The sequence below is a fragment of the Sphaerodactylus townsendi genome, linkage group LG08, assembly GCF_021028975.2.
Source record: "Sphaerodactylus townsendi isolate TG3544 linkage group LG08, MPM_Stown_v2.3, whole genome shotgun sequence".
Classification (NCBI taxonomy): Eukaryota; Metazoa; Chordata; class Lepidosauria; order Squamata; family Sphaerodactylidae; genus Sphaerodactylus; species Sphaerodactylus townsendi.
The window spans coordinates 54632564-54693654 of NC_059432.1; the positions used below are offsets into that span (position 1 = coordinate 54632564).

The 61091-nt window shown below is 41.2% G+C and overlaps 2 protein-coding genes across 8 annotated transcripts in view; both read right to left on the reverse strand.

Moving 5' to 3' along the window:
* Positions 1-335: 335 nt before the first annotated feature.
* PLEKHS1 (pleckstrin homology domain containing S1) lies at positions 336-44566 on the reverse strand. Of its 6 annotated transcripts, XR_007245358.1 has the most exons (18): positions 44422-44566; positions 35511-35561; positions 35037-35087; positions 34115-34278; positions 31999-32072; positions 31792-31895; positions 27222-27356; positions 24871-24946; positions 23202-23297; positions 19296-19385; positions 18635-18748; positions 17103-17203; positions 14510-14707; positions 11782-11886; positions 5709-5844; positions 3978-4061; positions 1855-2034; positions 336-880 (listed from the first exon to the last, which is right to left on the reverse strand). XR_007245358.1 is itself a non-coding variant. In XM_048507110.1 (16 exons), exons 3-16 carry the CDS (start codon positions 35068-35070, stop codon positions 878-880), a joined length of 1350 nt encoding a protein of 449 aa, XP_048363067.1. In that variant the 5' UTR covers positions 35071-35087; positions 35511-35561; positions 44422-44566; the 3' UTR covers positions 336-877. The 6 variants fall into 6 exon arrangements, 2 of the variants coding, with proteins under 2 accessions (XP_048363067.1, XP_048363068.1); XR_007245357.1 differs by lacking the exon at positions 34115-34278 and having other exon boundaries at positions 11782-11883; XR_007245356.1 differs by lacking the exon at positions 34115-34278.
* Positions 44567-54367: 9801 nt separating this feature from the next.
* Positions 54368-61091, reverse strand: part of CASP7 (caspase 7) — a 24300-nt gene continuing 17576 nt past the window's right edge. For both annotated transcript variants that reach the window (XM_048504841.1, XM_048504842.1), the window contains 5 exons: positions 60494-60645; positions 59980-60108; positions 59568-59743; positions 58092-58230; positions 54368-56336 (listed from right to left, as the gene is read on the reverse strand). In XM_048504841.1, the coding sequence (XP_048360798.1) occupies positions 56113-56336; positions 58092-58230; positions 59568-59743; positions 59980-60108; positions 60494-60645 (820 nt within the window). In that variant the 3' untranslated portion in view covers positions 54368-56112. The remainder of the gene's footprint in view (positions 56337-58091; positions 58231-59567; positions 59744-59979; positions 60109-60493; positions 60646-61091) is intronic.

The window sequence follows — 61091 nt, forward strand, 5'->3', positions numbered from 1 at the left end:
CCTTGAATTTTCTGGGTGAGGAGTTTGGGCTGGGGTGCAGCTGTGCATGGAGGAGGAGTGGTGCTAAGGGTATGTCCCGAGTGCCACTTATTAAACTAAGCCCATGAGCAAATGTTTTCTGAACATCTCTTCCCTTGAAAACCCTACAGGAGCTCCATAGGTTGGCTGTGACTTGACGGCAAAATATGTGACTTGACGGCAAAAAATGTGGTTAAATACAGAAAACACAAAACAATCCTTCTACAATATAATATTTGGATTTTTTTCAGAATTTTTTGAAATAATATTTGGAGTATTTTTCGGATGTCCAAACAACAGGCTATAAACCTCTAGTGTTCATTGTGACGTATTCATTTAATTAAATATTTAATATAATATTCATGATCTTGGCGTAAAACTGTGAAGCATGGAATCCAGCCTGCTAGACTTCCAAACACCACCAGCTGCTTACTGAATACAAGAGTTTGCTTCATAAATGTGCAAGACATGCCTACATTTCCTTTATAAATAAGGAGAGAAAGGTAAGGCAGTTCACTCGCTCGAAGAAAAAATAAGACTGCAAGATGGTCACAGGCTTCCTTTGTTAATTTTTGTGCTATTGTGATATCTCAGTTATATGGGTTGGATGAAGAACCAGATAACCTGCCTTTATTCCTTGAGCATTGCAGAATACGAAGATATTACAAACACATGTGAATTCTTCCAGCACATCTTGATAATGCATTCCAAGATAGTGGCAGAAAGCTGTACTGCATTCAGTTGCCTTTGGAAGTTAACAAGTTTTGTGCCAGTCCCGAAAAGTTCCATTTTTTTTAGAGCTACAACTGAAGACTGATGTAACAGAGGAAGATATGTCTTGCAAAATGGTCTGTTTTTCTCACTAAGACAAAAAAGAAGAATGAAATCAGATAAGATTGAAATGGTATGTTGCAGATGTCATTGTCAATTCTTCTGCTGTCATCTGTTCTGTCATTTATGCCACTTCTGCCTCGTTTGTATTTGTCTAGGGTCTTGTTCAGTTCAATTCAACTCAATTTTTTTGGATCTTGATTTTCAGATTGGATTACAGAATCTGTTAGATCTTACTAGAAATTCATAGAATGCTCTCAGGGGAAATTCAGGTGCGTGTGGTACGATTTCCTACATACCGCATACATATCTGTCTAGCATTGTTTTAATATTTTGTTAATTGGCTTTAATTATTTATATTGGTATTTTTATTTTAAAGTTTATTGAATGTTTTTAAGTTGTGTTGTAACCTGCACTGAGCCCTCCAGGGATAGAGTGGGGTATAAATCTAATAAATAAATGAATAAATACTCAACCAATATTATTTTGTCCATTTTCAGAAAGATTTTGGCAGGTATCTTCAATCCCCATTGATTTCTCCACTATTATTATACTTTATATCTAAAATGTCATATCAGTCTGAGACATTTTTATTGCCATTATCTGTGGATATTCCCACTAGCTGTTAAAACACATCCCATGAATTATCATATGCTGGCTTTTTTAAAGGTTAGGGCACAGTAGTAGTTTTACCTGTGTTCTCCCAAACTCTACAGCATACTCCTCACAGACCATGTTAATTTCCCCAACATTCTTATACTTCATATCTAAAACTGTCATATCAGTTTGAGGTCATTTTGATTGCTGCTAGCTGTTAATATTCTTGCTAGTTGTCAAAACATATCCCATGGATTATCATATGCTGACTTTTTTAAAGGTTACGGCCCAGTAGGATTTTTACCTGTGTTCTTTCTTAATTCACAACATATTCCACTTCAACCTATTCCAAGAATCCCAAAATGGAAATAAATGGCACAGGGAATAGAAAAAAACCAGGTTGCTTACCTGTAACTTATGTTCTTTGAGGGATCCTCTGTGCAGCCACAATGGGCTCCTACTGCACAGAGCCTCGGTTTAGAACATTCTAGAATTAGCTTTTTAAGTGTGGTATCTTCCTCCATTTTGAGCAGATGTGGCATTGTGCATGCAGAATGAGGAGGAGATACAGCTTTCCACTCAGTTCTTCTAAAAATAATACCACAGCAAGTTAAGAGGATCTGCTGTGAGGAAGGAGGTTGGGTTTTATACTGAAACATATGGCCAAATAACATTAGCTATAGATAAGCAACCTTTGTTTTCTTTTTGGTCACTTATATTTAAACCACTTATACTCAAACACATTACCAATTTCTACATAGTGGTGGACATTGGTGCAGTCAGGGAACAAGTGTTGAGTACAGCTCTGCCAAGGAGGACATCCTTCTGAGCTCTGATAATCAAGACACAGAGGCTCCCAAGGGAGGAAGGTTAAGACTAGGTGACTAGCCTATAGAATTCTGCTCATGGTGTCTCCTCTGCTGAAGGCTGTTGCTGCTTGCTGAATGCATTGGTATAGTTACTGAAAGCAACATGTGATCCAACTCACAGCCAAGTTTAATGGCACACTTCCAACCACTACTTCTGATTATGAGTCTTGTAAGCAAGACTGGTGAGACCCACAGCTCCAAAATAGGAGACTTAGCTCTACCAGTGAAAATTATGTAGCAAAGCCAGGCATTGTGCCAAACTTTGATTGGGGTCATGATGTTATGAAAACAGGATTTAACTTTTCATCCCTTCATTTTTTTTCTCCAGAGCTAAAAAGGACGCTTTCACTGAAATCCTCTTGAAGGATAAAATCATGACAAAGTCTGCATGCTATGTTACAGTCTAATACATGGTGCTCTGGGAAATTGCATGAGTGCCTGGGACTGGGGTGGAACCACTGGTAGGATTCAAATAATTTAACATCCGGTTCCGGTGGTGGGATTCAAATAATTTAACAACTGGTTGTTAACAAGCACCATTTTAACAACCGGTTCTGCCGAAGTGGTGCGAAACTGCTGAATCTCACCACTGGGTGGAACTATTCATTATTTCACCAGATGTTCTCAGAGCTGTGTTATAATGTTAATTCAGGTGTGTAAGGGTGAATTGCCATGAGGTGTAACATTTCCCTTGCACATTGATTCCTTCCTGCAAAACCCAACTGCAGTTTAATCAGACTGTTTTAGTGCCCATCCAGCTAGGAAAAATAGCCTCAAAAGCCTGAGAATTAGGCAAGGAAGAGTTAGGCAAGGAAAGGATTAAATTCACCCTCCCCCCATTTCCTCCTGAAATGTTCTGCTGCATTTACATTTTTGTCAAAAAGGAGTAAAAGCAGTCAGGAGACCTTTTTATATAAGACTAGGACAATACAGAAAGGAATAGTTAAATCCTAATTCATGACCTCAATCCATGTCAATGGTTCTTTGTAACTCATTGAAAATTCCATTGACACAAGTCTGATGTATAATTTGGTCCTGGTAGGAAAACACAGGTTTGGAAGTCTCATGTTCATCAGGGAACAACATAAGGACTTGGCAACGGGAGTTCTCTCTCCCTGTCTCTCACACAAACACAAACACTTTTCTGTTTCTGGCTACACTAAACTGGGAGAAATGGCCTTATACACTGCATGTAAGTTCCACAACGGAGGTGTTAATGACTCCTTGGGGCTTTTTGAGAATACAAAAACAGCAGGTGAGTGAGGCATAAGCCATTTCTCTCTGCCTACTGTAGTTGCTTGCCTGGCAAATGTCTGCAAGGCATAAAATTTCCATTGCATGTGTGATGTAAGGTTCCTGCATTCTTCCTCAGAAAGCTCTAGAGCTTTGTAGTGTGCAGTTGAACTCTTAGCTATAATGTGCAGTTTTATCTTGGGAAGAATCTGAAATGTTCATTCTATTATAGTCCTGATAGTGGTCATAAAATATGAATCATACAACACATTAGTCCTGGAATAAATTGAATCTAGTCCTAGAAGTCAAGATTAACAAACCAGTGAAACTAGATTTAAGGCTATTAGTTCCATTGAATTAATATGTATATATCTACATCTGTGTTTACTATTTATGAAGGCACACAAGAATAGGGCAGGTTGCATTTACCTTGCCTTGTTCTTTTTTTTTACACATACATCCTTCAGTGTGGAAAATTTCTGAATCTGGGAGCCGACATACAGTTAGTTTAACCTTTAGAAATAGGAAGAGGAAAAGAAGAAATCATTATAGATTTTTTAAATAGCTCAACAGCTTGCATCTTTTCAATGTTGAGAAGAATAGCTTAGATTCCAAGAATTATGCATATACTTGGGGAAGAAATCTTTGACGAAGCGCAGTTTTCCAAGAAGATTCCAGGTTCAATCCCTGGTATCTCCACTTGTGAAAGACAAGATAAAGCATCTCAGCAGGTGTTGGGAACTGATATTCTTTGCTTGAGATCCTGGAGAGTTTTTATCTTTCAGAGTAGCATTAGATAATATTGTTGAATCAGTGTCAGATAACTTTATATGTATGCAGTCACAGATACCATTCCTGAAGATTATGGAAGTGCCATGTGGATTGCAGTGAAAATGGAGAACCAGTGAAAATTCTTTCCCCCGCCCCCCATCTTTGTGTGAGCAAAAAAGCCCTTCCTCCAGTTGGAATGCCTCAAGTCACAATTGATGCAGTGGTGAATTCTGTTACCAGACAGTTTAGTTAATCTGAATGACATGAGAATCCGGCTGGGGAACGAAGAACTCCTTGGGCAGTGCTGTGGAGCTTGCAGTGACTTCACCACTGAACCAGATTGAATTGCTGAACCAGATTGAATTGCTACTAAGGTAACAGCATTCAATCACCTCAACTACCTCAATGGAAATTGCCAAGAGAATAAGAGGTCTGGTGCTGCTATCAGTAGGAAAATATACTGCCAGTTATTTAAAATAAAAAGACAAAATTCTGTCTCCTGACAAGAGATCATAACCTCTGCCCCTATGCCCAACGTGGGGCTCTTAGGCATGCTACCATAGTCTGCTCCTTATACTCAAATACTTTTAATCAGAGGTGCACCTGGAGTTTCCTGTTGGGACTTAATCCCCATGCATGAATCCACATGTGCTGGTGAATTAAATACCCAGTAGGGAGTTTCTAGGCGGCATTTGATAACATCACGTGGCACAGAATGATAGACTGCTGTAATTGAACTTTCAATTTCCTTTTATCTCAGTATATCTCACCCTGTGCTCCTATTCTCCTATTTCTTCGCCACTGTGTACTTTGCTACCCTTCCATCAACCAGCCTGTTTTTTTTTCATATCATGCCTCTTAGATTCACTGTCTCCTGGGCCTCTTTAATTTCTTAGCTTGCATTTTCCTTGTTTGGGTAGATCATCTCTAAATGCCTTTCTCTCTTCCTGTCAATGGAACAAGCCATGCTTTCCTTTTGCTTCAGGAGATTTATGTGTTTGCACAAATTAACCTTTATATCCCCTCTTAGAAGATGCATTATTTGTTAGAATTCTGTGATCGATCTTCTCCCTAAACAATCATTTATGAATATTATTTGAGAGTCATGGTTTTTTTCCAGCCTCCATGGGATAAGGAAGTCATAACTAAAACAGACATCCTATCTTAGCCCAAGTGAATGCATGCTCAAACTAGGGGCTAGGGAAATCTGTTATTGCTTGTTACTCTAATTGGGAACTAGGTGAGCAGTCCTAAGGAGGTGTACCGCGGAAATAAATTCCATTTTATTCATTAGGTTTACTCCCAGGTAAGTGTTCTTTGGACTGCAGCCTAATTCATCACTTGATGCTGCGCTTCTACTAAGTAATTACATTAGTGGGTCTTAGTTACCTCCTTTCTTGTGGCTCTTTTTATGAATAACAAAACCTCATCTGTACTTGTCACATATAAGTCATTCACAGCCGTTATGTGATCCCCGTGATGAAATATACAATTTAAGTGATGTGGACCTTTCCATTGGGAAACACTGTTGTCGAAGGAAAAACAAAGAACACAAATTGATTAGTTTCAGTTTCAGAAAATCGATTTGTGATGGCTTCTTGTCTAGAGATATAATCACACATCATCTGACACCTTGGCGATCAACATTGCTGGATGGTTGGGATGAATGTAAGAAGTAATCAATGTAATCAGTGTAAGAGGATGTCAAGGGAGAATCCATTTTGTTTGCTGAATTCACTAGAAGGTCTAATTTTAAAAAATCCTTTTTCTCTCTCATGAGCTCACAAAATTCAAATTCAGTAGTTAGAGATGTGCGTGTTCTCCTCCAAGGTCATCATTCTTGTTAGAGGGTTTGAAATCATTTTCATTAGTTTAGGCCAGCTATAACTGGTTTGTTAGAAGGATAATTGGATAAGTTTCATTTTAAGAGGGAGAAGGTAGATGTGTGCTCATCACTGAGAACATTCTGATCAAGGTATAACCCCATTGGTCAATTAATGATCACTTGTTGTAACCAGCTTGGACCATAAATTAGTTGCATCAGTGTAATTAGCCATCTTTGTCTAAGCTTTTCCCTCTATTCTCCTTGAGGATATTTTAAGAACTTTGCACATGTTCTGATGACTCCTTATCTCTTTTGCTCACAAGTATTTCTTTATAGCAAGTAGACTTACTGTGCATCTGAATTGCGCATCACTGTTTTATTTTTAAACATTTGTTTTACAACCTTTCTTTAATAAAATTATAAAAATACAGTATTTTGTCTGGAGTTCACAGCCCACAACCTGGTGTTGCTACTACCCCAAAGGCCAGGTTGGGTATTTGATAAGGGCAATCCATTAATCCATATAAAGCAATAAATTAAAAATGCTGCAAGGAGGTGAATGAGAATATACTAAAATAAGTCTGTAATTTTTAGGGGCACAAATACAGTCCACTACAGAATCCCATATCTTATCTTCAGTAACAAATAACATATATAAAGTTCAAAGTTATGGTAACCCCAAGATTTTATTTTTTATATTACTGTTATATTTCTAGATCCACAGAGAAAGACTACTAGTATGGTTTAAAATAACTTTTGTATGAAAAGCAAGCAAAACATCTTGGATCGAAGTCTCTAACCTTTGTTCTAGAACTAAGGCCCCTTCTGTACACCAAAATAATGCGCTTTCAAACCACTTTCACAACTGTTTGAAAGTGGATTTTGCTATTCCGCACAGCTTCAAAGAGCACTGAAAACAGTTTGAAAGTGCATTATTCTGCATGTGCGGAATGAGCCTAAGATTCTGTGATCTTAGAACAAGTTCTCAAGCTACTGGTTCCCTAATAGTAGTTCCCTACTAGTTGTTGAATGTAAGGGAATATCTGTAAATTATAAATTCTACCACTACAAGTACTGATGATTGACTATGAAAGATTTGCACCATAATTCTTAGGGAGTACACTCAGGTGCTTACTTAAGGCGCATCAGGTGACCAAACTTCTGGCTTTATCCAAATCCTGAAAACCAGGTGGAACAAAATTCTGAGTCTACGGCAAATAATTGTAATTTCTTGATGTTCCGCTCAAAACTTCCACTTAGCTAGTAGTTCTACTATGACTGGCATTGGTGTTATTTTATTATGACATTCTAGCTCTGGTAGCGTCTGTCCGTCCGTCTGTCTCTCTGTTCTTTGTTGTCCATAGTCTTTGTCTTGAAAGTGGTACGGTCAAACCTCTGGTTGTTCTTCTTCCAGTCATTTGACTGTGATATCAAGTAGTTCTAGCTCAGTGGGCTTCATGCTACATCTAAGAGACTAAAGCTGGGTCGCAGCTCTGGAAAAATTGAGAACCCTGGGATAGTCTAATTGTGTACCCAGAGGCAAAACCTATATAAATAAGCTCTTATTAAACAAAATTCAGATGTTGGTGATTGTACGATCTTTTAAACCTTTGTTCCATTGTTAGATTGGTCTAGTAGGCTATTGATTACTACATCCTTTTTCTATTAAGGAAACTTTACTGCTTTTGTCCTATGCTCCCCTTTTACTTTCCAGCATTATAATAAATGTATTACATAGTTTATTCTGTGATAGAAGACATCCTATCTGTGAGCTGTCAAAATCATTCTGTCACTGACAGGGCCTGAGAAAGTTACTTCTTACATGTACTGCAAAGCAGACAAGTGAAGTACATCAAAAGAGTCTTGCAATTGAGGAGTAGAGTGCGCACAAGGGAAAGCACAGCAGGAGATAAGTTTTAGACAGAGTTTGTCTCCATGTGGCTTGTCCTTTTGACCCTCCCCTACTTTCCTCAATCATTGATACTGGTATTTTCTGGTGAACACTGACTTCCATATCATCTGTCAACTCTGCAAAACATATGGGAAAAATGGATATCTTCAGGCCTCTTAGGCTTAATAATGATATTTCCCTAGATGTTTTGCAGCACTGACAAGCAGTATGGAAATCAGTGCTCTTCCTCGTCTGTATAACTCCTCCATAACAGTACACTTTGAAACATATTATAATTCAGATGATATGAAATAATCTGTTAAACAGCATTATTTTCTGATCTCCAAATTACTAAATCATAGGTTGACTAGCAATAAAGCTTGTTGTGAGAAAAAGACAATGAGCTCTAGACAGGGGCGTACCCATGTCCCCAGGCACAGGCCTTTTGGTCACATGGGGGGGCACTGGATGCCCAGCGGCATGCCAGCAAGTCCCGCCCCCACCTCCCTGCCGGCTGGCTTTTGAACGCCGGAGGCCAGGGACAGGACTCAGGGGTGTGGCCCCAACCCCAACCCCCTGGCCTCCATACTTTCAAAAGCTTTGGTTACCAAAAGCCAGCCAGGACGGAGGCTGGGGGTGGGACTCGGGGTAGGGCCATGCTCCTGAGCCCTGCTCCAAGCACAAGGGGGCATGTGGCGTTGCCCAGAGAAGGAGTTGTCTCCGGGTGCCATTTCCCCCCGATACACCTCTGGCTCTAGAAAACTAATCCTCCAACAGCAAGAGATGCAGACAGGGCATATCTACAGGAAATGGTGTCCAGCACAAACCCTGAAATTGCAGCCCACTCAAACTTCCTAGCTTTGCCAAGGGGGACCACCAGGGTGCCTGTGAAAATGCGGAGAGTTCACCCCATCTCCATAGGCACCTACCTGTTTGCAAAGCTGGATCCTGGCAGCAGGGTGCCTGTGAAGATGGGGAGCCTGTTGTGTTAAAAAAAGTGGGAACCCATAAGTGGGGACTCGAGAGAATATTACTCCCACCTTTTTTCTGTTCTCCCCCTTATTTTCTCCCTTTCAATGACCATCCTGCCAGACCTTCTCTTAATCTTCTCTATTTTTGCCCTGCCACCCCAACACTCTTTCTGGTCCCCTACCCCATCTCTTTCTTTTTGCCCCAGTACCCCAGCTGTATTTTTAACTTTCTGACCCACTACCCCCTCTCTCTTTCTGCCCTCCCAGCTCTCTTTGCCCACTTATTCCAGCTTTCTCCTTCTCTCTTCCTACCCAACTCTCTATTCTCTAATGTTTCTGCCACTCTATCCCAGCTTTCGTTCTTTCTTGTCACCTACCCTAGCTCTCTCTTTCTGCCTCTCCTCAGCACTCATTCTTTTTATCCCCCCACCCTCCAATTTTTGGTAGCTAGCCTGGAGTGCTCTGGTTGGGCATAGTGAGGCCTCTTCCCCTGCAGACTCACTCTCACTGCCTCAGCTGGAGCCATTCTGGTTGCAGTGAGGTCTTCCCCCTCCCCCCAAGCAGCTGGTGCAGGATGGCCTGTTCATCCTGGCCCCTGGCGCCAGGATTGCTGCTGACTTACTTGAGATTTGGCTTAGGCAAATAATAGGACAGCTCTGAGAGGAGTCCAGATCTTTAAGGAGTGTTACCAACTGAGTGAGGAGTTTGGGAGTTGTAGTCTCATCAATATTTCTGTATATGAGAAATGGCACTCTCTGGAGTACATCTCCCAGAGTCCTTCACTTTTCTGGTTCATTGTTGGGAACACACTGCTCAGTTACATAGTAATATAGATTTCCATGTTCTATGAGCATTTGAACACTAGACCTGGTTGCTAACATGCTGGCATACAAGCACAGACATATGCATATATATAAAATATAAAATGGGCAACAGTATAAAATGAATACTGCAATGCCTGTGACTTCCAGGAACTGGTGAGAAAGGTAAATATGCACAGTTGTAATGGCAGGGGGAAAGACATGATAAACTTCTGCTAAAACAGGATGTAATATGATTGTACTTACTGCACAGTTTGATTGCAGATGATATTACTACTGATAAAGCTCTCTAGTTAGATTTAGGCAGACTAAAAATCAAAATTTTATATATTGTTTATATACATGTTGTTTATAATTTTGGTGTTGTGTGAATATAGGAAGTACAAAAAATAGAACTGACAACTAAATTGTAACCTCTTTAAGCTAACCCCACTGGGTTTTTTTAAAGCATACAGCACAAACTATGGAAGAGAAAGTGTGACATCTTGTGGTCTACAGAGACTCCAAGTTTTTACACATCTTGAATTTCAATGGCTATTATTAGCATGAGAATAATGAATGCTGAAAGAATATGTGTGCTAACTGGGTTCAACTCCCCTCCCCTTATTCTTTGCTATTCTAATATTGAAATAGTGTCTTCAAGATCTAAGATATTGCCTTAGCTGCTAACCACTGCTCCTTGGTGTGTTTAAACAGAAAATTTTTTTTGTTCTCTGGTAGACAGTTCATGGCTGTGTCTCCCGGCCACCACATTCTAGGAAGCCACCACACAATAAGACCAAAGGAAGGGAATATATGTGATATTATATACCAAATCATCATTTCAGTTATTGTGAGAATTTGTTCAATTAACATGTATTTGCGTATTACAAAATATAATTTCTTTCCCTAGAAGCTATTAATAATAACACATTAAAATATACATCTGATTTTAGTGTTAGTGTTAACAAAGCTTTTAAATATTTTTAAAAGGCATACAAAGCGGGGCCCTAACTGTCTTTGGAAAAAGCATTTCAGAGTTGGGATGCTGTCTGTCTGTCTGTCTGTCTGTCTGTCTGTCTGATGGCATTTAAAAACCTGATTTTCTATAACGCAAATTCAAACTGGTTACAATGTTCTATAAAGCATTGGCTTTTATCCCAACTAGCATTTCCAAAGGCTTAAGTAGTTCCATTTGTGGAGGTGATTTTTCCCTCTCCCATCCTGATAAATCTCAAAATGCTTCCTGAAGGCCTGTTCCTGTGGACATACGAAGACATTTGACAGGCTGTGCTTTGGAACAAGATTGCCGAGGACATTTTACAGTTCCACAAGAAAAGAGAAGGCATGAAAATGGTGCTCTGCAAACAGAAGTGATGAGCCCATGGAAATCCTAAGGAGATCTAAGTCATAATTTTGAAAAACTCAGCCCAATACAACAATCACAAATTCTTACAAATCAGAATGTGATGGGAAGGTGGGAGGGGCTAGCAAGGGGACCCAGCCCCTCCTTCCCAGCTCCCCATGCCCCCCATCTTCCCCGCCCCATTTACTGCAGCCAGTAGGGAGGCCAGGGAGGGCAGGAGCCGACCTGCAGGGAGTGGGAGCGGGGCTTGCCTACTTGGGAAGGTGTCATGGGGGCAGACCAGCTCTGAAAATCATAGTAATTAGAAGTGAAGGTTTAGGCAAATTAATTGGGAAAAATTTTAATGTGAGCTATATTCATCGTTATGGCACTGTCATAAACAACCTGTTCATTTCTTCGTTCTGGCAATTAATCCATGCATTTTGTTTGTGTTTATGTAAGACAAAATAAATTTTATCTCCAAACGTTATCTTTTGATAAGAATACATAACAGTTTGTTTTTGTCAGTGAATCCATTAAATGTGAAGTAATTAATAGACCCAAACTACTTCAGCTGACAGTTTTTCAAAACTGGGGGCATACAAATCAACATAAAAGTGGAGGCTTTACCATATACGTCCAATTGCTTCAGTAAATGACAGGCAGTTGATGGCTTCGTTTTGAGGAAGGTGAATGTCCACCACTTCCAGTTGGCTATCATCTATGATTTTACTGCTAGAGACAAACACATTAGATGAAACCCCAAATGTCAGAGTAATGAAGCACAGTAGACCTGCCACTGTAGACTAGTTCAACTAGCACTGATATCCCAAAGTGGGAAAAACAGGAAAAAAAACAGTGGCTTACTTTGTTGCAGATAGGGTTGCCAACTACAGCTTCTGAAATTCCTGGAGATTTTGGAGGTAGAGCCTGGAGAGGGGAGGGTTTGGGAACTAGATGGACCTCAGCAGGGGATTTAACCTCAAGAGGAGCAATTTTCTCCAGCGGAACTGGAGAACAGTTACAGTTTTGGCAGATCTCCAGACCCCTCTGAAGGTTGGCAATGTGTAGATAAAGTATGGCTCTGTAGTCTACTTAGCAGAAAACTTTGAACTCTGTTCTTCCCAACCTCATTCTTATAACTTACAGTTGACATGATTTATTTATTCTGTTTCCTACATTAATCATGATAGGGATATTAGCTTACAATGTATTAAGCCATAAGGAAGATATATGTTAATCACACAAATTATATTAGAAGTAACTCACAAAGAATCAAGCACCCTATATGGGAAATATATTAGCTAACGAAACTGAAGCGGGGTCTTGGCCTTTTCCTTATCAATCACACCTTTTTAAAGTGGCAGCACCTCTGAGGAACGGGCCTGAAAAGATCTATAACGTACCAAACAAATGGTTTTCAACTGTATTTGGTGGCTGGAATCTCCTAGTATTACAACTAATCTCCAAGCAAAAGATTAGATCACTATCTGGAAAAAGGGGATGCTTTGGAAGATGAATTCTATGATACTAAACCCCATTTAAGTCCCTTCCTTCCCAAACCTTGCCCCCCAGGCTTTGCCCTCAAAATCGACAAGTATTTTCCAACCTGGAATTAACAACTTTAGTCGCTATTAAGGTTGGCAACCTCCAGGTGAGGCCTGGAGATGTCCCTGAATTTCCAGACTACAAATATCAGTTCTCCTGAAGAAAATGGCTGCTTTGAAAGTGAATATAATATGGCATTATGCCTTGCTAAAGTCACCCCCTCCCCAAAGTCATCCCCTTCCCTTTCCAGGCTCCACCTCCCAAAATATCAAGGCATTTTTCAACCCAGAACTGGCAACCCTAGCCAATACTGTGAAATCTTGGTTGACTTTATTCCTTCTTTTCTTAAAAACAAAACAAAACATATTTGCGTTTCACATTTTCATTCTGCCCTGGCATTCCAGAAGGCAAATTATAAATTGTTAGAAATTTCATAATACAAATTAAATCAAATCATCAAAGCAAAACAAAAAATAATGACTATATTAAATGAGCAGCTAAAATATCAGGCCCACTTTAACAAAACAATCTCTACTATTAGGGATGAAACACTTTTGAAAAAGAACGGCCTTTGCTTGGTCTCAAAAAGCAATGAGCTAGATATGAGCTAGAGCAAATTCCAAAGATCAGGTTCCTAAGAGATGAGTTCTAGAATTTTGGTACTGGTGTTGAAAATGTCCTGAGTAACCACCTACTGCAAGAGAACCTGGTATAGAGCTATGAATAGATTCATATGGAGAAAAGTGATCCTTGTATATCTCTTAAGGTCAAACTGTCTTGAAGAAAGTGATACTTTCAACTTCAAAAAATGTTGGTCAATCACTCATGAAATCGGCTTCTTTCCTTACAAAGTCATAATACTATAGGAATAGAAATTATCACTTAATTGTTTATGTATCTATACAAAGTATCTGGACCAATGGAACATTGTCTAACAAAATCTTTAGTGCATCTAGTATTGTCACAGGTGTGTGTGTGGTGAGGGGTGGATGAGTTAAATGTTAAATAAAAATTAAATATTATTTCTTGGTATTCATTTGGGAAGAAAGCATTTACATCAAATTCTTGTTATTAACCAGTGGACCAATCATATCACTTTCAAATATGTACACTGCAAATAGATTTAAATTAAGATGGTTTTCTGTAACTCTCAGTGATTTTATCATTAATGTAGGAAGAACTGATTGTTGAGGTGCCATAACATAGTATATTGTTGTACTGATGGTTTAATTTAAATAGTAAATCTACTGTTATAAGCCACCCTATGACCATTGAAGGGGGAGAGTGGCCTATAAACTGAATTACAAGTAAATAAATAAATAAAAATATGTTTTGTAGTCAAATTCTGCAATTCAGACTGCAATCAATCCTATGCTGAAGTAAAGGCGAATAGGACTGCATGCTAACCTCTCTCTCTCTCTTCCTTTTTTGTAATGAACTGGATTTTATTGAGGACAAAACAGAAGAGGAGAGTGTATGCTATCCTGAGTGTCTACAAGTAATGATAGGATAAAAATGTACTAAATAAATAAAATAAAATGTCGAAGTTGCCACACTTCCTGGCATAGGATTAAAAGAATTCTGAGAAAAAAAACACACCTTTTTAAATTGATGTGGGTCAGAAGAATCTTACCTGCTGGGGCATCTGGAAAAGGCATATAGCTCGTTCCACACTTAAACTTACATATTTTTCCTCAAATGGAAATTTGTATCTTTTGTCTGCTAATCTAGACTTCGGTCTAGATTTTTGGTGGAGGGATATTATTGTTAGGGAAAAAATGACAGCTATTCATAGCCAAAACAGCCTTACTTGAGAAGTTTGGACAACTGAACCACCGTTAACCGTTTTGCTTTATTTTCTGGTAGAAGCTCTTTTGCTCTAGTGTTGCCTTCATTGAGTGGTTGGATACCCATGCCCCCATTAAGGTCCGTATAATTTTCCTGGTTTCTGGGAAGGGTTTCCAATTCAACACTTGTACACGCAGGCTGGATTTTTCCTTTAATCACCCTAAAGAATAATTATATAATAATTAAAATAAGTGTAGCATTTCATTAAAACAGTAATCTTGGTACATGTCAAAGTTTGTGTATAAGCAACGTGTGGAAGGTAGAAGATAATAACTGTGGGAGAAAGTCATCCCATTTTCCATATATTTATGGTACTTTACGCACTGTGTGCAAGTATGCTTGCATGCTCTGTACACTGTAAAAGTGTAAAATCCCATTAATAGGATTTCACGATCATCCTTATATGTTGCGCATATGATTACCTTCCTGATATGACACAATGCCCTATTCAGAATGTTAAATCGAACATGAAATGAAACATCCCTGCTCTCACCACCAAAAGATATATAAAACCCTAACAAGAACAGAGTTGACTGATAAAATTCAGTCTCTTGCTTTTAGGGTTCTAATCCCACACTGAGATCAGGAATCCCACACTTTGCAGCCCCTCCTGCTGGTGCCATTCAACCAGCCAGAGGGAAAACTTACCAGAGGTAACTGTAGTCTTAGTTCTCTGTTGTCAGTAATGTAGCGACATGACTTTTGGCATGAACTGGAAGTGACATCATCGTGTTGCTGAAAACAGCAGGTATCCCCTGGTATTTGTGCAAAATCTATGGTAAAAATGGATGCTACTGCAGAGTTTTGCCCGAATTCTAGAATGTCAGCAATGACTTGATGATGTCACTTCCAGTGCATGTGGGAAGTGATATCACCACATTGTTGATGACAGAGAATTACACCTAACTGGTTGTTGTGGGCTTTCCGGGCTGTGTGGCCATGGTCTGGTAGATCTAACGTTTCACCTGCATCTGTGGCTGGCATCTTTAGAGGTGTATCACAGAGAGAAGAATACACTTCTCTCTGTGATATACCTCTGAAGATGCCAGCCACAGATGCAGGTGAAACATTAGGAATAAGATCTACCAGACCACGGCCACACAGCCCAGAAAGCTCACAACAACCAGTTGAGTCTGGCCGTGACTGCCTTCAACAATACAATTACACCAGTTTACTACTGGTAAGTTTCCCTCACCATCCTCCACCGATTACCATTGAGGACCTGGCAACCCTACTGGTTTAGAATAAGAGTTCAATAGAAAAAGTAATGTCATGCTATACTCAATGTCAAATTATCAAAATGAGTCACAAGTCCGGAAGGCAAAGAGATATTTTAACATTTGTTCTCTGCCCTTTTCTAGCCGTAATAGCAAACAAAATGTTTGACTTTTACATTTGTTGTTTATCCATCTGAATTCTGCGATGTTCAGAGGAAAGGTGGGCATATAAATATTTCAGATAAATAAATCAAATAAATTGTGGTTGAATTTTACATTTGCTATACGCAAGCACATGATTGCCTTGATAAATAGAAGGCAGCTGAAAATATAATGCAGCATGGACTGGCTGAAAATTGTATGTTGAGATGCCTTTGAGAAGAAGATCCCAGAAGCACAAGAATGACAAAAAATATGACAAATAGATGAATGAGTACTGATCTTCTATCCAACTGTAGGGATCTTTTTTCCCCCCTTGAGGCCCAGGTTCATGTGTCATGCTTTCTGACATGAGTGGCCATGAGAGACACATGGGTGGTGGGAAACAATACAATAAAGAATTCTAGCCTGTTGTAGCAAAAACAAATGAAAGTCCTGTCACATCCTATTTGGCCTTACCAGATTGATCCGGCTTGACTATTATACCCTCATGTCAAAATGTACTGGCTCATGAACCTGGGCCTCAGGAGAAAAAAAAGATTTCTGCTGTTGGATAGACTCTCATGGAAACAGGAAACCTTCCAAATGCTTGGCCCTCAGGGCTATTAGGTAAATACTTTGAACTGAATCCAGAAATAGACAGGCAACCAGTGAAATATTGTATTGTATTGTATTGTAATCAACACCTGCCATTTGCTAAAGGATTTCAGGGAGGGGCAGGATTGGAGAGAAAGAATGAGAAAGCTGGCCCCAACAAGCAACTGTTACTCAGAGTTTCTTCTCCCTTTAAACTTTAAAGAGCCATTATGTTCTTTGGAAGATTGCTCTCTGAATTCCAGAGACCAAGTCAACTCTCACAGTACATACATGTAAAGGAAAAAGAGACATTGACTTTGAGTAATAGAGAAGGCCAGTGTTCTCCCGCCTTTACTCCCTTCCCTGACCTGCTGCTGGGGGGGGGGGCGGTTAATGAAGGGATAAAAAAAGGGTCTGATTTCCAAAATTTTTAAAAAAACAGAATACCAAATTAGTAAGGACTCTACTGAAAATGTGGAAACCAGTGTCCTTCCCACTGAAATCTGGAACCCAAATTAATGTGATTTTTAAATACACCCCTAGAACAAATTAATAAAATGTGCTCTAGGATAATGTCAGAGCAAAACACGTTAGGATACTTACACATTCTTCATGGACATGTACATTCGATTTTGGCTACAATCTGTGTCATTTGGACTCAGATTCTCAACCGGGTTGCTGTGTTCAGCAATAACACGATCCAGCTATGAAAGCAAAAGTGAATATAACATATATACTGATGCATACAAATATATATATTATATAATATCCTAGTTCTGTTAAACTAGGACAATCATGTTACTGAGCCCATTTGTAAATTATACAATTATTAATGAATAAAATGAATAAATGAATAAAATACATCTAAGAAGAGCAAATATTCTATTCATCAAATGCCCTTATTGTTTCCCAATTATCAAATTCTTGTGTGTGTTAAAGTGGTGACCCTATGAATTAATGTACTCCGCATCATCCTATTGACAACAGCCTTGCTCAGGTCTTGCAAACTGAGGACTATAGCTTCTTTTATATAGTTGTTGGCTTTCCTGGTATTATTGTATTTTCCAGGGACTCATACCTTCTCATTATGTGACCAAAGTATGACAGGGCGTTTCCCCACTTGCCACAACCCCCCTATGCCGCACGCTGCTCTCAGTGCGCATAATTTCTGGCGCGCACCCAGGCTTCCCAAAAGGCACTGTTTGAAAGAGCACCAGGAATGACGCGCACTGAGGGGGCGCGGCAGCGGCGGGGTGGCTGCGTTGTCGCCGCCCCTGTAGTGGTGAGTGCTGGGGGACCCCGCGCTACTTGCCTACAGTAGCACGCAGCTACTGGTAAGTGGGAAAACGCCCACAGTCTCAGTTTAGTCATTTTAGCTTCTTGGGACAGTTCAAGCTTGACTCGATTTGAAACCCACTTTGTTCTTTGGCGGTCCATGGAATGTGTAACACTCTCTTCCAGCACCGCATTTCAAAGGAATCTCCTTCCTTCCTGTCACCTTGGTTATACATAAATGCTCTTTATTATCTGTACAAATTCTGGTAAAAGCTGAATGGAATTAATTATTGGACTTAGATATAAAAGAGCTAGCCAGTCATGAAGGACATAGGAGCTTTGAACAAGTCACTGTCCCTCATCTCCATTACTGCAAAGGGCTGTTGTGTGACTTAATCAAGACAAAAAATTGAGCTAAGGGATTGTAAAAGACCTTTATTGCTGGAATATAAATCATTGCTTAAATTTGTGGAATTTGATTATTAGGTGTGGAGAAGCACATAATAATATTAGGGATCAATTGTTTTGCTTCCATCTGTAAAATAAGAGCCCGCACCACTAAGAATCCAGTTTTTGAACATGGACATCATTCAAGGAGTTAAAACATATTCACAGGACCATGTATCTAGAGTACCCTTGTAGCAGACCATGTGCAGTAGCAACGGTTTGTTTTGGACTAGTGTTCCAGTAGTGTTGGCATTTCATTTTATGTTTTGCATTATTTTGTTGTTTTTAGGTAGCTGTTGGTAGGTAGCTGACAATTTCAAGTGTAGACTGAGTTAAACTGAGTTGGTCAAACTGAGTTGATTAAATGGAGCCAATAATCAGACTAGAATGGGAAGTGGTTCTATGTAGCTTACCTCAGCCAGAATTCTTCTTGGAGTATCATAATATGGCTGCTCGCTCTCTTCCTCCTTTTCATGCTTTCCTTTTGTCTGTTCTTCAGGTACACAGTGATGACTTGGTAGGCCTCTCTATAATAAAGTGTTCATAATATAATTTCATCGTGCTTAATATACTTTGAAAAAGTTCATAATGTGTAATGTCCAAGACCCTTTTTTTAAACAAACAAACATGGCAGTTCTTTCCTTTTCCACAAGTCAGCCAGTCTTTATTACAGCCCATGGGCCAGTCAGAAGCAGGAAATAAAACAGAAAAAACACTATTATAAAATTAATTATCTACATACAATTTCATCATACATCATTTTTAGCTAACAGCTAATATAGCTAACAGTTCAGGTGTTAGAATCCAAGTGTATTATACAGAGGATGTTATCTTGGCCCATATTTTCATTGCAGAGACTTAGGCACAGACACAGTACTTCTTTGTAGTACATTCTCCACAAGAAAATAATTTTTTAAAAATAATTATTATGAACAACAGACCAGAGTGAGATGTGGACTGTTTTTAGGACACAATCTAGAAACAAAATAGCTGGTATAAATTAAATGTGAGAGCGAAACAGTTAATGTTGCAAATTATCCAAACATCTTATCCAGACCCAATTTCTATACACACCTGACATGGTACCAATTTTCTTAGTGACTCATAAATAGGGCTTTCTTCATAGGGTTCTGAATATGGTCTTTTTTTGTCATCAGAAATTTCCTAAACCGCAATTAATACAAAACAATCATAAATTAGTCACTGCATGGCTCTTTTTCAGTCTGATTCATTCAATTGCTGGGCGTTTCCCCACTCAGCATGATCCCCCCTATGCCGTGCGCTGCTCTCAGCACGTGGCATCCCTGGCGTGCGCCCAGGCGTCCCCACGATCCCGTGCTTTGCGCGGGGTCATCAAAAGGCGCCCTTTGCAAGAGCGCCAGGGATGCTGCGCGCTGAGGGGGCATGACAGCGGCAGCGTCGCAGCGGCTGAGCTGTCGCCGCCCCTCTCGTGGGAAGTGCCGGGGGACCCCATGCTACTTGCGCGGGGCTTAAGGTAAGTGGGGAAAGACCCGCTGACTTGCCATTTTCTGACCAAAGACCAAAATTCACACTCCATGGCTCACCTCTCCCATTCTGAAGCCTGACAGGTACCCAGTGGTGGGATCCAAAAATTTTAGTAACAGGTTCCTATGGTGGTGGGATTCAAACAGTGGCGTAGCGCCAATGGGACTGGGCGGGGCATGACGGGGGCGTGGCTGGGCATTCCAGGGGTGGGGCATTCCTGGGCAGGGCTGTGGCAAGGACACAGCCGCTGAGCCAGTCCTTGGGCGGGAAACAAATGCACGCAGGCGCAGGCTGCTACGCACGCCGGTGCACCACCTGCTAGACAGCTTCAAGTTCTGCGTGCTACTGCTGAGGAGCAGAGGGGGGCGTAACTAAGGCAAAAATCACATGGCAAAATCACCAATTAGTAACCCCCTTTCGGCACACACAAATAATTAGTAACCTACTCTCGGGAACCTGTGAGAACCTGCTGGATCCCACCTCTGCAGGTACCCCATCTCTGGAGGTAGGATCTCAAGGGACAACTATGCACTGACAGGTAAGCAGGGGTCTGTTCCCCAAATCTCCTTCTCGCGTTATTCTGCCAGTGGCTGGGAACGGCAACGCTGCCTCCTGCACCCAATCTAGTAATGTGGAAGTCCAGCCGGGACAGGAAGAGCCACAAAACAGTCTTGTGGACTGTTATGCACAAGAGGGATTGGTGTGTGGGGGTCTGGGAGAGGCAGAGGAAGCCCAAGGTTTTTCCTTTGCAATGGGCTGACAACTCATTTATTTGTCAAACTACCTTTCTAACAGTGAGCTTTTTTTTAGGGGGGAGAGCAGAGCCCCACCATGCTTCAACCCATTCCCTTGCATGAGTACAGACCTATAGAGCAGCTACCAAGGTGCTTGCTCTGGAAATTGTTTTACAGGTGAGGGTGTTTTGGATAGAGCCAGCCTCTGCTGGGATGGAGGGGACCACGATTGTGCTGATTGTACCAGAGTACTGTCATGAAGTCCTGATCTGGACTCTAAGGCAACCCCTCACTGATGTGTTTCAGATTCTGAATTGGCAACTCCTCCACAACAGAGAGATTATTTGAGGTTTTTCCCCATTAGGAATGTATCTTCTTTCTCTTGCATGTGGATGTATGTATACTTGCTCCTTGCTACTGAGAATGGTCTTAAGCTTCTGCCTTCAACTTTTCTGTCCTCCACCCTGTACCTGTGGGACAATAATCTGGCTATTGCTATAGGAACAGAGTTTTGACCTCTCCCACTATTACTTCTCTACAATCTCAGCAATCCTGGCTTCAGGTGCTGCAATTATTCATTCAATAATTGCATAGAAAAGGCAACAAGGAAATTTTACGGGGTGGAAAGATGGGCTGCCTGCTTTGGTGTTCTGTACTTATCAGGCACATAACTGCAGAGTAACTCCTTTTCTTCACTGCCCTTCTAGTTTCATTGTAAAACCAGTTAGGCATATACTAGAACAACTGTCATATTGGGAAATTTCTGGTGATCAGTTCTGTTGGAATCAGATCTTACTTAATAAATACATTTCTAACATCACTTTCCTAGTGTAAAACATATGTTACCACTAGAAATAACATATTTACAAGGATTCAGTAGTATTAGTGATATTATTCCAACTGAATACTGAACATTTGTCCTTACAATGTTTCCGTTCTCTGAAAATTAAGCCATTGTACCACCCAGAAAGAAGAATGATACAGGCCGTTTCCGCACGGGCGAAATATGACGTCGTGGAAACGGTAAAAGAACCGCCATAGCGAGAGCGTTCGCCGCCGCAGCGGAGTCGCGCATTGGCGCCGTGTGAGCGCTAAACCGGCGCGAAGGCGCCCGATATTCAGCAACGCTTGGCCGTTTCCTTGCGGGCGAGAAATATGGCGTCGTGGAAAGCGGTAAAAGAACCGCCATAGGCGAGTGCGTTCGCTTGCAGCGCCAGCACGAATGCGCATTCGCGCCGTGCGTCAGCGGGGAGGAAGCGCTAAACCGGCGAGCGCCCGTATTCCAGGCAGCAGCGTTTCCGCTTGCCTGGTGCGAAAATATGGCGTGCGTGGAAACGGTAAAAGAACCGCCATAGCGAGAGCGTTACGCAGCGCATGGCGCCAGCGAAGGTCGCGATTAGCGCCCGTCAGCGGAAAACAGCTAAACGGCTGGCGCGAAGAGCGCCATTATTCCAGAAAGCAGCAGCAGCGTTTCCTTGCCCAGGCCCGAATATGGCGTCGTGGAAGCGGTAAAGAACCACCATAGCCGAGAGCGTTCGCACGCGCAGCATAGCGCAGTCGCATTAGCGCCCGTCGCTGAGAAAGCAGCTAAAACCCGGCGCGAAGAGCGCCGTATTCAGAAAAGCAGCAAACCACTCTTTTTTTCCCCCTGTGGCGCATCGCCGCTTCTTGCGCTTTCGATCTGCGAACAGCCGCCAAAGGGAAGCCGTCTTCAAAATGGCGACTGCCAGGCGAAAGTAAACTGGGTCACCTTTCCCCCACACACACGTTTGTCCCTGGTGCTTTCCACTGCATGGCCAAGCACCTTTCCCAGACACCATGCACTGGGACTGACGAGTAGCTGGGAGGAGGCACTGACAGATGGGGGGGGCCGGGCAGGACATCCAGGGCAGTCCGTTGTCCATCGCTTTGCTGCTAGCGTGGAGCATGGCGATCGAGGCCTGCCAACCGGCTTCGCCAAAGTCGCGCCCAGAAGCGCCTTAGCGTCGCTGAGCTTCGCCCCAGCTTCCATGGCGGCTTTCAGTGCGAACCGTCACATTTCTCGCGAGGGCTACTGACGCCTTCGCAGCTCCGCCTGTCATGTAATGAGCAGCTTTTGTTATCGCGTCGCCAATTTCGCGGCGATCATCCCAGCTCGTCGCTGCTTTTGGCCGTGTGGAAACGGCCACAGAGATGCTGAGCTGTCGCTCCTAATTGTAAGGTTTGGTATTTCATTTATATGGTTTGGTATTTTAGTGACTGTTGAACAGGGACTGCCACCATTTATGATTTATGATGCTGAGTTGCCCATCAAACAAAATCCTTTGTTTTATCTTTTTATCAGGAGAGTTGATAGCAGGTCTAGTAACTGAAGTAATACATGTAGGAAAGTTACTGGGTCTCAGCTCAGTAACTTGGTTTTGTGTACCGCTCATTCTGGGGGCCAACAGCAGCTGAGAATCTCTTCTATACTTTGGATGAGTGTAGTTTGCTTAAGCTCAAGGACTGCAGAAATTTCCTCCAGGCCAAGCTGATTGGTACTGTGAACTATCCTGACCTCCTTTAGTCAGATAGTTGCAACTACAGCTTTGCAGGCCATGCAACATTGCATCCATTCTCTGCTTGCAGCACACTGGGTTACAAACCCAGACGAGGGAGATTGGGGAGGAGTGCTGATGCACAGATGGGGCAGCATTCATATTAACCATTAGTTTTACTTGTAAAGGAGACATGGATTATGGAAAAAATATAACACTCTTACTTCATATTCATTGCCCTCATGTAGATCAGCCCAATATTCAGTGAGATTAGCTGGTGAAGATTGGGAACGGCTTCTGGACTGGATGGGTATCTGGTTCTAATAAGGAGCAACAAGGCAAGTTTAGGGTAGTTCCACATAGTTCAAATATTCAATTATTTGCCACAATAAAAAGCTTTGCAATAAAAAGCAGTTGCAAAGGAAATAGATACAGCAGCCCCCTAAGAGCAAAACTACATATCACACTGGGGATCCATAACTGAGATTCTTGATGTACAACTCAGCTTCATAAAACAGCTGTGGGAAAAGAGGGTTTGCTCAGAGTCAAGGCACTGGGTGCAAAGCTGTAATTTTTTTCCCTCTAGACTGTTTCCACAGTGTAAACTAATCCCACCAGCTGGTTTTGGCTCTGATGGGGAAAAGGATGGATACTTGTACTGGGTCTGGTAGTTTTCCCCTACCAGAGCTAAAAGCAGTCTAGGGAGGGAGCAATTCTGATTGAGAAAATGCTACTAGGCTAATTAAAAATTTTTTTCCCATCACTGAGGCCTTGTTCTTTTTTAGGCTCCATATGTGGTTGCTTTTTTGAGGCAAAAGCACGGACAAGGGAATCCAGTCACAGACCTTCAATGTGACTTGCAGTTTGGCCTTCAGTTTACAAGAGAGGGAAAAGAATTCCAATCCTATCACTAGCAATGTACAAAATCCACCTGAGAATATTTGCTGGTCTTATAAAAAAGTTTTTTTGACCCTACCCCCCCCCCACCCTTTGCATATTTTGTGCATCAAAATCCTTAAAATTTTAAATTAAGCAAAATCTTATGGCAATTCTATTTATTTTTAAAAAGTAGTTTTCGGTTACTGTCTGAAAAAAGGCAGCTGAGACCCAGTAACTTTCCTACATGTATAACTCCAGATACTAATCCTGCCATCTACTCTCCTGAGCCTTTCGGGGGTGGGCCATTTATTAAATCTAATTAATAACAACAACAACAACAACAATAATAAAGATGAAACAAATCCCATTAGCATTGGTTAGTGACAGTGTTGTCCTTTAATTTATGCATCTTTCTTGTTTATACATAGAACATTGTACAAGGACTCTCAACCCAATTCATGGCCTACATTGAATTCTATTCTACTGTGGTGTAGTGGTTAAGAGCAGGTGGATTCTAATCTGGAGAACCGAGTTTGATTCCCCACTCCTCCACCTGAGTGGCAGAGGCTTATCTGGTGGAGCGGGTATGTTTCCGCACTCCAACACTCCAGCTGGGTGACCTTGGGCTAGTCACAGTTCTTCGGAACTCTCTTAGCCCCACCTACCTCACAAGGTGTCTGTTGTGGGGAGAGGATGGGAAAGGATCTTGTAAGCCACCTTGAATCTCCTTACAGGAAAGAAAGGTGAGGTACAAACCCAAACTCTTTTTCTATTCACTTTTCTTTGCGTTTCATAGTGTTTCTGCCTAGAATAAGATCATTGCCATACACAATTTTCAAAAATACCTTTGAGCCTCAAAATATTTTGGGGTCACATGTTAAGGGGGATGGGGTAACGGTCAATTTTACACAATGTAGATTTATATTTAAGAATCACATGGGGGGAAGGGAATAAACTTTTCTTTATCAAGTGATCCTTTTCCTCATTACTACTGTGAATCATTAAAAATGTTACCTGAGTTTCCAATGCATTTGTCTCTTTTTCTTTGCAGTCTGCGCAGAAGAAGTTAGCCCATTCCTCAATATCTTTGCTGAAATTTATGGTCATGTTTTTAAGGAAACAGAAGGCAATTTTAGGATTGAAGTTGTGAATGTCTGTGAAGTTTGTCAAACTATATTTTATTAATGCAGAACATCACTTTCCCCTTTAAAATAGTCAAAGGCCTTCAAAAAGGCTGTATTCATGAACACAGCTGATACTGTGGGCCTGTGTCTGAAGAACATCTGAAAGTTCTAACCCATTAATCTATCACAATGTAACCAGGGAAGCACCTGTCATGATATGACTGTACAAAATTCAATATCTGCACCAATAAAAACAGAATGATGAAAATTATGATTGAAAGCAGATGTGCCTAGCAGAAGTTAATAAATTATGCGCAGTTATGCACATCTGTTTTCAATCATAATTTACATCATTCTGTTTTTATTGGTGCAGAATTTGGATTACTCTTTGGTTTAAAAGTCCTATTTTAAAAGCATATAGGAGGCACAATACTGCAAATGATCATGGAAAACAGCTGCTATACTAGAAATATATATCCCTTTATTGCTCCCTTATAGAGCCAGACAATTTTCCTCCTTATAAGCACTAATATCTGCCATGATGACTTTCAAAGGAAATTAGCACGCTGAAAAGGAGTTCTATAATATGATGATCTAATTGTAGCCACTTCCATCTCTTACTAGCTTATTAGACATGTGCAGTTTTCTCATAAGGGAAGAGTTACACTATGAAGAAAGTTCCAGATTCAGTCCTCCAGGTTGCCAACTCTGGTTTGAAAACTCTTGGAGAACTCGAATGGTGCTTAGGGAAAGAAAAAATTGGGTAGAGGAGGGAGCTCAGCAGGGATGTGATGCCATCTGAAGCTGGCATTCTCTCCGGAGGAACTGATTTCTGTAGACTGGTGATTTGTTGTAACTCTGGGAGGACTCCAGGCCTCACCTTGATGTTAACTAACTCTACCTTGCTCCCTCTATGTACAATTTCAGCCTTGAGACTTCCATCTGTAATCTGCTCTTTTTGTTACCACTCGCTGCCATTTACTACCATCCAAATAAGAATCTTACGCTTCTTAAAAGGGCAGACAGGTTTTCCCCTTCACAGTAAGTCTTTCTATACTGTTGCAAGCCTTTCCTCTTATTCATTATGACTTACTCATTGTTCCATAGAGAGGATCATCTATACACACTTTAAATCCTTTCTCTTCTAGATAGAGGGGAATAAAACAATGTATTGGCAGAAAATTGGCGGCCACCCAAACCAACAATTCTCCCCATGTACAGTTTCTAGTAAAAAGCTTGTGTATTTCCTTGTATCATACATGTGTATTTCCTGTCCTTCCATTGAGCCAACTAGTGATGTAAAGCATAGGTGCTATTCGTAATGATATCAGTACATATGTTTTACCGAATGCTGCAGAAGGAGAGATGGGGGGGGGGGGACCTTGATGCAGGGCTACTGTTTGGGGGCGGGGAGCAGCCCCTTGTTTCTCCTAATATGTAGTTCTACCCTTAATGGTTAATTTCTGGTAATGACAGCAACCCTTTCTATAGAAATCTTTGCTTTCCTGCCCAAAGTGCCATCCCACATTGTAGACAGAAAAATTCTTTGCTTAAGAAAGCCTCTCCTCAAATGGCCCAACAGAAACAAAGGGAGGCAAAAAACTGCAAGGTTTTCATTGAAACCAAACAGAGCTGAAAAGCTAAGCAACAAGTAAGGAAATTGGCACGCTACTTTGAATCATGGAAAATGTCATGCATGGTTAACAAATGACTGCTTGTTTTTCTTTTCTCGTTGTTGAGGGCACACTTGTTTTGTTACATGATCAGTGTCTCCACTGAGACCAGAAGTTTCCCAGGGAGGCCAGAATGTTCAGAAAAGTTGCTAAGCAGGATTATCATTACTTTTTTTTTATAAGTAGCATTGTGGTTTCTTTGACATGGCAATGTGCTGTGAAAAAGGAACGTGGATGAGTGCCAAATGTAAGGTATACAGATACTCTGAGACACTCCAAATGAGCCATGTCCAGGGCCCAAGCAAAGGAGAAGGTCTGGGAATAGGCTAGAATAAATTGCATACGTCTGTACAAGCCCATTTTGAATAAGGTCCCATTGAATTATGAAAAAAGGCCTTTTGCTTTAAATGTGTGAAAACTTGAGACTCGTTTTCTTAATGCATTGGAAAGGTAGTTATGACAAAATCTAGGGACACTTGAATGTGAAAACATTTTATTTTAGTTCTTGCTTTCAGACTTGCAAGTCTGGAAACTGCTGCTCTATCCTTGAAGAAAGTGGTGCACTTACCTATCTGTTCCAATAAGGTAGTAAGCCCTCTCCTCTGTTTTGATGGTCATCACTTCTGAGTGCTGGCATTTAAACATCCTCTTCACAGCTGTCATTCTCTCACTGTCATCTATACCAATTTCTATTTTTGAATCCCTGTCACATGAATATGTGAAAGATGTACATGCAATGTGTAAATAATCAGTGTTATTAAATTTAGTTGGCAATTTCTTTTCCCCCTCCCTCTATATTCAAATGTTATTAGTACTTAAAATGCTTGCAAAAAGGAAAGGAAAAGGATAAAAAACAATTAAAAAGTACACTTAACATAAGGAGTCCCAATTTCATCTACATCACATGTGGACAGTAAAATTAATCATGTGCTTAAAATCCCAATAATAATCACTATAATTAAAATACTTTTTCTGTTAAGTCTTATAATAACAATCCACTAATCTTCAAAATCAACATTTTATTTTTTTCTGTTTTACTCAAATCCATCAACAGTTTCCAATTGTCCAAATTTTTTAAAATTAAACTCCTTTCTTTAAGTAATGAAGTGAATTTGGCCATCTCTGACAACTTCCAAACCTTCAATAACTATTCTTCTATTGCAATTATATCTGAAGTTTTCCATTTTTGCACATAAAGTATTCTTGCAGCTGATGTCGTGAATAAAAACAAAGTTCCATGCTTTTTCTCCACAGATCTGTCTATAAGTCCTGACAACAAAGCCTCTGGTTTCAATTGTATATTAAATTTTAAACTCTTTTGAATTATTGAATGTATTGATGTCCAATACTCCTTAGCTTTTTCACAAGTCTGTCATAAATGGTACCATGACCCTTTTTGGTATTCTCATTTCCAACACATGTTAGAGATGTTTTTGAACATCTTCATTAATTTTTTTGGTGTCATATACCAGCGATACATCATGATATAAAAGATCTCTTTTAGATTAGAGCTCAATGTAAATTTAAGCCCCCTTGACCACATAGTCTCCCATTGTTCTATTGGTATGTTATACCCAAAATTAGTGGCTTATTTTATCACATTCTCTTTCATTTGTTCTCCTTCCATTTCATATCTCAACAATAGTCTGTACATTTTAGAAATAACATGTTCATCACTTGTACATAATTCCATTTCAAATTCTGTCTTGGTTTTTTCAAAACCAAACAGTATTTTATCTAACTTAAATCTCTCAAATAATTGTAAATAAGGAAACCAGTCACAAGATATGTCTTCTGACAGTAATTGTTCTTTTGATTTTGTTTTATTGTCTTTTTGTGAGATGTCAAGAATATCACCATATACATCCATTTCTTTTCAAAAATAATTTCACGTCTCAATAGTGTTTCTCATGGTGACAGCCACTTTGGTATTCTTGAACATAATCTAGATTTAAATTTAGTCCATATTCTTAGTATTATTTAAAAAGATTCTTAACATGAGGATACTCTTTGTCTAATGGTTAAACCAGATGTGATGGAGATTACAGATCTCCATTTGTTAATTAACAGTAGGAAACTGGGACGATCTTGATAGCAGCAGCTGAGTACCAACTCAGTTTTTTTCCTCTGCTTGCAAATATTTAAGTCTGGAAATTGGTGGAGAAACTAGCCAAAGGTCTCTTGACCCTTAATCATTAGCCTGTGGCCCATGGCCCATCATAGTTCAGTAAATCAGGACCTGCCCAGAATATGTTGTTTTAAAATTATGTTATTTACATTGATTGTTTTGAAAATTCCTGCAAGTAACTGCGGGAGAAAAATGGTACAGATATGTTACATAAATAAATACAAATTACTGGTTCACTTAGAGTGTATTATTATTGAGACTGCAAGGAAAAGGAACTACATGAGCAGAGAAGGGCTTTAAACATTCCATTCTGAATTGGTTCCAAAATTGAAATTGTGTCCCTTGAGCAATTATTAACAATTTTTAGGAAACTAGTAGTTTGTTTAAATCAGTGGTTCTCAACCTGGGGGTCGGGACCCCTTTGGGGTTCGAACGACCCTTTCACAGGGGTCGCCTCTCTGCATCAGTGTTCTCCACCTGTAAAATGGATACATGTTAGGGTTGGGGGTCACCACAACATGAGGAACTGTATTAAAGGGTCGCAGCATTAGGAAGGTTGAGAACCACTGGTTTAAATCCTCCTCCATTCCCCACAATGATCTGGGACATTTTTCCCTGTTCCAATAAGCCTCTTTAGAGTGGGGAGAGGGGAACAACCCACAGGCACTATATTAAGATAAATAGCGGCTGGTGACAGGATTGAGGCCAGGAAGTATCACAGAGGAAGGGTTATCCTCCCTTTCTTTCCATCCTGTAGCCATAATACCATTGGGAACCTCTCATGGCTGTTTTCACAGACACAGCAGTAATAGTGCATGGTTGTGCCTTTTCTTACGCTACAAAGTTCGCACCACCAAATCATGGTCAGCCTTACCTACCAGATTGGCAGCCCCATCCAAGGGACCAAACAGCCAACCGCAGCTCCACAGTTGCCATGCTGCTCCCACAAAGGCTTCCCAGCAGCATGGGGAGGCTTGAAAAGCAAAAAAGCCTCCCCGGTGCTGAGAAGCCCCTATTTAGTTTAATAGATCTAGGTCACCTTTCTGGTGATGTAAGTCTAAAGCCTCGGCCATCAGCATTAAGGCTGGGAAGAAGCCAACTAATTTCAGCTCCTCCCCTGGCCACACCCTGCCATAATAAGCCAGTGGCAGCAGCTACACGCTAGCAGAATCACCCCTCTGTCAGGGCAAGTGCCCCCGGGAAGGGCAAATCTTCCAGTGACATAGTGCTCCCACAGGCAGAATCCCTCCCCCCCCCTTTGGATGGGGCTGTATGGCATTTTTTTTTGTTTTTTCAGAGCAGGGACCAGCCCCAGCTAGTTAACATGAAGCAAATCTGTTTGTAAATCAAGGGGTATATAGAATTTATATCTCTATGTTCATGTTTGTGCTCCAAAATCTACTGTAAATTTCAAAGCCATCTCTCTCTCTCTCTCTCTCTCTCTCTCTCTCTCTCTCTCTCTCTCGTAATTGACATTCCACTTTGTTTGGTGCTGTTACAGCATTTGATTTTTGACTATTATTTTGACATATATATAAAATAAACAGGATATGCAAAGCCCAGCTGGCAGATCAAGTAAACATTGCTGGATTTAATGAATTCAATGAAAATGGAGCCACTCATTTGTTTTAAGGGTTTTTATATTCTTCTCAGATTCTTAGACTGTTACACAAATATAAAACCTGACATGAGATGCTTGCGCTCTGCATTGTGTCCATCTTTACCATGTCCATGAACCTGGTCTATAAGGCTAGCTTCTTCTGGCTCAGAGCTAATTAGCAGGACTAAGGAAGATTCTAGCAGGTCTGGGTCTCCAGATGTAAGTTGGCATTGCAGACAGAAATTGAGACTAGCCTTAAAGAAGAGGTGACACTCAGCAAGATTGCAGGCTAGGCATTACCCAGAGACTTTGCAGGAGCAGTCCCAGGAAAGTAGCTCTGAGGAATAAAAAACCTTTGGCAGAAACTGCAGTCAGTTGTGGTTGCAAAGTGTGTTCTTCCTGAACTTGCCTGCACACCACTGTTGTCTCCAGACCCTGACTGACCACGAACCAGCTTCTTGACCTTGATTCTTGGATTCTCCTTACTGCTGTATGCATTCCTGGCTTTTGACTCCTGACCTGATCGACATTGCTCTGGACTCTCCTACAAACTTGGTAACTTTGGAATTATTACTGGCTAAACTGCTGTCAGCCCAGCCCCAGCTTTGAGCCTCCTCAGTGCTGTGTGTTGCTGTGGTAGCATACCAGCCCTGCCCAGCCTGCACAGGTCCTCACCTTTTTTGAATTAAGTAAGTGAAGTTCAAGAAAATACAAATAAAGGGCTGCTAATTACAAAAGTATAAAAATGGCATTTGTGTATTCATGCAAAATTACAGTTTTCAATAAGAGATTGATATATAGTCCCAGAATGTACCAAAGCAAAGATGATCTATGTCTGCTATAGGAAGGTTTTCTTTTATCTCAGTCATAAGATACCATGTATGTCTGGAACAAATAGTATAAGATATAGTGTAATCTCTTATCAATCTTATCAATAAGAGATATCAATCTCTTTTGGAAGGCTCTAATTTTGTGTAAATACCCAAGTGCCATTTGAAATTATTTTTGCAAATCAATTCATCTCAGTTAAAAGGATTAAAATAAACATTATTTCTAATCTGGATGTTAGATGTTTTAGTTCTGACCACTCAGAAGTTTATTTGGTTGAAATACAACAAGATTAGTTTAGCTGTACCTACTGTATGTAAGTGAGCATTTGGAAAGTAGCCTATTTTAACTCCTTAATATGCCCTGTTGTTTTTAATTTGTGCTTATATATAATTAGCAGCTCTTTTTTGACCTTTGAATATTTAATCCCATTGGGATACCCATGGTACCTATGAGTACCACATTAGGGACTCCTGGTCTAACTGATGAAAGGACTCTAGAACATTACTTTAAAAAAATCTTCAAGGAGATATATGAAAGTTCAGTGGTTGTGTCAAAAGACTACTTGGTTCAGGTACTTACTTGTTGATTTCAATACAGCCCTTTTTGTGCTGTCCTTTATGATACTTAAGGAGATAACCATTGCTGGACTTATAAAGCACAAAATGTCTCCTTTTCCAGGAACTCTGAAGAAAGAAAGCAATTTGGTTTGTCCCTTGGTCAAACACACACATTAAAGATAAACAGTCCATCATAGTAGCAATATAGCTATCACTTGGCTAACTGTACCTGATTGTTGAAAAGATGGAGAGGTGGGGATTTGATGAAGAAACCCTGCATGCAGACATCTTCATTGCTGCAATCTTCGGACAAACAGAAATTGATTGTTGTAAGAGAGAGCTACTTCTGCAGGACACCACTTCCAACTAAACAGCTGCTTTTAATCCTTTGTAGCCAAGTCAGTGAATGATGACATCCAATGCAAGGCTACAAGTACAGTTGTCAACTTCCAGGTGGTTACTGGAGATCTCCTGCTGTTACAACTAATCTCCAGGTGGTAGAGATCAGAAAATGGAGAAAATGGCTGCTTTGGAAGGTAGATTCTATGACATTAAAGCCTGCTAGAGCCCCTCCTCTTCCCAAACCCTGCCCCCTCATGCTCCAGTCCCAAAATTTCCAGGTATTTCCCAATCTGAAGCTGTAATTAAAGATATTTTGTAATTAAAGATATTTTGGCCTTTTATATTGTGGCTGGTCTAACAAGAAAGCACCAAGGACTAGGCCTGTGGTAGGTTTATTGCATAAATGTGGGGAAATGTGTCTAGATATGACAGTGTGAACAGTCCAGTGATTACTTCGTCCACTTCCCAGTCTCTACTCTGCTGCATATTTATGCATAACATAAAATATGCAACATACAATTGATAGGTTGAATGGGAAGCAACAGCATGCATTTAAGAAGCAGAGGTGGGTGGAATTGTGCTACAATCCTAGATTATGCAATTTTGAGGTAGATGAAGTAGAATCTACTCATCTAGTTTCAGATCTCAGCTGTGTTACATTGTGACCCTATGATATGAATGAATTTACTTGTATACGGTGGATTCTGCACAGCATAAATATGTCTTTAGGACATTATAAAAAGATCCATTTTGGCATTTTGTGTTCCCACAGTCAGGGGCGTACCTAGGCAAACTTGAGCCCTGGGCAAAACCTGAGTTTGATGCCCCCCCCACGGGTGGCCCCCACCATGACCAAACAATAATTTTTTCCACCAGGTCGTTTCAAAGTCACCATCACATTATAGAACACCCCCCAACTCACAAATCTGAACATAGCAATGGGCCATGCCACACAGCCGAAATAATATTTGGAAAACATTTTCAAAATGCTTTCAAAATGTTTTATTACTGCTATGAAAACATTTTATGGTGTTGTATCCAGTCCCCCCAATTGGGAAACAGCATCACTTTCAATGTTATTTAAACTGGGGGGGGGGCCAGACTCTCCCTTTAAGGTGGATTTAAAAGGAGAATCTGGGCTCCCTGGTTTAAACAAGTGATGCTGGAATCCACCCCCAAACAGCATCATTTTAAAATGGTGTTTAAACTGGGGACCCTCAAGATTCTCCCTTGAAATCCCATGCCCGCATAAGGGGTAGATTTAACAACAACAACAACAACAACAACAACAACAACCACAACAACAACAACAACAACAACAACACCAACTACAACCTTTACTAGGCACTGAGAGCATAAAAGAAAGAAAACAAGCATTGTTGGGAAGGGAGTGAATTTAAAAAGAGAATTCTAAGGGAAATTTAGGCCAGTTGCCTGTTGTCCAGAGGGGTGCAATTATTAAGATAGCAGCACCAAAATTTCTTGAGAGTGTCTTCGTGAGATCCCTACTGATGATACCACCCAGATTTGAGGTGAAGTTTGGTTCAGGGGGGGTCCCAAAGAGTTATGGACCACTCAAAGGGCTGCGTAGCCCCCCATCTCCTATCAGCTCCCATTGGAAACAATGGGGGGATGGGGGAACCTCCAACTTTGGGGAGTCCATATAACTTTGGACTCCCCTAAACCAAACTCTCACTCAAACCTAGGTGACATTCATCAGGAGAGTCTCCCAAAAAATCCCTGAAATTTTGGTGCTCGCTAGCCTAAGTAAAATCTGCGCCCCCTGCAGGCCATAAAAGCGGAGAAAAAACACTGAAAATACAAAATCCCTCCCACAAACCATGCAATTTTGTCGCTCCACCACAAAGGTGGCGCCCAGAACCAGCTTCTTACTTTGCCCAATGGGAGGTACGCCTCTGCCCACAGTGTGGGAGAACACAAGCGTTCAATCTTTTCCCCCGCCTGCTGCACAGAGCTCTTGTCAATTTTATAGTGGCACCCACCATTTTGCGTGCTGCATCAAATTCTCAATGAAGATTCCCCACGGAGGTTTCCTATGCTTGCAAATCATCCGTTTGCTATTTCACTGTAAAAAGTAGATAAAGTCTGTTTTGCTTAGCAATCCTGTGCAGGTGTCATTTCTTCTTTTTGTTTTGTTTTGTATCGTCTGCAAAGATACGACAACACGATTAGAGAAGCTGCAATGTACACATATTTGTGTCGCTATATCTTTGCAGACATCCCCTCAAAACCAAAAAAAGAGGAAAAATGATACATGCACAGAATTGCTAGGTAAAACAAACATTATTCATCTACCTTTTTACAGTGAAATAGCAAACAGATGAGCTGCAAGCAGAGGAAACCTCTGTGGGGAATTTCCATGGAGAATCTGCTGCAGCACACAAAATGGTGGATGTGAGTAGTGGACATGAGTGTTTGGGCAGGAGAAATAAAGTGTTTCCTACCTGCTTGTGGGAAGAAAAGATGGCTAATTTAGCAAATGTTGAAAAACCTGGGTTGAGAGGGATATGATGGACTGAACTCATTTGGGGAAAGAGAGCTGTGAGAAGTCCTTCCCTCAAACACTTTTTATAACATCCTAAAGATATTATGTTTGTGCTGTGCGGAATCCACCTATGACCTTATCAAAATAACACCCAATATTAAAACATTAGAAATAAATCTAAAATAGTTGTAAAAATAAAATATTTCCAAGTACATATACCATAAGGTATTAACAATAGAAGGTTTTTTTTAATGTTGTTGCTTTATAAGGGGAAGAAAAATCTACTGTTTTTCTCTACTCCTCTCCTAACAATTTGCCTGAGAACTCCAGTGGGATCCCAAAGGCTGATAAACCACCGACATAAAAATGGTATAAAATGGTAATTTTCCCCCCAGAGGTCAATTAATACAGTCTTATACCCATGCTAGCTCTTCTTGAATACTTGGAATCCATTGGGTTGGTTTCTTAACCTGTTAAATAAACAAAAAAGGCACATATTAAAAGATACTTTGGCTGATTCCGCATGGGCCAAAAACAGCAGTGTGAAAACGGTGTGAAAACGGTGTAAAAGGGTTTAAAACAATGTAAAGGGGTTTATACTGTTTTCACACCAGTTTCACACCACTGTTTTTGGCCCATGCGGAATCAGCCTTAGATTCCTACTCATAGCTGTTTCCCAGTTTGCTGCTATAACTGAAAATTTCATGTTTAATAATACTTCTTTGCCTTTTTAGTAAGTAGCCACAAGTTCTTTTTTAAAGGAAGTAAACAAATTATATTATGTGGCCACAATAATAGATACTGGGATTAATCACACTAATTTGTACACATGTAAGACCACAATTCCATTTAATAGGTTTCCACTGTGAGTTCATTACCGAAACCATACTCACAAAAGATAATATGTTGTAGATAATACTGCCAAAGACAGGAGACCACTTTATCTAAAAGCAAAATAGAAAAGTATAAGAATGGCTATGCAACTATTTAATTCATTTTGTGAACAGGAGACAACATATTTGATCTGAAAGGCATCTCAATGGCAGTCTGAGGACACACTTCCTAAAAACTAACTTGCTGGGCAGCAGGTAACATTACAAGAATTTAAATGATGTTTATATTATATATACTACTTATTGTGAATTTTAAATTGCTTAACATTTCTTTGTCATTGTGAAACACTTGAAAATTTTAATAGTTGTGTAAAGAGAATTCCCATCTATTGTCAAAGGCTTTCACGGCCGGAATCACTGGGGTGAGGTTGCCGGGCTGTATGGCCGTGTTCTAGCAGCATTCTCTCCTGATGTTTCGCCTGCATCTGTAGCTGGCATCGTCAGAGGACCTGATCCTTCAGATCCTCTGAAGATGCCAGCCACAGATACAGGCGAAACATCAGGAGAGAATGCTGCTAGAACACGGCCATACATCACCCCAGAATTCCCATCAGTTATATAGGAGAAACACTTATTTGTTTGAAATGTATTCCTCATTCTAGACTTCAAGTTCATGGTAATTCAAATATTGTAAAGAAAAAGTCTTGAATGTCTTGGCTCCAATTTAACATCTCCTTTCCTATGTCATTATCATGACCTCTAACACTAACCAGGAAGGTATTTTGTAAGCACCATCTTTTGGTTTGCTTAGTGTCGCAGTCTGGGCCTTGTTTACAGTAAGTACTTAGAACATAGCCTAGACAAAGCCTTCTGGTAGGAACCAAGTTTAGCAATGTTTTAAACCCACACTGAAAAATCTTGTAACTCCTGCAGATTTCTATCCTGCCTTTCCCAGAACCCTGTTTGAGGGTGCTTAAAACTAAAGAATAAAACAAAACTGCTAAAAATACAACCATTAAAAGGAAATCAAAGCCATTAAAAAGCCAGTGTAGTTTAATAGTTAGAGTGTTAGACTAGGATCTGTGAGACTCAAGGTGGAATCTTCTGCCATGGAAGTTTGCTTGGTGATGTTGGGCCAGTTACACACTCTCAGCCTAACCTACTTCACAGGGTTGTTGTGGGAATAAAATAGGGGAAAGAAGAGGAGAATGATGGAAGCCACTTTGGGACATCTTGGGAAAGAAAAGCAGAGCAGAAATAAAGTAAGCAAATGAACAATAAGCAAATAACTAAAAATGTTATTAAAACATACCAGGGCATAAAACATATGTTGTACAGGCTAAAATGATATAAACTGATCCTCAGGTGGGAAGCAAATCATAACACATTTTAAAAGATAAAACTCCTAATTAAATGCTTGGATAAAAATGAATATTTTGGCAAACTCAGAAGGGAGAGAATTCCAAGGGCATGGGGCCACCACTGATGAACCCTGTCTCTGGTTGCCCCCCTCGCCTTACCTATGAAGATGGATGAACAGATAGAAGAACTACAAAAAGGAATCTTAACTGGTGAAATGAACAAAACATGTCAAAGGCATTTTCCCCCATGGCCAATATATCCTGGGATAAGGAAATGAACCATTCTGGTTCAGCCATGATTTCCACATGGCTTCCGGGTTTAACTTGGCCCCACCCTGCGAGATTTCTCTTATCCCGCGCCTTTCAAAAAATGATGAAATTGGCGGTTCTTTTAAAAAACCCATGCTGCTCCCGCTCCCATGCAAACACCGTGGGAGACGGACCAGTTTATTTTTCTCTCCTTGCCAGCTGCAGCCAATCAGCATGGCAGAAAAATGGGACAGTTTGCGCATGCACGGCAGCGTCGGTGAGGAAAATTAAAGTAAACCAGGGGCCGTGCACAATCACCTAGTTTTTCCTCCCAGCCTGAACGCATTAATGGGCTGCCATGTGGAGGGAGGAACTGACATGGAAACATCCCGATATGTATGATCCTATTTTCCCCCGAGATAGTTTGGCTGTGGGGAAAACGCCAAAGTGGTCCTTCAAGAACCCATCTGTAAGCCATTTAAAGCATTAAAGCAGCACTTTGAATTGGGCTTAGAAACAGATGGGCAGCCAGTGTGGATCTTTTGGAGCAAGATGCCTTTCACTCCCAGGTCAGCCAGCCTCTCATTGATGGTATTAAAAGCCACTAAGAGATCCTGGAGACCACACTCCCCCTGGTACTCTCCCAGTGAAGATTGTGAGGCAAGTGGCCAAAGCAATTTTTGTCCCAAACCCAGTTGTGAATGTGGACTGAAATGTGCCTAGATAATTTAAATTTCCGCCGAGACAGCTTGAAGCTTTTTAGCCATCACCCACAGGTTTCTTGCCCAAGAATGAAATGTTGGTCACTTAGTGATAGTAATTTAAGACATTTTGGTCCAAAAATGTCCTCTTCAGGAGGGGCTTCACAACTGATTCTTTCAAAGCAACTAGAACTATACATTTCTGCAAAAAGACATTTATTACCTCCAGGACCCTTCTGACCAGCTCAACCCAGTTTGTTACTATCGGTTATGACAATAAAGGGCAAAGCCTAAGTATAGTTGGCTGCATTCTTCTAAACCAGGGTTCTGCAACCTGCGGCTCTCCAGATGTTCATGGACTACAAATCCCATCAGCCCCTGCCAGCATGGCCAACTAAATTGTAGTCCATGAACATCTGGAGAGCCGCAGGTTGCAGACCCCTGTTCTAAACAGCTTGCCCCTGTCATCAGGCCCACTAGCTGAAATTCATTCATGCATTTTGCATAACCAGACTGCATGCATGCATCTAGAACCAGAAATAACTTGAGATTTAACTAAACCAAAAATTTGAACAATTTTATGTGTCAAATGTAGTGCAAAAGAGTCATAATGGGCCTACAAGCCATAAAGGCTGTACCAGATGACGCAATGGTGATGGAAAAGTGAGCTTGCTTTGTTAACGCCATTACGACCACAGAGAAAGCATGATAATGTGCTCTCACCTGTATTCAGTCACATTTATTTTAAGTTTTCCTCCCTTGCCCCAAGCTGCTCAGTAAACCATGGGGCATTCTAGACTTCACCAGGCAGGACATTTAGTAGCTACTGTGTTCATAGCCCGGGTCATCTCTTCCACAGGTTAACTAGTGCTGTAATAGGATCACGAGCACAAACTTCACTGACCAGAAAATTCCCAAGAGACATCAGAAAGCCTTTGGATCGATCCACCTTCTGGGGCAGACTATCAAAGATGTAGCTGAGGAAACTGCTGTCCGTGGTTCACCCTGGGAACCATGGTAGGCCTGGACCCACTCCAAGCTGGGAGTGGGACCAGCCAGGCTCACCCTGTTCCCAAACTCCACATGGAATTTGGGTATGAGGAAGGTCTGTCTGATGCTGGCTTCAGACGGTCAGGATTCAGCTTTAAACTGCAGGCTTCAGACCTGCACTTTAAAGTTCAACCTAACCCTCACTGAGGCCAGGATCAAACTGAACCTCTGAGATCAGGCTCCAGCTTTATACTGTTGACTCCACCCCCAAGCTCCACCTGACTGGAGGTATTGCTTGGGGATGGAGCCAACTCACTGGAGCTGGTGAGTTCAGAGGCTCAGTTTGATCCTGGCCTCAGCAAGGGTTGGGTTGAGCCTGCAGTTTAAGGCTGCAGTTTAAGGCTGAACCCAGGCCTTAAAGAACCCAGCATTAATTGGGCCTTCCCCACTCCCAAGCTCTACATTGAGCTTGGGGGCAGGGCAGAGCCAGCCCTACTGGTCTCATTCAACTGCACCCCTTCCTTTGGGAGTTCAGGGAAGGGATGCAGTTGCAGAGGGCATGCTATGCCCTTCCCATGTGACCATCCGTTGTGGCACCTGGGGCCCCAGCTCTCTCATGAACCCCAGGCATGCTACTGCAGACCATCTTAACCTTTGCAGAGGTTCTGAGAGTCTGCGAGTATAAATCTTACCAAGAATAAAAAATGTACAACTATACCACAAGAGGAGGCTGTGGTAGAATTGTGGTATTGCAGGAAATACTGGATCTTAGAGGTAACAATTTTGACCTGCCCACATATTTGGATAGAAAGAAGCCATTCAGGCCAGGGCGTGGAAGAATTTAGTATTTAGCAAATACTATCCATTGTCACCAGTAAATCTTCTTTGTTTGATCTGCTTTGACTATCAGCTTAAACTTCACTTTCAAAGAAGACTAAGCAAAGGCACCCAGGAGAAGTCGAGGATGTTAGAAATCAACAAAATGATTTCATGAGAGAATGCAAATATGATCTATTGTACCAACATACCCTTTTCTAATTTTTATTTCATGGAAACAGTAGCACAACTCAAGAATAAGATTAATGAGAAATGCTTGAACTTTTAATTAGTGTGGAATGGAGAAGTACTCTGTACCCTACTGAGATTTATTTATGTCAGATAAATACTATGCAAACATGACTAACTTCAGCAGACTAACTTCAGAGTTCTCCAAACTCTTGGACTTTGAAATATAATTATTTCAAGGAAGGGTGTTGGCATGAGATAATTGGTCAAAGGACACCTCAAGGTAGTGAAAATTCAGGGTTGGATATGGAGAGGGAGCAGGGCAGGAGGTGGAGAAGCTCAATTGTCTGGAAAAGAATTCTCATTCTGAAGTGCTCATGTGCTTGCTCCCACAATTAGGCTGCTGCTAAGAGGTGGATGGGCTCAGTGGTCCAGCAGAGACGCCTCATTCAGCAGTGCACGTTCCCCCTTCACCTGAGTACATTGCTACTAGGAGGTGGGGTACAGGAAATTGCAATGAAGAGATGACCCATTCTGTAGCGTGTTTGTCCTGTTCCCACAATGACATTACTAGTAGGAGGTGGGGGAGGGTCAATTGCCCAGCAGTGATGGCTCGTTCTGCAGTGTTTTGCATTCTGGGGGACTTAAACTACAACACTGAGGATTTCTCTGGTAGACTGGCTCAGGACCTCATGGCTGCCATGGCAACCATGGGGCTATCTCAATTTGTGTCTGGACCAACCCATGTAGCGGGGCATACTCTTGATCTGGTGTTTGTAACAGGGGGAGTGGGGGTTGATTGGAGAGCTGGTTACTTGCCCATTGTCATGGTTGGATAATTACCTGGTGAAGTTTGGACTGCTGGCTGCTTCTTCTCACTGCAGGGTCGAGAGCCCTATTACAATGGCCTGCCCCTGGAGAAGAATGGTGTCTAATGGATTCCAGAGAGCTCTGGGGAAGTTTCCAGGCAACATGGCTGGTGCTGCTGTCGAGACCCTGGTCTCACTGTGAAATGGCAAAATTAAGAGGGCCATCGACATGATCACTCCTGAATGTCCCCACCCAGCCTATAGAGCCCGCTCAGCCCCTTGGTTTAATGGGGATTTGCGGGTAATGAAACAGTGATGCCTAGAGCGCAGGTGAATGAAATCCTGCTGTGGGATTGACCAAACACTGGTTAGAACCCATTTTTGGGCCTTATTTATTTATTTATTTATTTATTTATTTATTTATTTATTTATTTATTTATTTATTTATTTATTTATTTATTTATTTATTTATGGGATTTCTATACCGCCCAATCCCCAAAGGGGACGGTGAGGGAGTGGGACGGTGTGGGAGGACGGTGAGGGAGGCAAACAGAGTCTACTTCTCCTCCATCATCGCATCCTCAAGCAGTCATCCAGCTGAACTGTTCTGAGTGATGAATGGCTTGCTATCCTCCAATCAGGACACCCCTAGAGATCTGTTGTGATACTTTTGCTGGGCACTTTTGGGATAAAGTTGGCCAGATCTGCAAGGGATTGGATGCCACCGTTGAGCAGTTTTCAGTGGGAGTGTCCAGAGGGCCATCTGGTCATGTTGTGATGGATCAGTTTCAGTTGTTGTGGTCTGAGGATGTGGACAAGTTGCTCACAGGGATATGGTCTACTACTTGACTTCTGGACCCATGCCCATTTTTGCTGATTAGATCAAGCCGAGGGGTCTGGCTGAGTGGATTTAAAGTGTTGTCAACACCTCATTGAGGGAGGGGGTGCTGCTGCTGGCTCTTAAGAAGGCAGTGGCTCACCCCCTTCTGAAGAGGCACTCCCTGGATCCTACAGTTCTGGGCAATTACCGTCCAATTGCCAGTATCCCCTTTTAAGGAAGGTCCTGGAGACAGTGGTGGATACTCAACTGTGGACACACCTGCAGGAAGCTGACTATCTAGATCCATTTCAATCTGGTTTCAGGTGGTGTTTCAGCACAGAAACAGCCTTGGTTGCCCTGATGGATGACCTTTACCGGGAGAGGGACAGGGGGAATTCCTCCCTGTTAATTCTTCTTGACCTCTCAGCTGCTTTTGATACGATTGATAATGGTATCTTCCTGGAGCGGCTCCGTTGGTTGGGTTTGGGGGGCATGGTTCTTCAGTGGTTCTTGTCCTTCCTTCGGGGCAGGCTCCAGAGAGAAGCAGTGGGGGGTTCCTGCTTCCAGTCCTGAGAACTTCATTGTGGGGTTCCCAGGGCTCTGTGCTTTCCCCTCTGCTTTTTAATGTCTACATAAAGCCGCTGGGGGAGCTCATCAGGGGGTTTGGAGTTGGGTGCCATCAGTAAGCAGATGACACCCAGCTCTACCTCTCATTTCCAGCTGAGTCAGGTGAGGCCCTCTAGATGCTGAATACTTGCTTGGAAGCTGTGTTGAACTGGATGAGGACCAACAAACTAAGGCTGAATCTAGATAAGATGGAGGTACTGTGGGTAGTGGGTCCCCAAGTCCAGGAGATCCGACTGAACCATGCTGGATGGGGTGGTGTTGCCCCTGAAAGACCAGGTGCAAGATCTGGGGGTGGTCTTGGATTCTGCCCTGTTCCTGGAATTACAGGTAGCAGTGGTGGCCAGGAGTGAACAGCTCCGGCTGGTTCGCCAGCTTTACCGTTATCTGGACAGAAGGGACCTGGACAGAAGTACCGCATGCCCTGGTAACCTCCCATCTTAATCCCTGCAATGCACTTTACATGGAGCTTTCCTTGAAGATGGTTTGAAAGCAAAATGCAGCAGCTAGTCTACTGATGGGTCAACCTGGTTGGCTGCATAAAATGCCAGCCTTGAAAGAACTGCACTGGCTCCCCATTCATTATAGGGTCCAATTCAACGTATTGACAATCATATTTAAAGCCCTATATGGCTTGAGTCCCACCTACCTAAAGGAGCGCCTATGTCCATATGAACTGGCCTATGCATTGAGGTCAAGTGGGGAGGCTCTCCTGGTGATCCCTTCTGCTGCTGAGGTGTGGTGGGAGAGCACATGGGAGGGCTTTTTCTGTGGCAGGCTCCAAGCTGTGAAACAGCATCCCTGCAGAAATTCACCAAGTGCTGACACTTTATGGATTTCAGCATCTGATTAAAACCTTCCTCTTTACCCAGGCCTTCAGTGTGTGGTCCCCTTTTTGATGCCAGTTGAAGGGTGGGGGGAGGGAGAGGTAGGGATTTTTAATGATGTTTTTATTGACTGTTTTTAAAGGATGGTTTTATATTGGTTTTTAATGTTTAACATTTTATGTTTTTTAGGATTGTAATGTCACAGTTCTTCAGAACTCTCTCACCCCCACAAAGCTCACAAGGTATCGAGGGGAGAGGAAGAGAAAGGAGTTTATAAGCCCCTTTGAGTCTCTTTACAGGAAAGAAAGTGGGGTATACATCCAAACTCTTCTTCTACTTCAACACAGGCTAGCATTATTTTACAGTGATTCTTTCCCAGAGACTAAACTACAGTAGATTCAATTTAGCCATTTTAGCTTCAAGCAGCTTCAAGCTTTTCTTGGTCTGTATTTTATCAGGCTGTAAAGGAGAGTGAGATATGTTTGGTGTTTCTCATGGAAAAATTAAATATGCTGCATTTTTTTTAAAGTCCTAGAAAAACCAAGCTGCTTGGGTTCTCCTTGGGTTCTCCTTGGGTTGGGCTTTTATGTGTGCATTGGGTTGGGTTGGGCTTTTATGTGTGCAAAGAGCTTTATCTAGATAGATAAAAGAATGTTAAAGAATAATTACCGAATAACAGTTCATAGAGGTCAACATAATTTATTCTACTTAAAAGAATTGTTGATTATATATGTTGATTATGTATGTATATATAAAGAAGAATATGTTTATAAAATATGGGGATGTCATTTCACACACACACACACACACACACTCTTTCATAAATATAGATCTGGCCCTGTGGCAATTGATAAAAATTCTTTTTAAGACAGCACTTTTCTTTTTTACTATCATAGTAGAGAATACCTACAATTTGCCTCCATGGTGAAGGCACAAAACAAATTATTATTGAGCAATTTATGGCATAAATCATTTAATTAAGCACTGAAAATGAAAGTCAAAGAAATGCATAAGCAATTTCTTAGCTAAGCAGTTTCACGCTTTGCCTTTTGATAGTTTAGCCAAGTTAATATTCTACTTGTACAGTTTAATGAGTTCATAATAGGCATATAGAAAGTAAAATATAAAGAAGCATTTAACATGGAAATATTGTCATATGCTGGGAAGGGGGGAGGAATGCTAAAGAGCTTGCAGAGAAGTTTTAGTTATCTGCAGAATTCAGTGGCACCTTGAACACTAACAAGATTTTATTCTAGCACGAGGTATCATGGATTAGAGTTCACCTTGTCAGAATTTCAGTTTATGATTAGGATTGGGGATGAGGAAGAATTTTTAATTATTTCTTCAGTGGTATAACTGCCACAGGTTAAATAACTAACTGCCACAGGTCAAATAATGATAATTTCTTGACTATATCTCCTGTGATTTGCTTAACGGTATTTTAAAATACATTTTCAGTTTGGCATATCAACCATGTAATAGCCACTTCAGTTAAAGTGTTGATAAAACAGCAGGAAGAAACAAGATTTCTTAAAACTTCAAACCTGACAAACAGTACTCAAATGAAAGCTGTAAAAATACTTACTGGGACAGTGTGTTTGCCGTGCTGAAGATCAACAACATCCAGCCATGATGCATTTCTTGAGCACTGAATTGTTCCCAGTTCAATGCTGATTGTGCAGCAACTGGTTTATAACCCTCTGCTGACACACAGTCTCTAGGATGAATCATAAGGAAATACCCCAGCTGAAATTTTCTAACAGAAAGATATTTGAAAGGGGAAACCCAGTAGATGGTAGTATGCTAATACATATTGGACATGTTCAGATAAACACACAAAATGCACTCAGATTTGAAAACAATGAAATGCAGTTTAATTTCCTTGTTTCGTTTTCTGCCTAGAGCCCGAATATATTTTTGGAGTGCCAGTGTCTTGACAACTTGTTTATTCTATAGAATGTCTCTGGTTACCTGACATTCATTGAGGCACTATTATGAACTGAAAAGATTGTACTTCAGTTAATGTTGAAAGATTGCTTTTAAAAAGTGCACAGCATTCACTAATCAATTAATCCAAACAGCATATTTAATAAGATATCTAAGGGACTTGTTCACAAGTAATAAAAAGCCCCAGCTTCACTTTCTAAACCTGGACTTTCCAAAGTAAATCTTTCAGGTGAAAATAGGAGTTTCCCCAACCCCCTCCCCCCGTCTCTCTTGTCTTTAGTTAATTTAGTTGGTCAGGTGGTAGAGGAACAAGAATTAACATTGGTTCATGATAATTTAAAATAAGCTGTAAACTGCAGTGGAGAGCCACTGTGGCATCATGGTTAAAGTGTCAGATTAGGATCTGGGAAATCCAGGATTCCATGGAGTGACCTCAGATCACAACATTTAGTCGGCAGACTCTATTTATGAAGAAAAAGAGTTGGATTTATATCCCCCTTCTCTCCTATAGGAGACTTAAAGGGGCTTAAAAACTCCTATCCCTTCCCCCCCTCACAACAAACATCCTGTGAGGTGGGTGGGGATGAGAGAGCTCAGAAGAATTGTGACTAGCCCAAGGTCACCCAGCGGGCATGCATTGGAGTGTACAGACTAATCTGAATTCCCTAGATAAGCCTCCACACGCAGGAGGCAGAGCGGGGAATCAAACCCGGTTCCTGCAGATTAGAATACAACTGTTCTTAACCACTATGCCACTGCTGCTCCCATGGAGTGGTTTCCCATTGCCTTCCTCTCTACACAGCAAACTGGGTACTCTTTTACCAACCTTGGAGGGATGGAAGCTGAGGCAACCAGGAGCTGGCTACTGAAATTGACTTTCGTTGGGATTTAACTCAGATCATAACTGGAGCTTTTGACAGCAGTATTGTAGTTTACCACTCTGTGCCACGGAGCGCTTCAGTCTTTTGCAGCCCAAGAAATCAGAACAAAAGAAACAGTGATAGTCCAGTTCACTTGTAGTGGCATTGCCAGTACATTTTCATGCTAATAATGGTTCTGTGAATTACTTATATTGTTTTGATACATTATTGCAAGAAACATGGACATCAAATGATACAGGCTGAAAGCCCAGGGACATTTTCCTTGGAGTAAGTCCCATTGAATAATATGGAAGTTATTTCTGTGTAGATCTACTTAGAATTGCTTCTGCAGGCTTTAATGGTCTTTCTAGCCTTGGATGTACTAGCAAAACCTTCACAAAAATTGAAAAAAACCTTCTTAACTGTGAAGTTAGTTTTAAATGACTTGATTTTTCTAGCACTGGTTATATTTATATCCCTTTAAATATATTGTAATACACTATCAATGTAAGTACAATTTCAGTTGAGACACAGAATGGGATTAATATTTGTATGCTTCTTGCTATCTCCAATGCAGGTATAAGAAGAAATTGGAATGATGTGATAGAAAAACATGTACTTCATCAGAGCACCACATTTTCATCAGCCTCTTTGATTTTGGCCAGCGACTTTAATGCCTGGATAAGATATGATAATTAATTTCATTTTAGCTCTAATTTAGGAGCTAGGAGTTCACTACTGTAAATCACAGATCCAACTCAGAGACTTTCTATAGGTGAAAGTATCAGCTCAGAGGGGGTTCCTTTGAAATTATTTTTTAATGTGCCTGAGGATTGTGAATGTGTCTGAGTAGTTTGCTATGTTGGGAGAATATACCTGCTAGAGTGGTGATGGCAGTTGAAAGTGCAGAACAATAAGTTGAAGACAACCAATGTTTGGGGGTTAAAATTTGGCTACAGCTAGTTTATTGGAATGCTGGCTAAGGAAGCACAGGTGCAGCATAGGGAACTGATCTGAACACTGGGCAGCCCACCTACTGACCCCCACTTATCATCTTCACCAAGCCGAAATGCTGGGAGAAAAACCAGAGCAGCAAGATAAAGGGAGCCATCTGGGCATTGGCCTCTCAATGAACTCCCCTTGCTGTCAGGCGCAAGCCACCAGCAGCCTTCATCTGGGCATGTGGTCCACAGGCCCTCACAAATGGGGAGGGTGGGCATGCAGACTCCTTCTCCTGAGTGAATCAGTCCCCATGTGCAACCTGCCAAAGCGCAAGGGCCCCACCTCGTTCCCGTCAAAGTTTCCTAAGCCAACAGCCAATCACACAATGATTTATGGTGGGTGATGCACCTCCCCCCCCCCAGTGATTCCACAAAATGGTCCATGGCCTTACAAGTCCACCATCTGTCTGGGTCAACTTTGTCAGAGGCCAACGCTCCACACTGCAACTGATGATCCAATGGCTGTGATCAAAAAAGTCTGACACCATGTGGTGAGCCAGCTACACGCTCTTTTCCGCAGGCAGATTGTTCTCTCCCAGCTGAATGATCAAGATATCCCTCGTAAATGCTCCATCTGGTGTTGACAGCAAGGCACCCCAGCACATCCCCCTCTGTCCCATCCAAGGCACAGTCACATGGTCGGCAAGGCCAAGGTAACTCCTCAACTGGTACATGAAGTATACTTGACCACCTGATGGATGGTACTGTGGCCCACAATCCAGATAGTGCTATGATGGCCTTAAGGACTGAAACACAAAAAACATTAGCTTACAAGCAGGGGGCAAGTGTACTCCTTGAGTGCTGATGAATGCCAACAACCAATGGTGTAGATCTGTTTCCAGGCAGTCTCAGGCTGACAGCAGTGGTAGCAGCCCAATATGGAAGCAGTGGGGGCCAAACCCTGATGGTGGCGGGTGCCCCAGGTGAGCTGAACAAGATGAAAAATCCTGGTGAATTGGAAGCGTGATAGGCACATCCTACCAGAATGTATTAAGAAGAGGCCCTGAATCGGCAGCTGGACCAAAAGATAGTCGGCCATATCACTGACTGGACAAGGACCACCTGCAGGGGTAAGCCCCAAGGACCATCCTGGTCCCATGGGCATGCTGGTCTGTCTTGGACTGGTGGAGTCAGATGTGCACCTTGAAAAACCTCCATGAACCAAACAGCAATTCACTGCAGCAAAAAGCCCCAAAGAAGGCCAAAGGAAAAACAACATGGAACAGCTTAAACTCAAACTGGGAGGAACAGATGCCAGACAGCTGACTGGATAGGTCCGCAAGTCTGACTAGGGTAATTGGTCTGTGGCTGTTGGGTTGGAGGTGTGGGGCCAAGCTGTTTCACCCTTCAATAGCCCTCCTAACCAAAAGCAATAGCATAGATGAGCTATCCCCAATCCCTGTAGTAGAAGAAAATGGCATATAGGTGCATGTGCAAGGTCCTAGCAGGCTGGCCCTGACACCAAAGATGTGCCAGATAATACAGGACCACCTCTTCACTGAAGAGTGACTCCATGATGGACAGATGGGGTAGAGAATGCCAGGAAGGCAGTAACAGCCCATTCATATGTCCGTCACGTATGAACGTTGCTGGGGCCAGGGACCCCAAAACTGCCTGCATGATCAGGTGCTGCCAAGGCTGTGCAGGTCCAGAGGGAACACATCGGGGTGAAGGCTTGCATAAGGTGTCAGAGTCTGGAACCTCTCTTACTGGAAGTGAGACAAGGAACCTGTGATGCTCTTATCCGTGCCTGTAATATACATAACTGAGAAAGAGATGTTATGAACCAAAAACATGACAACAAAGCGCTGGACCAAATGAAGGACCTGGTTAGAGTGAGACATTTTAACATTTAATCACCCAGACAATGGCGTGGTTGTTGCACCAAAAGAAGGCCTGCTTGTCCCTGAATAGGTCCTGCCACAAATAAACTGCAACGAGGGTGGGGAAGAGCTCTGAAAAGTGAGGTCCTTAAGTAAAAACCAAGCCGTCCCAGCTGCTGGGCCATTGTTGCGCACACCGCCCCTCAAAAATTATATCAAACTGTGGTGATGGCTGAGGAATTCCAGTCAAACAGCCAAATCCAACTTTGAGCCTTTGTAATGACCCAAAGGACCCCCAGAATATTATTTATATATATTTCTGCTTTAAAATCATATTGGCAAAAGCCAGTTGCCAAAAGCACTCCTATGGGTGTAGGTAGCAGCATGTCCAAAGGTCACAGGTCTGCTTTACAAAATCTAATCAATGGATGAGTTACTCCAGCATAACCTGGAGGTCTCATTTGAGTCACGAGAATGCTTGATTACCACACCTTGCAAAGATACTGTTAAAGACAAAGAATATGGAAAGCCAACTTGCTATCAGATACTGTCATTTCCCTATCTCTTCTGGAAACCAAGTCATCAACAGATGGTTGCTTCTCTGCATCTCCTCTTCCCATTGTTATGACTCCTAAACCACTCACCTTATCCTGATCTAAATGTCTCAGCTAAATCTGAATACTGAAGGCAGAGACTGTAAGAGTTACTTTGCATAAAGCCATTCTGTGCTTCCTGATATAATCTAGGACCAATTGACTCCCATTGTCCCAAGGTGTAGAACAATAGAAGAGTCGCTAATTAGCTCACCCAGCAAGCCCAGCATGGGAAATTCCAGAGAATTTAGAAAAAGGAAACTTAAAACTCACTTGTTCCCGCCTCTTCCTGGGCAAAAGAGTATAAAAGGTCAGTTCACCCCAACACATGTGCTCTTACTAGCCTGTACCTCCCTTGGTCTGGTCAGTTTGAGACACGATATCGTCCTTCGCCTGGATTCAGATGCTGGTCATTTGAAATCCTTGCCTTCTACAAGATCTTCTTCAGCTGAATTTAGGTAACGTATTTCCCTGAAAACCCCCCTCCATTTCTATCATCCAATCTATCTTTAAAACCTTTTTATATCTTAGGAACTTGAATGTATGCGCTCTTATGTCTCACTGTGTGTTTGTATTTTTAAACAAATTTATATAAAACTTTTAAATTCAATTTGGACTCTTGCATTACTCTGTGGAATATCCATTGTCAGAATTCCTTCCTCGTATCATACAGTCTAAAAGATCTCCTCCTGGCCCCTCTCGCTGCCAACGTGAGAGCTCATTCCCCTTTGCTACTTTTAAAATCCTATGTGTGCTGTTATATTTTTAGCAGCTGGTGGACAATCCCTTTAATAAAACCCCTACCCCTGTTAAGGCCATAACACCTTCTTCCAATCTGATGAAGTGGTGGAAAGAGAGGGCTCTGGAGGTGGCCCTGGATAGCAGGGCACAGAATGCATGTCCAGGTACCATAACCCTTGAGGTGATGTTAAGGTGCCCAAGAACCACCTACAGCTCCCAAAGGGTACACCTTTCCTGTCCATGAGTCCAGGAGGAACGAACACAGGGTAGCTAACTGATCCCCTGGGAGGCACAAAGTACCCTAAATGGTTTCCAACAAAACACCCAAGCACACCAATTGAGTGGGGGGTCCACAGTTTTTTTCACCACCAGTGACATCCCCCAACTGCTCGGCAAGGGCCTGGAAGGTGACCAGCCTGATCTGGCAGGCGCTGGACCCCACCGGGCTCACAAAAAGGAAATCATCAAGGTTGTGCATTACATGGGGGCTGGCCCTGTTCCCTTTCACCACCCACTTGAGGAAAGTGCTAAATGCCTAAAAGAAGCACAGGCTAGTGAGCTGTCCATGGGCATGGCTTTATTGATGTACTATTGACTCCAGACTTAAAACTTAATTTGCAAAAATCATCACAATGGATGGGCAAAAGACAGGAGGCTGACTGACTGTCACACTTTGCAAACAGGGTCCCAGAGTCATAGCCTATGAGATGCATAGCACACAGAGCATAGTCTGGGAACTATAGTGTCATTAACAGAGCTGCCCTTGGAGTAGGATAGATGATGAATAAAGCGGAACTCCCTGGGAGCCTTCTTGGGATAAAGCCTGCAGCACAGAAACAAGAGTGGTGAGTCAGATAGTCCATCCCAGCTGAGGAACAAAGTGAAGACAGTGGTGGAAATGGCACCCAATCCTCTGTCCCTACTGGCATCCCCTGGTTTGGCAGGTGGTGCTCCTCAAAAGGGCTGTTGGCTATCCCCCTTCCCTCATGAGAGCCTGGGGTGGAACCCAAAGCGTGACTTGCAAGTGTGCTCAAATTCTCACTGTTGCCCTGGTGAAACTCCCAATAGATAAGCTGGGAGCTATCCCTTATAATAGGAAAATGATGTTTTGAGAAGTCACTGTGAGGCTTTGCATATGGGTGAACCATGACCATCTAGACCTGGTCATGGATGAGGTCCCAGTGTGCAGGTTCATCATGGGAAGTGCTCTTCCTGAGACCCATATCGTAATTAATTATAGCAACATTCCCTGCAATAGAAAGGCCCCACAAGACCATACACATATGGGGCACAAGATACCAACCCCTATTGGGGTAGGCTGCAGAGTTTAAGGCCAGGTACTGCCTATATCCTTGTATCCAATTACCAAAGGTGCTCTCTGCTCCCTTCGTCCTGGACACCTTGGCAGAAGATTTTCCTGTTGTCCCATGGAACCCATCAAGGTTAAGGAGGGAGAAAACTCCAACCTAGTAGCCCATCTAAGGTGTGTTCCCTCAATTATGCAGGGGAGATGGGATCCTGGATGGTTGTCTGGCCTTACCCTCCCTGATATTGCAGGTGTGGACCAGCCCCAGGACTCCGGGCCTGAAGGTCTTCTGAAGGGAGACAGAAGGAAAGACCAGAGGTGGTACAAGATGAAAAGATGTAGGGGCACCTACAGGTGGCTCTAATATCTCAACCCCTTTCTCTTCAGTCATGTTTCCCTGTGACCCGTAGACACAGCGTGTCTACCCTGTGTTCATCATAGAAAGTGGCTCTGGAGATGTCCACTGCTGCTGGTCAGCATGGGTGCCCCCCAGTGGCGAAGCCACCAGGGGGCAGTGTGTGTGTGCAATGCACCAGGCGCACTGATTCTGGTCACGTGGGGGGTGGAAAAATCCCCCGCCCCCCACGCTCCCCCAGCACTCCCCCCATGGCACCCCCAGCCCCCTTCCGTGGTGCCCCCCGCTCCCCACAGCGCACCCCCATGGCACACCCCCCACTTACTTTTAGGAATAAAACATCCCAGAGAAGAAGCCTGCCTGCGTTGCCTGGGTCTGTTGGGAACTACATTTCTCAGGGGCTCAGGCAACGCAGGCAGGCTTCTTCGGCCTGCTCCTTTCCTAAAAGTAAGCGGGATAAAGTGCCATGGGGGGCGGGGGGGAAGCGGGGGTGCACAGGGGGGTGCGCGAAAAAGCCAGTGTGTGCGCCGGGCGCACTCTGGCCTAACTACACCTCTGGTGCCCCCTTACATTTTCAATTGGAAAGAACTTCCAGGTGATCTACATTTTGTACAGTGTGTAGTGCCAGTCAAAGGAAAGACATTTGTCACCTCTCAACCTTTGGACTCCAGAACCATCTGACAAAACACACCAGGTGGAGTTTCTTCCATGAAGAGAGACTGGTGAAATGATCAAGTGATCTAGTCAGCCAAAAGGCCAGTGACCTCACCTTGTGTTGTGCATGTTCTCAAATAAGAAATGGATGGCAAGTATCTTGATGGAGATGCCTGGCAAGGGCAGCACTAGGGTGCCATGAGGCAGAAAGCAGGTGGTAGAGAATAGGGTCATATATTTCATTGGTAAGATTATCACAACTGATGAAAGGCTGTAGAAGAAACAGGCTTCTGCAGGCTACTCAAAGATGCTTATCTCATAGTACATGCCCCTTCTCACACAATGATGAGCAGGAGTTCATTGTACAAGGCTGCCAGGGACAATGTAAAGGCATAGTAGTCCCTCATTGTGTACTTTATGACTGACATCTGGACCTGCCCTCAGGTGCATCATGCATCTCTCTTGTTGACAGCGCATTGGTGGCAATGCAATCATGGTCTGTTGCTCTGTTGATGAGGTGTACACATCAGACAACATAGTTGTTGCTATTTACAGATAACAGGCTGGCAGGTATGGGCTTCATGGTGGCCAGTGACGATGCAAATATTATGGCAATGGCATCTAAACCATGTGAGATACAGAAAGGAACAAGACAAGAACTATCCTGTTTTTCATAGTAGTTTTGGAAGTGTTGAATAGAGCTATATGGTCTCATGAGATTTCAGGTATCAAAATTAAGAAAGAATCTTACAAACTATGAGCATTTGTTGATAATTTAGTATTGGTCTTAGAAAAGCCATTAAAGGGAGTGGAATTTTGAGTGACAAAGTTGAAAGAATTTTATGCACTTGCAGATTTAAAAATTAAAATGTAGAAAGCAAATGGAGAACAATGAAAGAATATGTGATGGGCAGCCCAATCCAGGGAGGTGGGAATCCCTGCCTGGATCCACTGTGTCCATGCCGGCATAGGTGCCCATCCTGCTGGTGCAAGGGACAGATGTGCCAGTGGGGAGAGGGGTCACTTACTTTGGAAGGTGGGCACTGCGTGGCTTCGCAGCACCGGACCTGGAAGTAGCAAAATGCTGCCCCGGTGTTATTGGGGGTGGGCTGGGGGGACACACACACCCAACCTTAGCCTTCACTACATGGCCAGACCCCTGTGTGCTGGTGCAGATGCCAGCAGAGATACAACATAATTTTTGTGCAATATATGTATTCCCCCCACAGCGGACTTTTGGCCTGGTTTTCTTTTCTTTTTTTACTGTTCTGGGCATCATGTGCTGCAGGAAAGTCCTTTGGAATGGGCATGGCAGTTCTGAAGTGGTGCCATTCCAGTCCTCTGGTCCACTCAGATTTGAGCTCTAAAAGGCCTCAAATTTACTTGAAGTTCTAGCCTTAAGGAAAACTTTTATAAAATTATGTTTCAACAATATTTATCAGCAGAGAAATTGACAAAAAAATATAAAAATGTTTTAAATCAATGTTGGAAATGTGAACATCGTGAAGGCTCATTTTATCATCTGTGGTGGACTTGTAAGGAACTTAAAGAATCGGATATAAATTCATAATCCAGAATTAATCCAGGAGATTTTAAAGACTGATATACAAATGAGACTAGAGATGCATCTTTTAGGTTTTATGGACAGTTTGAAAAAAATGGAACTTATTTTTATACATGGTATCAGCAGTGAGAATATTGTATGCACAAATGTGGAAAACTTCACACTTTCAACAGAAGGTTTGGCTTGTGAAACTATTGGAACTAATGGAGATAGTGATAACTGGAAATCCTTGATGGACTTTTTTGAGTAAAACAGCCCCAAAAGGGAATTTATTTGTCGTTTGGAGAAATACAAGATCAAGAATAAGGATATAAGAAGAAAAAGTGAGAATTGTTTTAAGGATATCAGTTAAGAGTTAATTTATATTTTTACTGTACATAGGAGAAAAGTGGTAAACTTTTAAGTTTGGCCCAGAGGAAATTCAGTGTCTTTGTATGTATTTTCTTTCTTTCTTTTTTTTTTTGTAGTGTGACCTTTTTATCTTTGGGATATTTTTATGTCATTTCATATATCTTAATTTTTTTAAAAAAAGGTAAAATAAAATCCCTATTGAAATTTGGGGTTTAAGTGGGTTGTAAGCCTTAAAAAGCAGTAATATAAAACCACCCATAATCTCGGTGGTTGAGTACTCTGAACATACAGATGTCACCCAAAGACAAACATTAAGCAAGCAGATGTTAAGAAATTACTTTTATTTTTTCATTATCTGTTTCCCTAAAGAATTTATCAACAAATTTTTGAAGAAAAAGTAAGCATTCCATATGGCATTACAATAATAATAGAAAAATATCTTTAAAATACAGATATGTTATATCCTCACCAAATATACAGATGTCCAAAAAATCCTGTGATTTGTCATGAAAAACAAAGGAAATTATACCACCATCACACATGAACTCTTGATTAACTTCACTGCTTTAATACACTTTTTAATTTTATAAAGCTACGAACTATTGCTTTGAAATCTGGTGAACAATCCCTTACCTAAATGGCAGACAAGTCTGAAGCATTCAACAATTCTAAGGGCCAAAAATAATTTTTGAATAATTGAGAATATTAACATTTCTTGATGCTCTTCTAGTGTTTAAAATTTACTCTGTTCTGTGAGATGCTGCTAGAATTTGCGGACCATATTTATATCAGGCGTGCATCATCCCTAAAATACCAAGAGATGACATGTAATAATGAAAACAACAGTAACTTTGTTAGGTATATGAGAAGAATGCACATATTTGCATATGGTATGCAATACTGCATGTATACAAAGTTTTCTTATAATAACCAAAATTCAGTAATTATACAACACTCGTAAATCAAGAGCCAACTGTTGTCATCAGAAAACAATATATCATACAAGGCTTGTGTACAAGATCAAGGTGTGATTCTTTTTGCCATTAAGAGAATGTGCAAACTGTGAATATACATAGTCTCTAATAATGGCAAGTAGAGATAAAGGTAACTATTCTGAGTACTGGAAACAAACAGATATGGTTCCTCAGCAGAAGTAAATGATTTAAGACATTAGTATCAAATGCTTTTTTTTCATTTTGCTACAGGTTTATTTGTTGCTTTGTGAAACCATTTTACTTTGAACCATCTATATTTATTCAGTTTTAAAAGCTACACATTAAAAAATAGATTGGATGCTGTCATTGTTTAATGATTTCAAAATATGACTATTTTTCCATATTGGACAACAATAAACAAACTGTTCAACCAGTTCCTTGGTTTTCTAAGGCCAGACTAAGGAAAGTGGAAAGATATTTAACCAGGATTCTAACAATAAATGGCTAAAAAGCTACATCAGGTAAAGTTCAGATTTGGACAAATCAAGATATGTTAAATGGCAATATTCTCTGATATGTAAACCTTGATGATATCTTCACTATTCAATTACTGAAAACTTAAAATCACCCTCCACTGCACCTTGGTCATAGTTCTCTACCATTCACACCCTCCCTTTTTTCCCTTACAAGTACTACTACATCTGAGAAAGAAAGTCTGATTCCGCATGGGCCAAAAACAGCGGTGTGAAAATGGTGTGAAAATATTATAAACCCTTTTACACCATTTTAAACTTTTTACACCATTTTCGCACCATTTTCACACTGCTGTTTTTGGCCCATGCGGAATCAGCCTACGTTAAAATACTTAAAATAGAAATATCAAAATATATTCATTTTGTGAACAAAAGACCCTAGCAGTAGTGAATCAAGACAGGTATTAGCATTTTTTTAGCATCCAAAAGATGCTAAACAAAGAACTGAAGCTCTAATCAATATACTCTACAAATTGAATGTAGTAAAGTATCTATTAATTGAGGTAATCTTGGCATTGTATATTTTGGAAAAATGACATCTGGTTGGTTCCAGATCTTGGGAACTGCTACTGATAAGAACCAGAGATGTGATATAAGAACCAGAGATGTGATTTCAGAAATAAAGTTCTTTAGTTAGCATGGAGACCACACAAGGAACTTGCTTCTTCTCACTGAAGCGAGGGTCATCACACTGTGATTCGTAGTTTGTAGCCACCTTGTAGTTAACCATGGTGAGAATCTGAAGGATCTCCAACTGTTTTGCATGCTTGCTCAGTACTGAGCAAAGAGACTGCACAAACCAGGAACCTTTCCCTGGATTTCTCCAGGAATAATAACCTATACATTAAAATAAGAAAACAGCATAGTTTAGAATAGAAAACAAGTCCTTTTTGGACAGGAATGATGGGAGGAAGCAATTTTTTGGCCCCTTCCACACATGCAGAATATTGCATTTTCAATCCACTTTCACAATTGTTTGCAAGTGGATTTTGCTATTCTGCACAATAAAATCCAACTGAGAAGTGCACTGAAAGTGGATTAAAAGTGAATTATTCTGCATGTGCAGAAGGGGCCTATGTTTCGTAAAGGTCACAGATTTCAGCATGTATTACAAGTTATAATGGTATTGGGTAAGTAAAGAAGAGAACACAATACAAGCTAAATCAGGGGTCTGCAACCTACGGCTCTCCAGATGTTCATGGACTACAAATCCCATCAGCTCCTGCCAGCACGGCCAATTGGCCATGCTGAAAGGGGCTGATGGGAATTATAGTCCATGAACATCTGGAGAACCGGAGGTTGCAGACCCCTGAGCTAAATAAAACAATACCATATAAAACCAATGAAACAAACAGCCATATCAATTAAAACTTCAACCAGTAGAACAATAGATAAATAAGCAGATGGTTGTAAAAAGTTGTATTTGATATTTGATATATTGGAGATGAGTTGTGATGTATTGTTGGTATTAAATTTAATAAAGATAAAATATATGCAAAAAAGCAATGCTATATTCATATTTTAATTGCATATTTCATATTCTAAATTTTAGGGCATCTTTTGTTCTCACTCTACCAGCTTACTATATTGATTGCTAATGTATTAAATATATAAACAGATTAAACATGTCTTAATTAATGTCTTAAAATCTTAATTAAATATTAACAGATTATATTATTAAACAGATTATGATTACTAAACATGTAAACACATGTGTAAACAGTAGTTCAGTCCAGTCCAGAATCTTTATTAGGCATATAATCAAGAAAATGTCAAACATTTCCAGATACAGTATTAAACATGTAAAAAGATATAACTATAATGTTATATTTATTGCACTTTGGAATTTTTATACTTTGTCACTTCATTAAAGTACAGAAGGAGGGGAAGAATTTTTTTAACAGACTTTTGGCCCCATCCAACTGCTACTTGGAGTGGCATGGGGCCACACCACTGGATATGCTCTCCCCGGGGCACTTGTCCAGGCGAAGAGGCAGATCTGCCGGTTAGTGGCCACCACAGCCCTCTGCAGCAGTGGGAAGTGGTGCTGAACACTGCACCAGCATCCCTGTGTTGCTGCCACAGCAAGAGGCAGTCCGGAGAGGAGCCAATGCTAGTCGGCTTCCACCCAGATATTGCCTCTGTTGTGCCAGCAGAAGGGGCTTTGGATTTACGCCCCCTTTTTGGTGGTGCAAGTTCATTAAGCTCAATGGGGGCTTTCCAGTGGTGGGGAAGTTTTTCTGTGTTTGTAGTGTCCCCATACTTCTGGAGACACCTTGGGACCAACAGGCCTGTGTGGCTGTGGTGCCATATCTGGGGGTCCGATCTTTTACATGGGGCAGATAAACTTATATTATTTTAGAAAGATACAAATCCAATTTTTTTCTGTCAACCAAAAATTTTAATTTTTAAGTCTAGTTTAAAACCCAATGTAAATAACAAATATTTTCTTACTCTAACATATTCACTTTTTATTTATGTTACACATTTTTATGTTTAATCAAAGGCGTTTTGACATTTTCCACTAATTTACACCAGATTTTAAATTTAGCTTAGTTAAATGCCAAAAGCTATAACTTTCCCCAACCATACCTGGCACAGTAGAATATGCAAACAAAAAATCTGCTTCAACGGGAATCTTGTATCTGGGATTGGCATCCGTTTCCAGATTGTCATTTGAAGGACCTGAGTCTGTCTGTATACCATCATCAAATTCAGAACCTCGACATGCCTGAAATCATAACATAAACAGAGGACATATAATTTGAGTGTGCATAGATCATCACACATAAATCCAAGATATGTTACATTAAAGGGTGCGGTTAGGGAATTTTATCACAACTCAGTAATTGTAACAGTTCACATCACAAATTTAACTGGAACTTGCAAATGAAACTAAGAATGCTGGCAATACTGTTGTAAGTGCCCAGCAATGGTCATGGAAGGCATTTCTTAAAGCTACAGGTACTTCTATTATTTTGGAGAGAGGTTTTTTTTTTTAAGATTTCAGATTTTTCAGCAAACCTGGGACTTTTTTCTTGGCATGTAGAAATATCTGTTTTGTCTGCTGATGGCTCTAGTTTCTGGATTTAATTTTCTACAGATCTGGACGTGTTGTCATTTAAACAAATTGATTATTTAGTCAAGAATGTGAACACTATCAGGATAGTTGCCAATTATTACAATATGACTTTAAACATCTATAAACATCGGAAATGGAATTGATCTGAAGTGTTTTCTTTGAAGATGCTGCTTGCCTGTAAACCTGCTTACTTTTTGCAAGAAATAATGAATGAACTCAAGTAACTGCTCCTTTTTAATTCTCTATGTAAAATCAATATTGATAGAATTTTTAAGTTAATGTTAAAATGAAAATAATTATGTTTCCATAAAAAGATAAAATGTTGGCAAGATTCTTTAGTAGTAGTAAATCTAAAATGAACTAAAAACAATGTTGAGATATATTTCTTGCCAGGACTTCAATGATCAGATACAGAAAAGCTAATGAGATGGTCAAGGCTTCTTAGAAGCATGCCTATACCTGAATCAGGTCTGACCAGACTCATCTGGAACAAATACATTGCCCTTACCCCTCTTATACATTAACAAAGCACAACATTGCTATTGGACTGATAACTACTTGGTTCGTCTGCTTCTCCTAAACAAACCTTCAAAGTTTCAAATCCTGTCTAACTGTGGTGATCACAGAATATGAAAAGGGGGAGAAGGTGATTAAAAAAGAAAAGCAGGTTCATGCAATTAATATGCAACATTGCGTATTCTAGAACTCATGGAAAGTTGCTCCCATATTGCTACTGCAAGTCTTTGAGCAGGTGGGGACATCTTACCCATGACAGAGGCTATTCCACTGAGCCATAGCCCTCTGTTCAAATTAAGAAGCTTGTCCTGCCACCTTGACAGATGGGAGGAGTTAATATCCAAAGAGTGACCAATGCAGCCTACTTGTAAGAATTGTGTTTTCAATCACTGAGATTTCAGCTTACTATGCTTATTCTTATTCAAAATTGTTGCTATCCAATGGTTAGCAGTCAGGACTAAATGCCTTACCTGAATGAAAAATAGTTTAGGTTTTCCAACAAGTCCTGGGCACTTGTCACCTCTAAAAAATGAAGTCAAATCCTTGATTGGCATAGATCCATCTGTGCCAAAGATGCGACCTTCATCTCCATGGCTTAAAAATATGCATGCAAAACAAGCAGCATCGCTGTGGTTCTCACAGGCAGCTAGAAATCAAACACAAATCCTGTTAAACAATGGAAATGTCATTCAGCTTATTTTTGCAGTGTGACAGATAGCAAGTCTGTTTAAAGGGATTCTACAAAGCATGGATAAATTATATACTAGACTGTTGTTCAGTTTCCTAAATGATTACAAAAAAGAAGGTGATTAGATGCCTTCTTACTTAAACCAACAAGAACACATTATTTCCACATTGGAAAGTTTAAGATAACATTGTTACCTTCTTCAAGCAATTTCTCCATTTCTTCGCAGCTTTGATCGTTATAGACAACAACATCAAATCCTATATTTTGAAAACATTTTTGCAAATCGCCAGCATCTTTATCAGTGCCATTTCGTCTACGCATTTCTAATAAGAAATAAAGATGATCATAGCTTGCTGCAGAAAAGTACAATCGTTTTTTGAAGATTTGTAGAGGACCAACATATTCATGAGAGAAAATGGTTGTAAAACACAAGACTGCTGACTGTTTAAAAATATTTAGGTAAGCCCCAATGACGCTTGCTTTATTAATAGCAATGTGCTGCTTGTTTGGTCAAGTTCACTGAAGTTCTGACTAGAATTAAAGTGACTGACAGGTAAAAGATGTGTCTACATACCAATTCTGAGCTAATGCTGATAACTTCATGGGCAAATCATTTCACTATTTAAAGTATTATCCATGCAATTAAAAAAAGTTCTACTACAAAGATTCAGAACCCAGAATTATTTTATAAAAAGAAAAAAACCATACCTGTATGATCTTCAAAATTCTTGTTGTTTATAATAATGCATTTGCCAACTTTCTTGTAGTCCATGTTATACTGAAATGTTGGGGTAACGATTCGGTAGTGGCTACTGAAAGAAGCCTCTGGATCTGGTTGTTCCTCTCCATTCTTTTTTTTGCTGCGGAAACACAACTGGAAGTTAATATTTAAAATATAATTATTGTCAGTGAGAGTTTATGAATCAATTGATGCTATCGTCAAAAGAATCCCTTGGATTTTCATACTGCAGACACATGAATCTGCCTTACCCTTGGTCCATCAAAGTCAGACTGACTACTCGGCAGTGACTCTCGAGGATCTCACCACAAGGTTTTTCACATAATCTATTACCTGATCCTGATCCTGAACTGGAGATGCTGAGGATTGAATCTGCGACTTTTTGAATGCAAAACAGAGGCTCTTCCACTGAGCCACAGCCCTCTGTTCAAATTAATTTGTCTTTGACTTTTGAGTACACAGGGTCATTTATAACTTACATTCCTGAAACCAAGTTCTGAGTGTTCTGAGACTAAACCAATGTACAGATTACTATTCCTTTGATGATGCGGGCATAACCATGTAAAG

Coding starts and splice junctions, on each gene's coding strand:
- PLEKHS1 (XM_048507110.1), bottom strand. CDS start 35,070: ATGGATTCCAAGTATTCAAGAAGAGCTAGCATGG. Junction 19,386..23,201: donor ATGAGGGCAATGAATATGAA/GTAAGAGTGTTA, acceptor ATTGCGGTTTAG/GAAATTTCTGATGACAAAAA. Junction 5,845..11,781: donor GAAGCAATTGGACGTATATG/GTAAAGCCTCCA, acceptor CTTCGACAACAG/TGTTTCCCAATGGAAAGGTC.